The sequence below is a fragment of the Silene latifolia genome, chromosome 10 (assembly GCF_048544455.1).
Source record: "Silene latifolia isolate original U9 population chromosome 10, ASM4854445v1, whole genome shotgun sequence".
NCBI classification, from domain to species: Eukaryota; Viridiplantae; Streptophyta; class Magnoliopsida; order Caryophyllales; family Caryophyllaceae; genus Silene; species Silene latifolia.
Window position 1 is genome coordinate 42,970,667 of NC_133535.1, and position 72,089 is coordinate 43,042,755.

General features: G+C 38.7%; 2 protein-coding genes and 1 non-coding gene across 4 annotated transcripts; 2 read left to right on the forward strand and 1 right to left on the reverse strand.

Annotated features, from left to right (window-relative positions):
* Positions 1-4,536: 4,536 nt before the first annotated feature.
* Positions 4,537-7,032, reverse strand: LOC141607513 (uncharacterized). The gene is made up of 5 exons (XM_074426870.1): positions 6,418-7,032; positions 5,857-6,093; positions 5,444-5,752; positions 4,738-5,135; positions 4,537-4,621 (listed from the first exon to the last, which is right to left on the reverse strand). Exons 1-5 carry the CDS (start codon positions 7,030-7,032, stop codon positions 4,537-4,539), a joined length of 1,644 nt encoding a protein of 547 aa, XP_074282971.1.
* A 1,283-nt stretch (positions 7,033-8,315) lies between these two features.
* Positions 8,316-32,690, forward strand: LOC141605558 (protein TIC236, chloroplastic). Of its 2 annotated transcripts, XM_074424378.1 has the most exons (24): positions 8,316-8,588; positions 8,691-10,638; positions 11,110-11,308; positions 11,433-11,492; positions 15,525-15,629; positions 16,216-16,356; positions 18,110-18,172; positions 19,052-19,282; positions 20,448-20,531; positions 20,986-21,143; positions 21,243-21,735; positions 22,600-22,767; positions 23,639-23,698; positions 23,935-24,057; positions 24,641-24,916; positions 25,515-25,580; positions 25,814-25,945; positions 27,317-28,141; positions 28,555-28,835; positions 29,296-29,552; positions 30,449-30,687; positions 30,771-30,962; positions 31,396-31,668; positions 32,211-32,690. In XM_074424378.1, exons 2-24 carry the CDS (start codon positions 8,726-8,728, stop codon positions 32,355-32,357), a joined length of 6,486 nt encoding a protein of 2,161 aa, XP_074280479.1. In that variant the 5' UTR covers positions 8,316-8,588; positions 8,691-8,725; the 3' UTR covers positions 32,358-32,690. The 2 variants fall into 2 exon arrangements, with proteins under 2 accessions (XP_074280479.1, XP_074280480.1); XM_074424379.1 differs by lacking the exon at positions 15,525-15,629 and having other exon boundaries at positions 8,356-8,588.
* Positions 32,691-64,611: 31,921 nt separating this feature from the next.
* LOC141610038 (small nucleolar RNA R71) lies at positions 64,612-64,718 on the forward strand. The gene has a single exon (XR_012527933.1). It is a non-coding gene; the product is annotated as a small nucleolar RNA R71 (small nucleolar RNA).
* Positions 64,719-72,089: the final 7,371 nt, after the last annotated feature.

Consider the following 72,089-nt stretch of genomic DNA (forward strand, 5'->3'; position numbering starts at 1 on the left):
ACTACCTATACACAATGTCTTATTTTTGTCTACAATTATCATCATTTGCATTACCACAATGTTTCGACTTCTCTACCTTCAACACTTTTGAGATTTTATTTTGAAGATTTTTCATTTTTAAGCTTCCACACTCAATTCAAAATTATTTGGTTCACATAAAATCCTAATTTAATTAATCATTTCAACTTGACTTTATAACAACTTTACGTAGCTACAATATATTTTATATTCTTATTTAATTGCAACTCATTCTACAGAATTAAATTAATTGTTTCAGTTTACATTTCATTATTATAGTTTGATTGACTTTTTATTTTTTGACAGGTACTCATTTTATACTATGTAGTATTTATAATTACATATAATAGTATAAATCTCAATGAAGCCACATAAGACATTACATCCGCCAATTCTTGGAAGATTTTTTTGTCAAAAGTTTGTGAATTCTACCCAGTTTATCTTTGTTGCACTAATGTTGCACGTAACACCTTTTTTTCCTTAATTTTTTTTTGTTAAGACTTCAATTAGTCACAAATCAAATAACTCAAAGTGTGTAAAACATTATACGAGTAAGTCAATAAGTTTAGACATTTTTGCCAATATAGTTTAAGGAGATATTTTTAAGTTGTAGCTAATTATTTTTACAATGTATAAGAATGTTTATTTATTTATATTTTTGGTTGAACAAAGTGGAAGCGCCTATGTGACATATTGTATAGACTAAATATTTGTTATGTGTGTCATTCATAAGATGCATAACTAATTTTGCTCATTTTTACCAATAATTGTTCGAAATTCTAAAGTTATACTCTTTTACCTCACTCTCTTACTATTTCCATAAATCTATTGTACGCGAAAATAATTTGTGACACAAATTTTTTGCTTATTTAGTGTTACAGGGCATTCTACATATTTTTAAAATATGACAGAATTTTTTTAAAAGTATAAAATCCATTGAAATTGAGGGAATATAAAATTGTTGTAATATACAAGTATATCCATTATTAGGTACTGAAAATTTAGTTCGTACTTGCAACACATACACAATAATTTTAAAATGTTACCTTAAGCAACTTTTTTTTTTATCAAATATGCAATTATTTTCACTATCCATCTATAATTACAGGTGTAAAAACTCTAATTCATTTAATCAATAAAGTGAAATTAAACTAACACTTAAATATTTGTTGCTTAAGAAAAATATTTGTATTGCATAATCTTTAAGCCGATTAAAACAATAAATTATTAACGATCCCGTGATTTTCACGGGCTCTAAAACTAGTTATATATTAAAAGGAGAAATCTTATCTTTATTAATACAAGAACATTTAAAGCATCCTCATTAACCCACATCATCATATGTAGTTTTTTTTTTTTTTTTTTTTTTTCATTTTCCCAAAAAATCAATAATGGTGGGCCATGTTGAGAATACATGAGAATTAATTATTTTGGTTGACTTTTACAACCGTGTTTACAACTTAAATATTTTGTACGTTGATTAGTATTATTTTCATTGAGTAGGTCTCCTGAGAGACGATCTCTTAATAAGCTTTATTAATTAAGAAAAAGTGGTACTAAAGATAATAAAATAGGTACAAACCATGATTAGTGATAAAATGGGTACATTTATTATGTAAATAGGTACGAAATTACTATGTCACGATCAACAATAAAAAGGGTACGAAATACAAATAAAAGGGTACGAAAGATTAGTCTCTCCATAACTTAGTGAGAGACCGTCTCTCCCAAGTTTTAGTGATTTTCATTTTAAATTTTAACAAATCAAGTAAATTAGATAAATGATATTCTAAAATTAGTTACTTTAAAGAATTTTTGGAATAATATGACAAAAAATGTTAGTTAAACTATGTCGAGTACGTAAATCAAATAAAGTTATATCCATTTTTATTTTGTATATAAATAACATCAACATATACTTACCATCAATATTTTTAACGATAATCATACCAATATCAGCATACCAAAAATATCAAAAATAAGAACTAATCTAAAAAATTGATTTAAAGCAACAAAAAGGAGAAATTGACAAAAATAGGAAAAAAATACAACACAATTCATGGATGAAAATTTTAATTACTATAAAAATTAACTATTCAAAAGTTTATGAATAAAGCTTCACATAAATATTATTTGGAAAAATTGCTTCAAATAATAATGACACCATTAAAAAATGGGGCATTGAAACTGCAAAAGAAAAATACCATAATAGATTACTTAACATTCACAAAAATACGAGTAATGGCGGGCTTTGGGGACAGTCATGATGAGATTTTAGCTTAGAGCAACGACTATAATAATTAAAACTACAAAACTTACCTTAAAATGTGTAATCTTGCCTAATAAAACAGTTATTTGGTGTATATGATAATAAGGTTGTTATTTTACAAGATTGGTGTTTACACATATTTAATAATACCTTGCATCACAAGTGAAAATAGCTTGACAACTCTGATTTATAAGTGAGTTGTGACAATGAAAAATGTATATATAATGAAGAAAATTTTGAGATTTTTGTATTGTCATTTACTTATAATTGTATTATGATATTTCAAATTTATACAAGTTTATTGTGTTTTGGCCCTGTTTGGCAAACAACAGAAGCAGATTCATAATAACGAATAACGTTAGCAGAATACGATTAGCAAATTTTAGTAGCATGTTTGACTATCAAATTAAATTAGCACATTAAAAAAGGGTGTTTGGTAATTAGCAGATTATAGGATAATTAGAATGATTTCATGAATAAACTAAATATGCTAATACAATATGCTGCTAATATTAGCATATTCAAAAATAGTAGATTCCAACCAATATGCTATCAGAATATGCCGTTTACCAAACACATGAAAATAGTAGATTGATTGGTCAACCTACTAATTAGGCCGGAATCTACTAATTTTACTCAATATGCTATTTACCAAACAGAGCCTTTGATATACTTTGAATATAAACTGTGTTGTTAATTTTACAATATTTTTAGTATGTCGGTCACATACTCATTAATTGCATATGAAATTATATTACAAATCGAAAATCTTAAATACAGCTAATCATTATTCACAAATAACAACACTTAAAACTGTAATCCCGTGCAATTTGCACGGGATTAAAACTAGTATATTTTAATCCTATGAGGATAAACTCTCTGAAGGAGCCTATTATGAATGATCATTAAATGATAATAGTTGATCAATTTGACTTTTTTGGAAAACTCACCATGAAATTTATAAACCCTTACGATACGATTGAAAGATATCGTGATTATCCAAAATGGAATATTCAAACTCCTAAAGAGTTTGCTTGAATTATTATTGTCCCAACCTGAAGTTTGAACATATGAGATTCATATGAATGAGTTTCTCGCCGAAATGTGAAAATACTTTATAGTCCGTAAGTACCATAATAGTTGAAAAAATATAGTGAAAGTCTATAATGATGATGTCGATCCATACAATAAGATGATTTGGCAAGAAAGATTATATTGATTATCTTTCAAATGAATGGTTAACAACCAGATTGATTCTCCTGAAGAGAATGAATTCTGGAATGATAGTTATACTTTTTTTCCCTTCGACTAGGTTTTTTGTCCCAATGGGTTTTTTCTAGCAAGGTTTTTAACGAGGTAACACTATTGACGCGTTAATACGCTATAGTCATGATCATCATGGACAAGTATTCTAGACATATAATATTATGTCATTTATTGAGAAGAATTTATATTACATTTTTAAATATTACATTTGAGATGAAGACACAAAAGTCATCATTAATGACTACATCAAGAGTCCAGATTACGAGTTCCGAAAAAATATTATATTGAAACTACCAAGTATTTATATTGATTGAAGATATCAAGGCTATCAACCACAGTGGATTCCAATTCAACGATCGAGAAGTTACGTCAAAAGATGGATTTCAAGATATATCAAGACTCAAGTTATGTAAATAACAAGGGGGAAGCACGCGCTGTACTCTTTTTCCTTATTCATGGTTTTGTTCCACTGGGTTTGCCATGTAAATGTTTTAACGAGACAACTTGTTATGCATGTTTAAAAATTAACATACTCTTTCCTTCACTAGTGTTTTTCCCACGAGGTTTTTCTAGGAAGGTTTATAACGAGTCATATTTCTCACTAATGGACATCCAAGGGGGAATGTTGTGAAAACTTATTATGGATGTCCATAAGTCACACCTCTCTCCATCATTCCCTCTTCTTCTCTACATTTTATAATAGTAACCAAAATAAATAAAAAATCAATAAGTAAAAATGAATAACACAAGAACTCAATAAAACAACTGTCAAACTCTTGAAGCACCCAAAACCTAAATCACAAAAAACTAACGTATTAAAGTTAAAAACCAAACGCTGTAACCCCAACATTAATAGACAACTTAAAATAATTCATAAATATATATGATAAACGATTGTATGTGAATTAACACAAATATTAAAACAATACTGACACTGTGACACAAACAGAAAACTAATCTCAAAGAGCAAAAAGGAGATGGTCTCAAATACCAAATATAGCTGCAATGGCCCCATCAAAATCACGATACCAAATTATGGCATGAGCAACAAGAATGTGAAACATGGCACTGAAGCCAAATGAATATCCAGAGTCACTAAATACGTAACAAACGAAAAGCAAATTACACTTTGACAATATAGCGTTAATTTTTTTTTTTTTGGCAGCTGTAAAGAAAGATATTACATTCTCATAGCCCTTGTAGCTAAGCTATGAGCACGCTTATTAAGGTTTCTAGGAACAAAACTAAAACATAAACAATAGAAAGACGGAAGCAAAGAAGAAATATCTCCAAGTACTCCCTTAGTGAGGTGTTGTGTCTTCTCAATCCCCGCCATTTGAAAAAGTACTTGCATACAATCAGTCAAAATCTCCAGATGTAAAATCCTATTATAGGATGCCCACTCCAGAACTTTCCTGATACCAAGAGCTTCAGCTTGACTAGCCGACTCAGCCTTGAATTTGCTTCCACCTTCAAAAACCATATTCCCTTCATTGTTATACATAACCCATCCTGCAGAAGCCTCCAAATTCTCAAACCAGCTAGCATCAATCTTAATGCGAAAAGTAAAGCACGATGATTCCTGACCAACCAGATAAAAAGGATAGCTATTTTGAATTCGATCCTTAAGATCATCCCGTAAACATAACTCCTTCCGCCAAGCTCCATCATGATTCACAAATTCCTTACGACTCGCCTCAGAAGCATAAAAATAGGACTATGACACCATCCTAAAGAAAACAGTCGGAACGAATTTGGCCCCTCTAAAAATAATATTATTTCTAAGCATCCAAATATTCCATATAATGGCCAAAAACTGCATGATTCTATTATCCGCTGCCTCTATTTTCCCAAGATAGTTAATCCAACCTATAATCCAGTCCTCAATACCACATGGGCAGAATTTGACACATTAATACCCATATTTGATCCTGCCCAAATCCTAGATATAATCTTACAATCCCGAAATAAGTGCTCCAACGATTCCACTTCCCTATATTCTATCTCACAGAAATGGCAATGTTGGTCCACATTCATGTTCCTTCTCATAAATTCGTATCCGACCGGTAATGTTCCTGTAATAATTTTCCAAACTAAAATCCTCCATATATGTGGTCCTGGAAGACGCCAAAGCTTGGATTTACAGAACTTTTTACCTATTAGATTAATGCGCAACAAGTCCTTCTCCGAGCCCTTTTCCTTAATAAAAACATTGTATGCAACCCCATAAGCACTTTAACAGAGAAATCCCCACTAGTAGTATGTTTCCAGAAAATATCGTCTGTTTCTTGTGAGAAACAGACAGGTATGGCCAAAATTTTATTAGCCCATTCCTCGGCGAAGATATCTCTACTAAACGCTTCATTCCACGATCCATTTCCGTGTCGCGGGTCGCTAACCTTCAGGTTAGCCAAATGATAGTTTGAAGAGTCAATCAAATTATCATTTGGACAAGGAATTTCGCCATTTACCCATGGAGAAATCCAAACATTTAAGTCCGAATTAATTCCAGGTTTCCATCCTAAGTTCTGTCGAATCAACTGCATACCATGATAAATACTTCGCGTTCCCCATGACCAGTTACATCCTTTATTGGTCATATGAGCGTCGTTCCATCTTTTATTTCCAAAAATTTTATCCCGAAAAACGTGACCAAAGAAAGATTTATCTCCCAAAACTAACCTCCATGCATTTTTCGCCAACATAGCCTGATTTAGACATTCCAATTTTCTAATTCCAAGTCCACCTGCGCTCTTAGGTAAGCTGAGAAAATTCTTGCTACACCAGTGTATACACCTAGTTGATCGACTCCCCGGCCACCAAAAATGTGACAACAAAGAATTAATCCTCACTACCACACTTACCGGTATTTTAAACACCGATAGAAAGAAATTTGATAAGTTTGATAGAACCGAGGAGATCAACGTGAGTCTACCCGCTGAAGACAAAAATAATCCATTCCACGAAGAAATACGCTTCATGACATTATCAACCAAACCTTTAAAAAAGCTCTTCTTTAAAGACTGGTACTCAGTGGAGATACCCAAATACTTTCCAATGCCTTTATTGTGTTTAATTTTCAGCACCTTCGGACATTTACGGGCCTTAGCAAGTCTAGTGCTCGGGCTAAACAGAATACCAGACTTACTCTCATTTAAAACTTGCCCAGACGCCATACAATATCGTACCAAAATATCCTTTAACTGCTCCACCGAATTGTTCTTATCATGAAGGAAGAAAATAGAATCATCCGCAAAGAACAGATGGGTCAAGGCCTCCGAGCGTCTACTTAACTCGATTCCTTTTAATAGTGCTATTTGTTGTGCCCTATAAACATTAGCAGACATAACTTCCATGCATAAAATAAATAGATATGGTGACAAAGGATCTCCCTGACGAAGACCATACCGAGGCCGAAATTGCTCAAAGGGAGCTCCATTAAAGAGAACCTCATAGGAAACAGTACTGACACAATTCATAATGAGCTTAATAATTTTCTCAGGAAAACCAAAACCCTTCAGAGTCGCTCTTAAAAAATTCCAACGTATCTTATCAATTGACCCAAAAAAAAAAAAAATAGAATCAACCAAAACCGGTTTATATTTATAAGGGTTTTTTGATAACTGCTACCATAAGTAAACCACTTTTTGAGAACTGCTACCAATGTAAAAAAAGTTTAAAAAATGCTACCATAATCCTTGGTTCGGTTAAAAACCAATACCAATTAGCACCGAAGCCCAATTTTTGACTTGAAAAGACAAAAATACCCTTCTTTAACCTTCCCCCTTTCTTACCCATTCATAAAACACAAGTTTCAACCTAACTATTCAATTTCATCACTAATACTCTATCAAATTCCTTCATCCAAAATAAAATTCACTTGTCATTCTCTTAATTATTTGAAGATTTCACCTAAAATACCTAGATTATTTTATCTACCCATCTTTGAATCATCATCCCTTTGTTTACCCAGCCAACTAAAAGCCAATCAACTTACCTTTTTTCAATTAATTTGGGGAAATCCAAATCTAACCTGATTAAGCTTCACAAATTTGATAAATATCATATTATATACCCAGATTAGTAATTGTATTTGTCAGCCCCTCCATTTATTTTTCTTCATCATATCCCCATTGGAGTACCTTCTTCTCCAACATCAACTGAGTAATTATATTTTTTTTGCCACTCTAATTGTTCTTCACCATACCAACTAAATTAACCACAACCATATTTAGTTGCCTTGTAATTTCTCTCTAAACATGAATCCTTCAACATAGCTACAAAGATCCGAAAAAACCCAGATTTTTATCGAATAAGACATGAATGGTAACCCTAATTTGAAAACATTAAAATTTATCACAAATTGAAGTGAAAGGTTAAGAACTTACCCCCATGAAATAGATTAAAGGAGAGAGAATGAGAATAGATTAAATGGGATAGAATGAGATAGAAGAAACAAAGATGAAGATAGAAGAAAGATTAATGGAGTAGAAGATAAATCTAAAAGAAGAATTGTAAGGAGGGGAAAGGGGCAAAATAGGAAAAAGAAATATGACTTAATCTAAGGATTAAAATGAATGGCTGAAATTCATTCATTTTGCCTCGTTTATTGAATTGGTACTGAATTTTAACCGAACCAAGAATTATGGTAGCAATTTTCAAACTTTTTTTACCTTGGTAGCAGTTCTCAAAAAGTGGTTTACTTGTGGTAGCAGTTATCAAAAAACCCTATTTATAAACCAAGAGTAAACCCCAACTAGCCGGCTTTGCAATTGAAGGTCCATCAGACAATATAAAATCCTAAAATTTGAAGCATTATACGATACTACTCCCTAAAGAAACAATACTAAAACCACAAAACTGGACTTGTCAGATTCCCCATTTTCTTTGATTGATTTCTGATTGTATTACCAACAATTTGTGATGTTCATTTTCAGGCACTCGACCTAAACTTTATACGAGTAGTATTTTTGTGCAGATTACATTACAAGTTTTCGCGGGTTCCTGCAACTCTCATTTCCCTTTGTGCTCTACGGTAAGCATTCTTCAGTCAAATAATCTCCTAATTTTGAATATTTTTTTTGGGTTGTTTGCTAATTAAACCTGGGTTAATCATGGATTTACATGTACCCAACAGATGAATTTTCTCAGGGTATTGAGTTGGGGGAGAGAATGAGCATTAGGCTTAATTCCCCATTTATTGGGACACCTAATTGTTGTAGTAGTAGTAGCAGCAGCAGCAGCAGCAGCAGCTTCTTTGATGGTAGAAAGGGTAGCTCTAATAATGTTGTGTATGTGGGGAAAAGACGGAATTCCGAAAGACGGGGTTTTTCGAGCTGTAGGTGTTGGAAGAGGAGTAATTGGCCACCAAATGGGGTTTGGTTTCCTCAGTTTTATGGGAGGATTCTAAAGTTTCTAAATGGGGACCCGGATTCGAGAAATGGGTTGAGGGTTAATTATGTCAAGGACCGTTTGTCTAGAGGGAAAGAGCTTGTTAGATCACTATCTCCTTTGTGGCAAGAGGGGTTACTTCTTTTCCGGGGTGCGATTTTTGGGGCTGTAATTTCTGGGGTGTGCTTGTTGTTGTGGTATGGCCGGGCTAAGTCTAAGGAATTTGTTGAGTTGAAGGTGTTGCCTTCTGTTTGTTCTGTGTTAAGTGAGTACATTCAGCGTGAGATTGATTTTGGGAAGGTTAGGAGAATATCGCCTTTGAGCATTACGTTGGAATCATGCTCTGTTGGGCCCCACTCTGAGGAATTTTCCTGTGGTGAGGCGCCCACGATAAAGCTTAGGGTTCGTCCTTTCGCGAGCTTGAGGAGGGGGAAGATTGTGATTGATGCGGTTTTGTCTAACCCGACTTTATTGGTTGCACAAAAGAAAGATTTTACTTGGTTAGGGATACCATATATGGAAGGTGGTTTGCAGAAGCATGAATCGACTGAAGAAGGAATTGATTATCGGACAAGGACTAGAAGGGCTGCAAGAGAAGAGGCTGGTGCTTCTTGGGCTAGAGAACGGGATGATGCAGCCAGGAAAGCTGCTGAAACAGGTTATGTTGTGCGTGATCATGGTTCAACTGACGTTTATGGTGAGGCTAGCTCAAACAGTTCTGCGAAGTCAACAGTTGGAAAGTCGTTAATTCATGTGGATGAGGGGATGCACTGGAAACATCACCATTTAATGGACACAGGTATTCAATATGATGTGAAACATACTGATTTGGAGAACTCATTTGGTGTCTATGCTCCTAGTTCAAGGATCAAATCTCTACCCCAAATTATACTTGGTCCAGTGTTTCCTACATTTAAAAGGAAAGCTAATGGTAAAGATTTGTCGGTGTCTAGTGTTGCAACTAAAAAAAGGGTTCTGGAGCGCAGTGCTTTTGCAGCAGTCCAATACTTCCAACATCCAGGACATGGAGACATTGCTCAGTCTTTAAATCCCGATGAAGGGTTTGAAATTGCTGATGCCGAGGAACCCATGGTTGAGAGCGAGGCTCCGACTAATGCATTATCTACCTTAGCAAGTGCTCATACTTCTAATGTCAGTGAGGTTGTTGACTCCAAAAGTGCAGAAATGATTGACAGTGGGATGCCTGAAGCATCCTATTCACATTCGTCCCCTACTATGGATCAACGGATCACTAGCAAGACCAAGTCCTGTTTGTCTCAATCATCCGCACCTCCTGCCAGTGATACTGATATGTTTAGTGAGACACTGCCATGTACTGGGACAGCTGATGCTAAAGTACAGGAGGACACCACTGATATGAACAGACTGAAAAGTGATGTAGACGAGCAATGGAGATCAGAAGGCCAAAGTGCTGAGTCCTTCACGGGAATGCCTGAAGATCAAGGTAGCCCACAGTCTGAAAGTTCTTTAAGTATGAATTCACGTCCAAGTTCTGCAACAAGCTCGAAGAATGTCATGGATCATAAGTTTGAAGATATTGCCACTGAAGTTGTTGAAGAAACTGATAATATGGAGACTGGTAGGAATGATAAGACACTACCGATTACTCTTGATTCTGTTTATTTCAAAGGAGGAACGCTGATGCTGCTTGCATATGGGGATGAAGAACCAAGGTTCCAACCTTATCTTTATTACAATAAAATATTGCTAAATTACTCACAGATTAGGTTTCTTAAGCTTTATTAATGGCTAATTTCTATGAATCAAATTTTAACAAGACTCTGTCCAGGCTTTCTGTTACACTGTTTTGTTCATGCACAATTTGACCGAAAAATGTGTCCAGCAAGTGGTATTTTCCATTAGGCTGGTGAACCTAAATTTTTATTTCTTCTGGTACCACATTGGCTTCATTGCTAGCAACAGCTGCATGAAATGACTCTTTGTTTAAGATTTGGTTGGGAGTAAGTTGCCTTCTCCTTTGTTTTTGACCCTGCACAATCAACTTTATCTGGCCAGATCGAGGGTGTTGACATTCATTTGGTCATATATATCCTTCTATTCAAGGCTAGTAGGGAGTAATTTTTTGTTGGATAAGCGTTTTCGTATAGGAAGTTTATCTTAGCATATCTACCCCTTCTTTGTAGGGAGATGGGGAATGTTGATGGACATATAAAACTGCAAAACCACTACAGCCGGGTGCACGTGCAGCTCAGTGGCAATTGCCAGATGTGGCGATCAGATACAACAGTTGATGACGGCGGGGTTTTATTTACGGATGTTTTTGTTGATATAATTGAGCAGAAGTGGCATGTCAATTTAAAATTTTCAAACCTTTATGTTCCGGTAAGGTATATTTTTTAGTTCATATTAACGCTTTTTTAATATAAAAGCTTGATCTTGTTTTGATTCTCCAGTACAGAAAGATTTATTAACAGGTTATGTGCTATGCATGTTTTGTTGGCTACAGCTGTTAGAGAGGCTATTAGAAATTCCCATAGCGTGGACAGAAGGGAGAGCCAGTGGTGAGGTGCTTATCCAACTTTTTATTAATTGGTTTTGCATTCAGTAACATACATACTATTACTATGTTTGATCTTTGGTGGCGGGCCTTCTTGAATCAGAAGTGGACAAAATGTTCTATTTTTACTTCTGAAGTACTTTGCGGCGAGTTTGCATATGCTTAGATGGCTATAGAACTCACCAAGGGATCAGGTTACATGTTGAATTGTTGAGTAATTGCTGTAATATGCACATCCTTCATGTTTCTGTGTTAAAAGGATGGTTGGTGACATAGTTTGAGCTGTCTTGTTTTGCCTGAATTTAAACAAAGTGCAAGGTCTTTTGTTTGTTCCAAGTTATCTACATATTTAGTTTAAGGTGTATCTCTCTATCATGCGAGAGAGAAACATATGTCGGCGGTACGAGGACAATTAGGAAAGTATCAGTATGTAATTCTCTCTCTGTAAGATATAATATTAATATATTAATATTAATATTAATATAACATAATTAAGGGGCACCAAGGGGGTGACACCCAAGCACAAAAGATATCATAGAGGTAGGGCCCATCTACAAAAAGACACGATGGGGGTGACGGCCAGATACAAACAGACACTGTACATGCGCCCATATACTTATGAGAAAGTATCAGTATGTAGTTTGCTATCCATTTATAACATTTTCAAAAAAGGTATTTTGTTATGCAACTCCAGATCATTTATGAAGCATCTGTCAATCATCTAAAGTAAATTTTTCCTCATCCTTGAATGGCTGGCTGGGAAAAATGGACGGAGAAGATTGTGTTTATCAGCTTCGTCTTTGCGAATAAGCGCTGTAGGTTCACCGCTGGTGATATAGTTTTGAATCTATTGATGGTGATTAAGGAAGTTCCTCGCCCTCTAATTGTTGGCAGAATGTTAATTACTGTTAGTTGTGAGAAAACCTTAGAAATATGAGTCTGTTCGAAGGACAAGAATCATTGGGCGGAGAGTGATATTTCTCTATATTGGATTGAGCGAAATGTGGCTTTGGATCGGGCAGGATAGATGGAAAATAATTATGCTGGTGATGATGTTTAATTGTGTTGTTTCTTTTTTTTCAATTTTTTCCTACTCAGTTATTGTTATCATCGTCTTCATCTCCTTACACTTATTTTCACGCTGCATTATCTCTTAGTTCTCTTTATGAGTTTCTATTAATATTTATTTCCCTTTTATTTCCTTGCCTATTGTACTCTTCTGCGCTTCTTCTTCTCCCCCGTTTCCTTTATTTTTCTCCGCTTTTACTTCCCTATCCTTATCTCACATTCTCACTTTGTTTTGTTTACTCTCATTTTCTCCATTTTTCTTTGGCTTATTTTATTATTATAATTATTATTTTATTTGTTTTATTCTTCCTTGAAAAAATTGTCCGTAATAATCACAAGCAGCCAGAAATTTAAGAGCCATCTGTTGAGGCTTTGACCCACCAACCACCATCCGCACACACTATAAACTGCACCAACAAACACCCATAACTGTTTTTAATAAGTAAATTGTAATATCAGCCAACGGACACCAGGTGATACCTATTAGAAAAAGACCTCACAGGGTGACACTTCTCTACAAAAGATGCCACAGGGGTGACGCCCATCAGCCCACACACAAAAAGACTCCCCCGGATGAAGCGTGAAAGGCGAGCGTAGCAGGCTTAATAGTGAGAGAACACAGACCTGAGTGAATAGCTGGCACCGAGGCCAAGGGAAAGCATTTGAACAACTGCTCCATAATTAGCTTGGTTCCAAGATGTGGCGGTGGGCAGAAAGCAAAGGCCCGGTGGAAGAACTTCCAACCAATCATGCCATACTGTCTCAATCAGATTAAACTCCCGACATAGTACTTCAGAAAGAGAGGGGGGTGGGCAAAAAGTTGGGGATGGTGCTCTCGAAGAATCATGGGTTAGAAGAAGAAAATACAAACTCATATTTGGGTAAAGACTATGACCTAATGTATACTAGGTTCAAAAAGTGGAACTTGAATTCTTGATGGGAAGAGGCAACATCATCAAAAATACAATGGTTTGGTTCAATACAATTGCACCACCAGATAGCTAAGGATTTGGCTTCCAAACATCAACAATCCTATCCTTTTTCATTCTTCTCTTTAAAGTAGCGACTAGCGAGTACATATTTTGATTCTTTGTGTCATCCCAAAGAGATCTGTCGACTAGCAAGGCTGAAACTTTATTCTTTTTAGCATATTCTTTTGTAGGATTTTCCCTTTTGGTTACTGTAAAAATGAAGAAACCAACATTAGTTGGTGGAATTACGCATCTAATTACAACCACCCAAGTAACCAAGAGTCCAAGACGACCTGAGCTCGGCAGCTCGCTGATTTTTGAGTTCGAGCTCGGATTTTTAAGCTCAAGATTGTGGTTGTTTGAAGTTCGTTGAGGCTAAAAAGTTTAAACTCGAGTTTGATTTGGAAAAAGGCTCAATCTTAACTCTAGGCCGGTTCAGTTAGTAAATGGTTTTTTCTCTGTTTCACTTTTCAAATTTAATCAAAATAAATCTAGTTGTAAAATACTAAAATAAAATTTTTAAAATATAATTGTAAATACTAAAATAATATGAAACTTTTTTAAAAAGTTAGAAAATATTGAAATGAAACTGAAAAAAAAAATGTAAATGAGATCAAACGACATCGCGATCCAAGTCGTAGTGAGCTGGGGTTTGCCTCAGATTTATTCTAGCGCTACTAGGGCTCAAGCTCAAGATCAATTTGATCAGACTCTATCTGCTAGACTGATTTTGAGGATTCGTCAAGTGGGGTCTAACTCCTTTTTACATCCCTACATGTCTGTGACTGCTCAGTCACCACCAGCCTTGTCAACCTTACTCTTCTACCATCCTTATCTCTCTCCTTACATCATTGTACCCTGAAATTGTACTTTAATAGGAGATGGAAACCAAAGAGATGGAAACAACAACGATGTTACCTTAAATAGCGGGGTAAGGAGGGTTGGGTGTACACAAGTCGTTCCCATGTGTTAACAATATGAAGGCTGATTTCGAATAACCCCAAAATAAAATTGTGTCGATAATTTCAAAGAGATGGAAATCCTACCCAGAAAAAGGTTAAATGAAGAGAGGATAGGTGATTGAAAGGAGGCGGTAAGGAGATCAAAGGCCGGTAGGATGGAGGGATATTGTCATTGCAAAGGATGTGAGTGCTTTTTTATTTATATGGCGGTTGTTGGTGGTTTATGGTGCTAGTAGGGTTGTTTTACAATTTTGGGCGACAAGGGTTGCAAATTCAGGATAAATGATTGTGAAGTTGGGATTATTTTGGGAAGCAGCAACTGGGATCAACAAAAGAAGAGTCATCAAACCTTGGATTATGGCAGTCAAATTAAGTTCTTTTCATTTTTCCTTTGTCCTTATCTTTTATTTTTCTACTTTTCTCTATGCTATACTTCATCACAATGGTAGTTTGGCACTTCATATTAGCCATCATTGTAACACCCCACGAGATTGAGAGGAAAGTTGTCCCACATCGGGAAAATAAGGAGCTTATGATATGTTTATAAGGGATTCCACCTACCACTTAGTAACAAGGCACTTAGTAACAAGACCTTGTGCTTTTGGGCTTAAGTGAGGACAAATAATGGCCCAAAGGTGCACTTCCCATCTTATTGGGGTCGTGTTACAACAGTGGCGGGCCGGGTTGTTATAATCATCACATCATTTTTGGACCAAAGCTTCTTTATTGCGTTGCTGCTCTTTTCACTAAACCCATGTTTTATTTTGGTTTCTCTCTTATTGATGCTCTTTTACTTTTCAAACGAAGAAAAACAGGGAAAGGAGTTAGTGAAATGAAGTTTAGGGTGTTGCTCCTGTAAGTCATTAAGTGACAATCTCTTTAACTATTCTATTGGTTGTGCCTAAAATATGATGTATTCGTGTTTTATTCCCTGTTGGTGACATCTTTCTTCGTTACTATATTACTACAGCCTTCATTAACTAATTGCTTATGTGACAATAAAGCATCTCCCTTTATGAGAATAATTCTTGTATTTGCAGGTCCACATTTGCATGTCAAGTGGGGAGAATTTTCCCAATCTGCATGGGCAGCTAGATGTTACCGGGTTGTCTTTTCAGATATTGGATGCTCCCTCATCCTTTTCTGTGTGTCCTCCGTTTCCTTCTCTTTTGTTTTTTTATTGCTCTTCACCTCAATTTTATGTGCTTTGGCTCGCGATATATATTACGCAGTAGTTACGTACTTACATGCTGCGCCAGTTATTGGGCGAGAAACTATTTGGAAAAAATGGTACGTGAGGAAGGTCCAGAAAAAATACTGCCATACTCAATAGAATCCAGTGTTCTGTATCTACAGTGTTCCTACATTTGTTGATGAACATGCTTATCAATCGCATCAGTTAAAACCTTCATGTTTACAGGCCGTATACTTGAAGTATTTGACTCTAGAAGTTCAGTGTGCCATATTCTGTAGGCTTATATTGCCGACATATATACGTTTTGAGTCATTGTTTTCACTTGAGTGAGTACCTTGTTTCCGCGCCTATGTGATGTTTTATGCTCAAGATCGTACTAAGTCGTTTATTTTACTCTTATAAGCATGACTTTTAAAATTGGTAGCCTGAGGCTCTGAGGTAGGCATGCAGGTATCCATGTTCATCCTTTGTTGAAATGACTTCTTGGGCATCTTTTGGAGTATTTATCCATGTTCTGAATCTTGTTTCTTTTCCAGGACATTTCAGCAAGTCTATGCTTTCGTGGTCAGCGGATATTTTTGCACAATGCTAATGGATGGTTTGGAAGTGTTCCTCTAGAAGCTTCTGGAGATTTTGGCATTCATCCTGAAGAAGGGGAATTTCATCTGATGTGCCAGGTCATTTTCTTTTCAAATCTGGATCACTGCATATTGATCAAGTTACTTTTTATGCATTATATGTTATGTGTGAGATATCCTGCTTCTTGGGTATATTGAAATGTATCTTTCCTGAAGCCTTTTCTTTCAATTGTCATATGGATAGACGAATATACGCCTTGTATTGGTTTTGGAGTCAATTCTGAGTAATATATCTGTCAAATAGGCTTGTGAGTTCACAAAGGTACTCTTCAGATGTAATTAAAATTGCATGACATTGTGCACCAAAAAAAAGGAGTCTTTTTTTCAAAATAATGTTGAAAAATAAAATAATTAGCATTTTGGGTGGGAACTAAACTTAATTGTCAAATTGGTGTCCATGTAGGATTGGATATTCCAAACCAAAACTAAATGACTCCAAACCTCATTTTACCCCCAATCAGTCCCATTCTCTCACATCTCCTTCCAAGTTCCACCCACGACCCCACCGCTGCCGCCAATGCAAATCAACCTCACTTTAACACCGAGCTCACCCGGTGATCAGTCGACCATTCGGCCAAATACCCAATCCAGTCCCCCACCACCAAACTCATCGTTCTCCCCCACGGTACGGTTTCCGCGTTGCCACCTGATCATCCTTCTCCTTTCGCCACTCCTCTGTCTCCGTCCTTCTGATATGAAAATGGGTTCGAAGCTTTTTTGCGGTAGTTAGATTGGTGGAGATAGCAACGTGGGCTGTGGTGGTGAGTTCGGTGGTGGTGGCCGGTTCATTTGATGGTCGTGGTGGGTTCTGGTCATGGTAATTGTGGCGGGCCCGTGGGATGGGGGTGGGAGGATTGGGGTGGTGATCGTAAGAGATGGAGGTGATGGGTTCAAAAATGGGTATGAATATGGTATGGATGGGTGGGGCTGAGTTGATGGAATGGGTTAGGGAAGGCGATCTCTGGTTAGGTTTATGGAGTCGGGGAGAGCGGCGATTGAGGCTGTGGGTGGTGAGTTAAGAGGCGACGACAGTGACCTGGTGAAATCGCCGGTGTGGTTGTAGGTGTCCGGTCGACATGGTTCGGCGGTTCAGGACCTTGGAGGAATGAGCTGGGCCGTTGGTGTGGTGGTGAATGACAGGAGGGTGTATATTGGTTGGGTATGGATGGTAGTGTAAGATGTTGGGTTTCGGGTTGGATTTCCCAATCCTAGTTGGACCCCAATTTAACAAATAGTTTTGATTTCAACCCAAAACCACAAATATTTTCTTTTTAAGCATTATTTTAAAAAAAGATTCAAAGTTAAGCTTGTTAGAGTGGGCAAAAAATAATTAAATAAGAGTGGGTGGGTTGATTTGTCCCATACTCCCATGTTAGTTAACAAAAGAGTATTTTCATGTCCAAGGAATCCTTCATCCCATGTTTGTCTACCAGGGATTTCATAGTGCCGATATCCTTTCAAGTAGAAGGTTGGTTGGTATACTTTCTGAGAGCCTCCTTGCTTGGAGTTCTCGGCGCTTGAGCATCCTTTTCCTATAGGTCTTTAGGGAATTATGATCTCTGCATTTAAGGATGGTAAATGTATGTGTCCACTAATTTGTTGAGAAGAACCAGGGTACCGGGGGCATGAGATTGAAATATGTGTATATGAAATTGTACATGTGCCAGTTTGATTAAGGTGGTACTTCATATATTTCAGCTTTTCGTCATTGATCCATGATAATGTAACATCTCAAACTAAGTGTCAATAGACAACATTATGATAAGCCATAACTATATTCCTATTGCTGCAGGTTCCTTGTGTTGAAGTAAATGCACTCATGAGAACTTTCAAGATGAAACCATTGTTATTCCCTGTAAGTATTACATATGTACCTGTGTATGAATGTTTGTCTCTGAAGTTCTGAACTTAAAAGGAATACGCAAAACAAATAACAGTTGGAGAGTTAACTCAATGTTGAGTTTCAATAAGCTTAGGAGCCGGAGCTTTTGATTTTTGTGTTTGACACTTGAAATAGAACTGCTTAACGAAGCACCTTCCTTAGTTGGGAGCTGAAATTGTTTTGGCCAGGCTTGTTTGCTGCTGAGTTGATTACAAATTAAGATCATATAAATCTGTTTGAAAGGAATATACTAAATGGTTAAATTTTCGCCTCTTTTTAGGCGTCTTCAAGTAATTGAATATTTGAATGTGCTGATTGCATGGTAGAAAAATGCTGTAACGGACCAGGGCCAATCAAGCTGGATTTTTGAAAGTGGTTGCTGTCTATATTCTTTTCAGGATTACATACACCATTCGTAAATACACATGTATCTGTATTTTCTTCTTTTCCAAAATATATGTATGTAACGAGTAGTGCAGAGTGCAGACTATAAATTAAGCTGCAGAAATTGGGGTAAAAAATGGTGATATTTTGAAATATCGGTTGACGCAGATGAGATACAGACATGGTTTTAAATATTGGCTGTGACATTAATTCCCAACCGTCAATCAAGGTTTTGGAGTTGACTGCGACCACATTTATCGCCTTTTAAGGCAATATTGATTGCATTTAATGAGATTAGGTAGCGACAACTGCGACCTTTGAGATTTAATACTATGGATATAGGTGTTTTTCTGTGGGGTTTTATATACTAGGAAGTTCTGTAACTGCGGTCTGGGATTCCGTTATGTCATAGGATAGCAGGATCATGTTTGTACTATTGTTGAAGAGTGATTATTTGTTTTGTTGCAGGTGGCGGGGTGCGTAACTGCCATATTCAACTGTCAAGGCCCCCTGGATACTCCTGTTTTTGTTGGCAGTGGAATGGTTACAAGAAAGATGGGTCCCTCTATTTCTGACATAAATGTGTCGTCAGCATCTGAAGCTTTGGCTAGTAACAAAGATGCTGGTGCTGTGGCAGCTTTTGATCGCATTCCATTTTCTTATTTGTCTGCGAATTTCACTTTCAATACTGATAACTGTGTAAGTTAATCTTGAGAACTCACATTTTCTGTAGAGTATCCCAATTATGTTTATATAACAGAATTGTGCATCTTTGTAATGTTTGCATATGAAGTCTACTTGTTCTGTGTTGCTCTTTTATCATTTTATTTAGCAATACAACAACATTGCCCCAGTGCCTCAATTACTCCCGCAAATTGCGGGGTAGTGGGGGATGTACGCAGTCTTACCCTTGTGTTAGCAACACAAAGAGACTGTTTCCGAATGACCCAAGATGAAAATTGCGTCGAGAACTACATCGATTGACTGGTACATCACAATAGAAAGAAGTGCAGTCACTTTAGTGAACCATTTTGCTTTATTCCATCATAATCCGGAACCAAAGAGTAATGAATCTTTGGCTCCATAGAAAAATGGAAATTATCATTTTATTTAGCAATATGGGTAAATTTAATGTTTTAAAGAAAAGTCGCACATTTTCTTGAATTCTTCTTGTTACTTTTTGGTTTAATTACCGTTGAATACTCAAATTATTCCACTCAATGCTGTTAGCCCGTAATCTATGAACCAACGGTGTCAGATGTAGCTGGATTGTTTTGCTTTGGTTTATATATTTTTTGCTTGCCTTATTCTTGGAATAAATGTGGCTGGATTGTTTCGCTTTGATTTGTATATTTTTTTTACTCTCTCTGTCCTGTTGAATTCTTTACGTTTGCTTTTTGCACAAAGTCATGTATGAAACAAATGTGCAAAGTTACCCTAACTTTTCCCCTTCTATTTTTTCCAAGGCCCACTTGCACATGGGTCTTGCAAGGGCTTTTTGGCAATGTAAACCAGTTGCAATATCCTTAGAAGGAAACGTAAGGAATTCACTCAGACACTCATAAATGGAATACGTAAAGAATTGACTAGGACAAAGGGAGTATAATTAGTTTGAGGATTATTTTCAGGGTGAATCCATTCTTTTGACCATTGTTGGGGGAGGGTTGTATTTTTACGCCTGTTTGGGCTAAGGCAGCAGGCGTGTTTAGAAGAATGCTGAAGATGCCATGCCTTATCTGCAAAAGGATTGAGAGCTTTCATAACTGTCATGTTGTCCTCACTTGCTTATTCTAGTTCTGAAACAATTTCTATAAAAATGAATGAGTCATCTTGAAGTTATACGAGTGTAAGTTTATATTCGCAGGTTGCTGACTTGTACGGAATTAGAGCAAGCCTCGTGGATGGGGGTGAAATTCGTGGGGCAGGGAACGCATGGATTTGCCCAGAGGTAATTATGTTGTTGGATAGTGATCATACTTGTCAATCGTTGGTAACAAAGGCTTTACATATCCATTATGTACAAAGTCGAGAAAGAGTACTGTGCCATACTGCCAATTGCCTTAAGCTTCACTTGCACTATCAAAATTGCAATAGCCATTTGCATTATTATGTATTAAATTGATCTTCTGAACTAGCTTTAACTTTGTGTGTTCGTCCCGCGATTATATATGCATTTGTGTGTTCGTCCCGCGATTCTGGATAGTAAAACAGAAATTTGGCTTCATGTTGAATTTGATGATACTATAAGACATTGCAGTGTTCTTTTGTCATGAGAACAGCTAACATTAATCAAATTACTGACTCATTTTTTAGAGGGAATTACAGACTTTTTAGAGGGAATACACAGACGTTTAAATCTTGAAAAACTCAGGGTATTGCCATGTTATTTTTCTTTGGAACAGGCTGAGGTAGATGAATCTGCAATGGATGTGAATTTTTCTGGAAATCTGTCTTTCGATAAAATATTGCACAGATACTTACCTGGCTGCCTGGATCTGCTGCCAATGAAATTGGGGGAGCTGAAAGGCGAAACTAAAGTATCTGGATGCCTTCTAAGACCGTATGACTCTAATTTCTACTTCTCCTGACTATGTAGTTTGTAGTCTTTTTGTTCTCTTGAACATTTTGTGTGTATGTTTTTTTGTTTCCATTATTGCAGGAGATTTGATGTAAAGTGGAATGCACCAAAAGCTGAGGGTTCATTTGTTGATGCAAGAGGAGATGTGATCATCTGTCATGATTACATTGCTGTTAACTCTTCATCAATCGCATTTGATTTATTTGCTAAAGTCTTGGCAAGTTTTCCTGAAGAAAACTGGATAAACAAAGAGGACCACGACAAGAAGAGTGGAAATAGTTTTACCATGGAGGGACTTGAATTGGACTTACGCATGCGTGGATTTGAGTTTTTCAATATGATATCATCTTTTTCATTTGATTCACCAAGACCTTTGAATCTGAAGGCGACTGGAAGGATAAAGTTTCAAGGACAGGTTACAAAAACTTCAGATATTACCAATCAGCAATCTGCTGGTGATGGAAACATGGAAAGTCTTGAAGGAGATGTTTCAGTTTCTGGGTTGAAGCTCAACCAGTTGATGCTGGCTCCTCAATTGGCTGGACATATGAGCTTTTCACGTGAGCGCATCAAGGTAACCTGTTTTCAATTTCTTCTCCATATAAATTTGTTGGATAAAAATTAAAGATTTCTTTTTCTGTTTCACATTGTTTATTTAAGATGGGGAGGTGATGTAAAAATTATCGTCCAATTCAAACGTAATTCAAATGTTTAGTCAAACAAATTCTTTCGGCAAACTAATCATATACTTTCCTTCCATTTCTTCCTGTTCTTCCCAGTTTCCTTATAGGGAAATTTCACTGTGTTCTTCCCATTTCATTTGTTTCTAATTTTGGTATGTTTTTTTGGTGTGAATATGCCAAATTATTCCTGTGTAACAAACTAATCACACTAATTGCCAACATTAAAACCAACTTATATTTGTGTAACTAAATTTATTAATGCTTAATCTTTCTCAATTCTCATTAATACTTAACCCACCACCCACATTTTTTTTTTCTCCCAGACCACCCTATATCGTCCCCACCAGCCATCAGAACCACCATGCTACTCTTATTATCTTGTCTAACGTCTAACTATTTCTTTAAGTTGTGCATCCTCCGTCCATGAATAAATTTCCTAGTTTGGCTTTTGCAATAATTAAGGAACATAGCAAGATGTCGATAGAAATGGTAGTCCTTGAAAGATAGGGGTCACAAACCATAACGACAAGAAATAAGTATTTATTCATGATTTCATGGACACCCTCAAATAGAAATCAAGAAGTTTTTTCATGGATAGAGGGAGTAGCTATGGTTATGGGCCAGCCTAAGTCCGTGACAAGACTTATGTTGGGCTTATTTGTATAAATATCATAATGCTGCATTCGAATTTTATGTGCTTTTATATCATTATTAATTGATTCGGTTCTGATTCATTTCGTGTGATGGTAATTCAGCTGGATGCTACTGGTAGGCCAGACGAAAGCCTTAATGTGGATATCATAGGATTACTGCGTCCTACCAATGAAGAATCACAAGATGGAAAATTGCTGTCAGTATCTCTTCAGAAAGGTCAACTGAAAGCGAATGTCATCTATCAGCCAGCAGTTTCAGTTAACCTAGAGGCATTCTCTTTTTTCCTTCTAATTTTGTTTATGTCCTACTGTAGATCTGTACTTCTGTTTTATGTCATAATAAATAGACTGTCTTTAGCTAACAAAGAACAAGAATTTTGAAAACTTAAATTTGCAGTGTAGGTGGCAACTCATAAACAGCCGAAAAACTTATCAGTCTGTCCCTGGAGGGACATATGGTATTGGTCAGATATAGAGAGGAATTGAGGATAATTAAATTTATGTTTGGATTTCAAGATTACAAATATTATAACGTAATAAGGTATAAATTTTTGAAAACTCATCTTATAATCTTATACACAAAATTCTTAAGAGGCTCCCACCTATAGTGAGCTGAGGGGAGTTGTACATACGCAGCCTTATGTTTGGGGCTGTTTGATGAATCATAATTAATTTACGTAGGAAATTGCATTGTTTGACAGCTATTTTACAATACAGGTATGTAAATAACTTTACAAAGCCAAAGAATAATTAGTCTTTGCTCTCCGTGGGAAATGTAAGGCTTACATAAATTTTTTAAAATTGACGTGTAGGCGATTGTTACTTAAAAGGTATAGAAGAAAAATATCCTCAGATTAATACCTTCCTTATATCAATTGTTCATGTAAAAGCTACTCCTTCCTATCCAATCGAATCTCCTCATTTTTCAAAATTCCCCACTTTTTAATTTAAAATATGGGTTGGTTGGACTGGAGGGACTGAAGGGAGTATCATGTTGGGTGTAAACTAAACTGTAACTTAGACATTGCTTTTGGCACTATCCGATGTAACACATTTATGACCATCTTAGAGGGAAGGAAGAAGTATATTATATTGACGTTCTATAGCTGATTTGATTTGATGCTACGTATCTATTGTATAGGTTCGGCATTTACCACTTGATGAATTGGAGCTTGCTTCACTCAGAGGGACTATGCAGAGGGTAAGTCGTGCCATCTGCTTTTTGGCTGATTGGTTGGTCATTGTCTTTCATGTTAAATAGCCGTGAATTAAAAAAAAATATCATGCATTGTATTCTGTTCGTTGTCGAGGAAACATTGCAGGCAATTTTCCAAAGCTCTTTGTTGAAAAAAAAGCTTAGTCCTCAAACAGTTGTTTGTTCTTCTAGCCAAACATGATATTTTCTGGTTAGTGATGATGGCTACTTCTACTATTCAGGCAGAAATTCAACTGAATCTTCAAAAGCGGAGAGGACTAGGAGTTCTTTCAGTATTACGGCCAAAGTTTAGCGGTGTGTTAGGCGAAGCCTTGGATGTAGCTGTTAGATGGAGCGGTGATGTTGTGAGTACCTAACCATAAATCTATTATTTTGTTCCAATCAGGCTATGGCATTACCAAAGTAAATGATTTTGTTCATATTTTTTTCTGTTGTGTTTTATCCATTTCTTCTTGTGACGGTCAGTAAAAGTAGTGCCTTGTGGTATCCCAGGAACATTCTTCGAATGAAAATGTGCATTGTTATTTCAGGAATTGCCAGACATTGGACTCTACATTTTTTCTCTTTAGAAAAGGAGAAATAAGTCCAATGGAAGTGAATCAAATTGAAAATCTTCTCAATAGACTTTAGAATAGATATGTTGGTCCTATGCTATAGGATCAACTTAGTTTTCCGTTTCTTTAAAAAGGAGCAGTTTCAGTGCCTTTTACTCTGCATTCAATTGTGTCGGAAAGACGATAAATTTACTGATCACTGGAATATAAAAACTGATTTGATGCTCTCTCTCGTCCATCCCACTGGACTTTGTACCTGGTATTGGTCAAAATTAGTAGTAGAGTCTGAGTGCTTGAAGTTTTTGGCTTTAGCTGTCTTTCGTTTATATATGCCATACTCAACTGTTAATTTTCCTGCTAATATCTTTGTTAGATTACCGTTGAGAAAACAGTTTTAGAGCAAAGCTACAGTCGATATGAACTCCAAGGTGAATATGTGCTACCTGGCACACGAGATCGAAAGTCTAGTCCAAACGAAAGCGGTTCCTTTTTCAGCAAAGCAATGGCTGGTCACTTGGAAAGTGTCATATCATCAATGGGCCGATGGAGAGTGAGACTTGAAGTCCCTCAGGCAGAAGCTGCCGAGATGCTCCCGCTTGCAAGACTCCTTTCTCGCAGTACTGACCCTGCTGTTCATTCTAGATCAAAGGTTATATTCTATACTGATAGTCTGATAAGCAAAGCTACTACATAGTCTACATTGATTTTTGCTATGAGTTTAGTTCCATGATAACACGTGTTTATGACTTTAGGTAAATTCATGTCTTGGTGGCATTTTTTATAAGCATATCTTGGTGTAGCATTTTTTATGCATGTTCATTGTTAAAGGCCTAAAGCTTATACCTTTTGGGTTAATTCTCTTTGTGCATATATTTCTTTTATCACGTCTCCTCTTGTCACATCTAGAAGAAACAGATGCCTATGATTTAGTTTTTGTTTTTCAAGGAGTAAATGTAATTCAAAGCCTCGTTTGTGACAGGTCTCCTTATACACGAGAGTCACGCCCCCATCGGTTTCCCTTTAGTAATTATTATTTACGGTTTATGAGTTATTATCATTCACCTCTTTTAAGAATATTCATAATCTTAAGCATCTAGCTTACCTCTTGTGTACGGATGTCCTTTATTAGATACTATCTTACATGTAAAAAAAAATGACGCCGTTATTATTTGCTTTATCCAATCAAAGATATGGAATTTTGCTGTCTGATTTAATTGTATTGAAAGTGGAATTTGTATTATATGCAGGATCTCTTTATGCAAAGCTTACAGTCAGTGGGTATAAATGCTGAAAGTCTCCAAGAGCTGCTTGAGGTAATTTCTGGAGAAATTTTCTGCACCATTTTATTAGAATAAAAAACTACGTTATGTATGGTTGTGGACTTCTTGTGCTTCTGTTTCTTTGTAATTCTAAACCTGTGCATTAGCAGAAGTAAGTTATTGCTATTGAAGTCGCCTGTACGGCTCTAGCTTTGTGCATTTATTTTGGCTGCTGGCTTGCTTTTTATATTAAGCCTAACATAGGTAATTTTTCCCTTTTTTCTAAGGCTGTTAGAAGAGATCATACCCCATCTGACGAAGTTATACCTGAAGATCTGAGTCTGCCAGGTTTATCTGAACTCAAAGGCCGTTGGCATGGATCTCTTGATGCAAGCGGTGGTGGCAATGGTGATACAGTGGTAATGTATATCTGTACTTAACAGTAGTATTATTTTCTGGTATTTCAATCAGTGCTTTTTTGTTGAGAAATGATGGTGTTTAAGTAGTAGATATTGAAACCTGTTAGTTGGTATGTGGAACTATTTTCTCATTCTTAACTTCTGTGTGTCTTATGGTAGTGATGCCTTCTCGTCATACTATTCTTTTTTTCAGTTCTTGGTTAAATAAAGAGTAAATTGATAATTACTCCCTTTTATAATCCAGATTCTGAAACTTAACCCCTTATATATATATATGTATATATATATATATTTTGAAACTTAATACCACCAAATTTTACTCTGCGCAAAAAGTGCTCCCATTTAATGTGCCCGGCCAAATAAAAAGAATATTCCGTCCAAATTTGAAATATGACTCTAATTTTTGTAATTTATGACTATTTTGCCCTTTGCCTTATAATATGACCATTTTAAATCAACCTCCTACCCAGATTTGTGGATTTTCTTTCCTCTTGGATTTTAGCCTTTTAACTACATTCCCATTACCCATTTAACTCCCCCTTTTAACTCCGTTCCCATCACCCTTACCTAGCTCTTTCCTCCCCTTCTTGGATTTTGGCCTCCCTGACATTACTCTTTCTGCTGGTGGTAATGGTTCAGGGAGACCTGTCTTCTCCCATGGCTTTATACCAGACCAGGGGCAACCTATCCCTACAGTTATTGTAAATACACAAGGTTTATTAAGTAAAAACAATTGATATACGCAATGACCTTCCTATTAATATTGAATACGGAAAAAAAAAACAATTTAACAAATTAGGGTTCTACCCAACATGCTATATATAACCACTATCAACAAATTTGTGAACTTTATCCCTTAATAGCTTAAGTAAAGAATTAAATACCTAATACTTAATCAATCAAAATACAAAGAGCCACGCAATAATGAAATGGGGGAATTAAATACATACCAAATTATATGAGCATAGCGTTCTAACTTTGATGAGGGTTTGTTTCAGTACGATTCTTGGTTGTAGACAGCCTTGATTCAGTGAGAGTGTGTATTGTTGATGGTGTTTTAGTTTGAGGAGAGAAAGATGAAGATGGATGACTTTTCTAATTGTGATTTAAGACTATTGTATGAGAACATAACATAGGGGTAATTCGGTGATATTCTGTTTTTTTTTTTTTTTTTCTTTTTCTTTTTTGGCCTTGATTAGAGTAAAATTTGGTGATATTAAGTTTCAAAAAAAAAAATTATATAAGGGAGTAAGTTCCAAAATCTGGATTATATAAGGGAGTAATAATCAATTCACCCTTAAATAAACTAGGCTTAATAATATAGTGGTAAATAATTGGCTCCCATAATGGGCTAACCTTTATTTACTTCAGGCGGAATTTGACTTCCATGGAGATGACTGGGAATGGGGAGCTTATAAAACACAGCGTGTTCAAGCAATTGGTGCGTACAGCAATGATGATGGTTTACGCCTTGAGAAGATATTTATCCAGAAGGATAATGCTACCATCCATGCTGATGGGACGTTGCTGGGCCCCAAGACAAATCTTCATTTTGCAGTCCTAAACTTCCCAGTTAGTCTAGTACCTATGCTTGTTCAGGTAATTGAATCTTCGACCACTGATGCTATACGTTCATTGAGACAATTGTTAGCACCAGTCAAAGGGATACTCCACATGGAGGGTGATCTACGTGGCAATCTCTTGAAACCCGAGTGTGATGTTCAAGTGAGGCTTCTGGATGGTGCTATTGGGGGGATCGATCTTGGTCGGGCTGAAGTAGTTGCTTCCGTGACCTCTGGAAGCCGTTTTCTTTTCAATGCTAAGTTTGAACCCATCATACAAAATGGTCATGTCCATGTCCAAGGAAGTGTTCCAGTGACTTTTGTGCCCAATAATGATCTCAACGAGGAAGATACAGATACTAGTGCAGGAAAATCGATCTGGAGTCCTGGTTGGACTAAGAGTAGGGGAAGAGAACCTGCTGATGGAGATTCAGAAAAGAAAGGTTCCAGAGAGAGAAATGAAGATGGTTGGGATGTTCAGCTGGCCGAAAGTCTGAGAGGTCTAAATTGGAATTTGTTAGATGTGGGAGAAGTCAGAGTTGATGCTGACATAAAGGATGGGGGAATGATGCTACTAACAGCTTTGTGTCCCTATGCCGATTGGCTTCACGGCAATGCAGAAATCATGCTTCAGGTTGTTAAGCCTCTATGGATGCTTTTTTTCGTTGCAAGTTTATTTCAACTTTTTTTTTCTTCTTTTATCGTTTGTACCAAAGTGTTTCCATCTCGGCGGAGCCAAAGACTCACCATCATTCGGTTCAGATTATGATGGAATAAAACAAAAAAGGCTCATTAACTGGTTTACATCCTTTTGTTATGGCGTAGCAGTCATTTAATTCAACTATTTTGGCTCTTCTGTAAATAGCCTTTTTGCAGTGCTAACATAGGGGAACACCATAGGGTTAATGTTGTTTACATCAAACCCTCCTTTCTCACAATTGGTGGGAGCCCTTGAGGCCATGGGATAATGTTGTTGATGTTAATCGTTTGTACATAAGTTGCTTGACTATGTTTCTCTAATATATTGTTGTGTTTCAAATCACTTAGGTGAGAGGTACTGTGGAACAGCCGGAGCTTGATGGATCGGCAACTTTCCACAGAGCATCTGTTTCCTCACCTGTGCTTCGGAAACCTCTTACGAACTTAGGTGGAAGAGTCCTTGTAAAATCAAATAGATTGTGCATTAGCTCATTGGAAAGTAGAGTTAGCAGACGTGGAAAACTACTACTAAAGGGGAACCTGCCTCTTACTTCAGCTGAAGCCTCCCTTGATGATAAGATTGACGTGAAATGTGAAGTTCTGGAAGTAAGGGCGAAAAATGTATTAAGGTAGGTAACTATGTCAAATTTGTTTGATTTATTTGTTATAATCCGTCAAAGGTCAGCAAGCGAGAATCACTCGGTTGTGTGAAACTCCATGGGTCCTAATTCTACCACCATGTTTAACACTTGGAAGGAAAATGAATACTCCCTCGCTTTCTTTGATATCTTTCAAATTGTCTTTTTGAGAAACTACTATTAATGTAAATGAACAAACTATCCATCCACTACACCGGTAGAATTAGGAAAGAGAAAAGTAAAAGGGTATATTAATTGTTCCAGGGGGTTTTTGTCGCGTTTCTTAGATCTTGTCCCACTTTTTTTTAAAGTATCAAAGAGGCAGGGAGCAATATTCTTTCCGGTGACGTACCACCCAGCTTTCAGTTTGTAATAGTTAGTTGAACAGTGATTTACCTTGCCACTATTCTTGTGCTTTCTTCAAAGGCTGACTTTGTTGATTCTCTTAAAGCGGCCAGGTGGACTCACAGTTGCAAATAACTGGATCTATTTTGCAACCTAGTATATCTGGAAAAATAAAGTTATGTCACGGGGAAGCATACCTGCCTCATGATAAGGGCAGTGGAGCTGCTCCATTCAACAGATTGCCTTCTAATCAGACTAGACTTCCAAAGGACAGTTATAGTCGAGTGGTTGCTGCAAGATATGTCTCACGGTTTTTTGGTTCTGAACCTGCTACCTCAAACTCCAGCCTCTTGCAATTCTCTGGTATGGTTATAGCAGTGGATAATGTCGTCCATCTCTGGTGTTTTATTCTTCTTTTTTCTCCTTTTTTTTTTCCTTTTTTTTTTGCTGTTTTGAATTCTCGTATTTGTTAGTACTCGTACAACCTAACTGCAGGTGAGGCATATCTATTATGTGCTTACTTGTTCAGTAGGTCTGGACACTTGCCCTATTTATTGTTTACTTTGCAACTCCGACACCCCACAGTTAGAGTGATCATTTGCAGTTGGGGAAGTATACGGGCCGAGGCAGTATGACATATTTTGCGTTGTGGGTTGGGTATGTCAAAACACGTCCTCTTTATTCGCGTCAAATGCTGTATCTTACCACACCAACTCTAGCTGTCTTGCAGGCCTGACCACCTGTGGGCTAGCACTTATAGCAGGCTTGTAATGTAACTTTTATAAAAATAAAGCAAAATATAAATTTGTGAGACTTGATAAAGCTGTTGTTGAAATTGAAGAAAAACAATTTAATTTGTCAACATAACTCTAATAAAAGGCTTTATTCTCCCTAAAAACACTTATATTAAGGTATAATATTTGATAGAGATAACAGTTTAACCTCCATGGTTTACATATTGTTGTTACCTATTATGTTTTCCATTTCCCTTTTTTAGTTGGCATAACATTAGCAGACAAAATCTTTTAAGATAAATATTATACTAAGAAATGGGCCTAATGGGACGACAGATGGGCTTTCTTTGTGTCCGTATCTGCCCTTTTAAATTGGTGGGCTATGCTTGACCCGTCTGCTTTATCACCAATTTCTAACACATATCCAAGTCCGTTATAACTGTGGGAAGGATGGACAAGGTCTTCTGGCCGGCATGGCCCAAGAATAGCTATGTTCAATCTCGCATTGACCTCCAACATTGACAGGAAATCAGGCTGAAGTAGGTAAGCAATCAGAGCAAGTGAGCAAGACCCCAAAGGTGGATGTACAACTGAACAATTTAAAGCTTCTACTTGGACCAGAGCTAAGAATTGTTTATCCTCTGATCCTAAATTTTGCTGTGAGCGGGGAACTAGACCTTAATGGCGTGGCACATCCTAAACTGATTAAACCTAAAGGAGTTCTCACCTTTGAAAATGGCGATGTTAATCTTGTTGCAACTCAGGTAAGTCTCAAGACTCTCAACTGTTAATCCATATCAGCACTAAATTGCCGTCAAATGTTCTCATAGTGTATTTTCAATGACAGATAAGGCTTAAACGGGAACATGTCAATATGGCAAAGTTTGAGCCCGATAATGGATTAGATCCAACATTGGATCTGGCTTTGGTTGGATCAGAGTGGCAATTTAGGATTCAAGGCAGGGCTAGTAATTGGCATGAGAAGCTGGTAGTAACTTCAACACGCTCTGTTGAGCAAGATGTCCTCTCTCCTACCGAGGTAAAGTATCCACTTTAGTTGTACTTTTTGTGTTTATATTATTATATTTTTCATAAAAATGGTCCACTTTTGAGAGAGTATTCTCATGACGCACAAGTTTCCTTCCTTTATCCATAGCCCCCCTTGGATTATCTCAAATTTCAGTCTCATGATATGATTATCGTGAGGCCACTTTAATCAGAAATTGAAGAAACCTTGTAATCTTAACTCTTTTGATATTGTTAGTGACCGTTTTGTTAGTGACCATTTTGTCATTGACAATGATCCTCGTACTTAGTGACCCCTTCTACATCATTAGTCAACTGTAAGTGATCATGTAGTTTCAGGTGTGACGCGGTCTTCCAATAAGTTATTGCAAGACCGTTTCACAGGAAACTTCTAAGGATCTTTCCGAGCGATGGTCTGATTTGGATGCTTAAATTTCCTTTTGCAGGCTGCTAGAGTTTTTGAGAGTCAGCTAGCAGAGTCTATTCTGGAAGGGGATGGACAACTAGCACTTAAGAAGCTTGCGACTTCTACACTTGAGACATTAATGCCTAGAATAGAGGGGAAGGGTGAGTTTGGACAAGCACGATGGAGGCTGGTTTATGCACCACAGATTCCTAGTCTCCTGTCGGTTGATCCCACAGTTGATCCCCTTAAATCTCTTGCCAGTAATATATCATTTGGCACAGAAGTTGAAGTCCAACTTGGAAAACGCCTTCAGGTTATTGGTGCATCTTTTATTTACCAAAGTGCTTGTACATGTGTATATCCATCTTGTTTATTTTATGGAGTAGCTTTTCCAAACAAGGTTTTGCCATTTTCAAAGGAGTCAAAGACCCACAGCTTTTGGCCTAGGAATATGTTGGAATGAAAAAGTTGATTATTAAAGTTGCTGGCATTTCTTATATTACGCAGCTGTCAGTGCATGCGATTCTTAACCCATTTTTTCAATTATGATCAACAAATCATCCTGAAACAAACTCTGTGTTGTCAGTTTTCAACACAAGAGTAAGGTTTTCAGCCCCTTAACCTCATTAGAGGAGGGAGCCTTTTAGCACCTGGGGTAATGTTGTCATAGGATATGTAGCAGTAGTAGAACAGACATAGCAAAAGATTTAACTCTTAATGCGAAGTTCCAGTCATTTCGATTGTCATTTGTACTGTATTAGACTATTGGTGGTTGTCCTGTCTACCAAGATTTGTGATTCTTGGGTCATCTTTTCTTGCTTCCTATGGCTTTTCATGTTTTTATTCTTCCTTCAGGCGTCAATTGTGAGGCAGATGAAGGACTCAGAGATGGCTATGCAATGGACATTGATATACAAGCTCACAAGTCGTCTCCGGCTGTTATTACAGTCTGCACCCTCACAGAGACTGCTTTTTGAATATTCTACTACATCTCAAGACTAAGCCGATCGTCATGATGTTTCAGCTGGAAACACATGGTAGACGATAATCTACTATTTTACCGTTGTAAATATAGTCAGGATTAATGTTATATATAGGAGATCAAGCATGTGGTTGGCTAGATGTAAAACTGTAAATGTCATTTACTGTTAGTTTTAGCTATTCATTTTATGAAGTTCGCGTAGTGTCGGGAAAAGTGTGGATCAATCAAGTGAAGATGACTGCAAATTGAGCCACTTAGCTAGGGCTGATGAAAATTGAATTGTATAGTTTATCATTAGATTTGTATATGAACACATTTGTTCATTCACATCGATATAATCACGTTTTTTTGCAGAAGTTTTGTTATGATTTTTCATTTTCAGATGACTATTTACATATTAATGGTCTGGTTACTGTATAGTGTATATGCATCAAAAAAACGGTTTGATGAAATGGAGATGTTATGAAAATGACACTTGCAATGCACGTAACATGTAATGCATGTCTGTCTGTGAATCATTACATAGAGCACATCAAAACTGTCCAAGCTACTGTAATAGAATCACATAAATTCCAACATCTATACAGCTTCCATTCTGTAACAGACTGTAGACTGCTGACCATTGTTAGCACAAAGAGTGCAAATTGGCAGTGACAAAAAACCTCCCACCCCTCTCTAAAAAAGAAAACCCTAAACCTTATTTTTGATCCGTCGCCTTTCCTTACCGATCACTTCTCCTCTTCTCCCCCTACCCATCGCCGGAGATGGGGTCATTTCTTGACCTATCTCCGGTGATTGAACACGTTTCCTCTTTGCTGCGTTCCTCTATGGCCTGATCTCGCTCCCTTCTTTAATCGGATCTTGTTTCCGTCCTGATCGTCCGGTGGGCTAGGCTGGTGTTTCGTGTGGTCGCTCTGAGGTCGTTCCGTTCCGCCGTTCCCCTGTCCTGTCATCGAAAGCGTTGCATGCAACCCAAGGGTGTTTCCCCTCTCCCCTTTCCCCACCCCTAGTAAGATCCCGTGTCCTTGAAAGGTCGTTGGTCTGGTTGATGAGTATAGCTCATTTTGGTGGCGTTTTTCTGTTTGTGGTAGTGGTTTTGGGATGATCTGGTGTTTCCTCTCCCCTTCCCCCACCAGATCGGTCCCTTTCCGGTTTTTAATGTCGGTCTGTTGTGTTTTTTGGTTGGTAGTGTTGCATGTATGCTGATGGTCCTGGGGGGGGGGGGGGGTCGTGTTGCATGTCTCAGTATTCTGGTGTTTGTTGGGTATGTCGTGTCTTTCGTGGATGGCTTGTCGAGTCCGTCTTCTTCTTGGTTGGAGTGAGGTCATGGCTGCTGGGGCCCGTTCCTGTCTGTTTTGAGGCGTGTTGGGTAGGGTCGATTTGGGGTTTCGGTGGTGGCGTTGGTTGGGGTCGGAGGCGGTGGTCTTCTCGTCTTTTGAATGGTTTATCCTTTTACTTTTCTGTCTTGCTTTTATCTTCTAATAACCTCGAACTGTAGGAGTCTTAGTCGTCTCTTTAGTGGTAAGCCAAGTCGAATATATGGAGTTGGTGATGAGGTGCTTGTTTCTCCGAAGGTTCGGGTTACACATTGCATGTTGGATTTCTCGGTCCGGTTGTCCTGTGATCAATGGGTGCAATCTCTAAGGTGTAGGAGATTTATCTCCGTCGAAGGCAGACTTCGTCTTGCTTTTCATCTTTTCTTTCTACGCTCTTTTCGCAAGAGCGTAAGTACACCCTAGTTATTGTCACTCCGTTGTTTGTATGTATCGTCGATATTTGAAGGTCTTCCGTGTTAATGAAGATGATATCAACGTTCGTGGCCAAGCTGCTACTTTAGCCTTTCTACCATCGTTAATTTTGTTTATCTTAATATTGTAGCTTTACTTTTAAATAATGGTTATGTAATCTCTATGTATGACTTTATACTGCTAGATCTAGTTGTCGAGTGTCTGGTGTTACTTAGTCGAGTAGTGTGGACGTGGGCCAACCTGCGTATGCCCAGCTCGATCCGTGGACAACGGCAGCGGTCTTTTGAAAGTCACGCTCGGCGGCGTAAAAAATGCTTTCGACCCGATCGTTTTAGATCGGTAGGTTTCGTCTCGGTAAGGGTCTCGAAACGATTAGAGATGTTCGGAGTCGCCACCAAGCATTTGTGGGATGCTTGGAACCCGTTCGAATTCCACTTTATACCTCGGTCAAATCGAAGCACAAAGCAGCGTTTGACATAGGTACTAAAGATAAGGAAATCGTCCCTCTTTAGCATCCTATCTCTAGAATGACTCTCGTACGCCCTGGATAAGGTCGTCCACTATCCAAAGTTTCTGAGTAAGAGGTGAAGGTACGTATTAGGAAGCCCTTTAATCAGACACCCAATCCCGCCCGCGTAGCGCCTCTCTCTTGATCGATCTTGGTTGGTTGAATGCAAAAGTTGATAAAACGGTTTAAATGCATGAATGCGCATCCAATGATTTAAACCTAACATGTGAGAGCTTTCTAAGTTGGTTGATTTAATCCAAGTATCAAGTATAAGATGTCGAGTTGGATTAATGGTTAATTTGCATGCAAGACGGAAATTAAACATCCATTTACCGTATTAGGTTTATGGTGCATAACGTGATCCATTTAACAAGGCATTTTGCAAATATGATTTTGAACGAGTAAATAGTCATCTGATCCGTCCTACATCCGGGCTAACTGGAGTAGGGATCGTCCTAGACTAATGTTGGAAAGAGAATAGGCCCTGTACCAGACGGCTACATGTGGCGCGAGCCAACCGGCGGTATAAGGGGCCTCTCTGGTCGTGTTCCCTCGTGGGGTTTAGTTTTCAGTACTTGTCGTTAGGAGCACCTAGACCAAAACACAATTTATAACTTCACCAACAACTCTATAATTAGTAAAGAGGCAAGTAAAGGTCGGATCCCAAGGGACGGGAATTGAGATGAGATTTCTATTGCAACTAGTGGTGTCTAAGGGTGTCACAATTGGGGTTTGAAGTAGAAGGTCACTAAACTAAATAGCAATGAAAGTAAACAAGCAAGATGAATTAAAAGGGATGTAAACAATTGATAAAGGGCACTAGGGTGTCATGGGGTCATAGGGGATTCATGGGAATTGATCATACAAACATATTCTCAAGTTATAAGCAAGCAATTATTGTTGTGATGGATCGAGTTGGTTTATATCTTACAATCCTAGGAATGTTTGGGTCCCGGAGCCGAATCGATTAGATTGTACAACACCTACAAGTCGACTTAATCTTCCCTACTCAACAATATGCATGGTCTAATGAGACTCGAGTTGGTTTATGTCTTACAAGTCTCATTGAAAAGATAGGTGATGGGTAAAAAATGCAAGGATTCATAGGCTCACATTTCATCAAACATAACATGTGCATAAGTTGAGATCACAACAAGCAAACAAATAAACTATGAAAGCATATTAATTTAAGCATGAATCAATCCCCATGTTGGTTTCCCCTAATTACCCATTAACCCTAGCTAAGGAAACTACTCACTCATTATCATGTTGAACATGCTAGCAAGGTTGTCAATCATACCAACAAAGTGAAACATGATGAATAAAAGAAAGTGATTAACAATAATTAAAAAGGAATTAAGAGAATTATACCTACTAATGATTCCAATAATAAAGCAAAGAATAAAAGAAGTACTTGATGCTTGATTGGAAGGTTGTCAATCTCCCAATAATAACCCAAATAATCTTCAATTACCCAAAATAAAGGATGAACAAGAGAGAGATTAAGGAAATAAAACTTGTATTAGAACTTGATTAAATGTTGATTACAAGATTAAAGAGAGATTTGATTGATATTAACTACTCTAAAGATTGCTAAGAAGAACATGCTCTTCTAATTAGACTAATGGGGTATTTATAGTGGGGATTATGTACATGAATTAGGGTTAGCTAAGGGCTTAAATGACGATTAAGTCCCTTGTTGAGGAATCGCCGGTCTCTAGGGAGACTCCGGTCTCTAGAAAAAGATGTGCATCCTTCCTTGAAGCTTGTAGAAGACGAAATGGGACTGTCTGGGAATCCAGGCGTCTTTAGCACGTGACGGGCGGATTTGGCAGCTTCTGGACGGGCGTCCAGAAGGGAAAGACGGGCGTCTTCTGGAGGTTCTGCCCGGGCGTCTTGTGGGGGAAGACGCTCGGATTGTGGGGTGGTGGACGGGCGTCTTATAGGCAATCCACACGGATTGTCAGGCAGTCTCGTTTCTTCTTCTTTTCTTCCTTTTTCTTCATAAAATCCTTGAGGATTTCCTCGGGGATGCAAGGATCTTTTCTCATCATTGCCCATCTACTATAGTATGTACAAATGCCTTCTAATCTTGTCTCTCCTTGATACTTGGTCATTGAATTCAATCAATTTAGCCTCATTTTGCCATGAAAATGCAAGGTTTGCACTCCTTTCCTACCAAGGACACAAAACCTCAAAGAATATGCAAAACGAAGAAGTAAAGACAATAAATGACCCAAATATGCACTAAAAAGCATGGGAACAAGGCTAATTCGGGGACTAAATATGCTCTAATTATGGTCACATCAAATATCCCCAAACCAAACCTTTGCTCGTTCCGAGTAAATAGGTGACAAAGACTAGGACCATTATTTAAACTAACCTAATAACATAGCCGATATGAGACAATTAGCGGGTCTCACTCCGCCCCTTCAACTCACAACAAGACAACCATGAGGTAGGATGCCTTCTTGCAAGGCAAGGTGGGTCTTGCCAAAATGGCGACACATCCAAACATTAAGCACACAAAACAAGTAATGAATGCATCTACAAAAGAATAGCAACTTTCCTCATCTAAGTGGCGGAAATTATCTACAAGGGAAGCAATTCAAGGGTACACACTTCTTCATAGATGCAATTTCTTCAAATTACTAAGCCTAGAAGGATACCAATAAATCACCTCCAAGTTGTGTCAAGCTAGGGTACCTTTGTCCTCAATCGTTAAATGTTTTTGTCAAGAGTAGACTCCCTATGGTGTTAGAAACACTAGAGGATCGCGGAATTCCCCCTCTTGCCTAGACAAGAAGAAGGGTCGTCCCCTCTCTACCATGCACAAAAGTGGATACGATGGATAAAGGGATCGATAGTATTTGAGTTTAATTTGGGAGTTTGCTTTTATTGTTGTTTTTCCCCCCAATTTCTTGTGGCATTTGACATTTGAGAACACTTTCTTGCCATTTCTTTGATGTTTGACATTTCAATACTTGACAACTTTCAACTTTTCTTTGCATTTCTTTTGAACATTTTCAAATTCACCCCATATGTAGTGAGGGTGCCTTATATTTGAAGCATAGGAGTCTATTTTTGCTCCTCTTTTCATTTGATGCATTTTTTTGCAAACTTTCTTTCACTTTTCATTTCATTGAACTCAAATTGATTTCTTTTTGTGCCCATTCCCTTTGATGACAAAAATGTGGTAGAACATGGATGATGGATGGATACATGGTTTCAAGGGTCACCTTGGAATAAACGGTAGCCAAGGAGTTATCACACCACAAGGTACTCTTGACTAGGCCTTAATCCATGGGTCAAAGGATACTAGCATGACACATCCTAGGGTGTTTTACAAGTATTATAACAAGCAAAGTCTTAAGAAGAAAAAACATCTACTAGGGCCTATATACACTTGTCAAGCTTCCCAAGTAGACGGTTTCACAAAATTTTTTAACATGCAACTACATGCCATGATACAACTAACATATATACATCTTAATGCAAATGATTCTACCAACTAATATGACATATAAACTAAATGCAAGTCCTAAGTTCACATTGTTATACCACATCAATCAAAATAAAGCCACATAATCATTAACATAAAGAGGACAAAGGAGATTGGAAAGATCATATCACGCGGTCTTCAATATCCTCATGTCTCGGATGTGGCGTATTCGATCAATGTGAACAAGGATAAAACAAACACAATATATACAACAATATATACATGACTACACTACAAAGGAAATGAACTTGTTTTTGGATTTTCAAAATTTTCAAATTTTTGTGGTTTTTCGAATTTTTTTGTTTTTTTTTGGATTTTTTGAATAAAAGCTAAGTTAGAATTCCCCATCCCCACACTAATATGGGCGTTGTCCTCAATGGCCAAAATGATGGGAAATTATGCAAACATGATGCATGATTTCTACACTAAATGCAAGCTACACTAATCTACACTACATGATGTATGGGTTTTTGTTTATGACGGAGAGCGTAATTTAGATTACCTCCCGTTGCGTATGCATGTACTTCCCCAAACCGAGATAGACATTATTTCTAATGTCCTAAAGTTGGGGGTAGTTCATGCACACAAGATGCAATGCATGAAACTAAATTGTCATTTTGGATTTTCAAAAGTGGGAACAATGAAATAAGAACACCTCAATGGGGCCGAGGTGTTAGTCCTCTTTGTTGCTAGGACTCTCCAACCATGATCAAGATAAAATAAATAAAACAAAGAAAGAAGTAGACAAACCTCAAGAGGGTAGGAGCCTCAAAAGCTTGCTAGTCTTCCACCATATCATCATTGTCATCATCTTCCTCAATAGAAGTGGACTCATCACCACTTCCCTCTTCACTTCCTTGCTCACTTCCTTCATCATCCTCTTCTTCTTCTTCATTAGCCTCTTCATCAATGCTATCATCAACAACCTCATCACCGACAACCTCATCGTCACCCGGAATCTCACCCCTAGATGCACTTGGAAAGAAGACTTCCCTATCCGCCCAACTAGGCAAAGGACATGAAGGATCAAGTAGTCCTTGCCTAGCTAAATGAAGGAGGGGTGGATATTGGGCTAAGTATGCATCTTCCCGATCTTTAAAAGCTTGTTTGTGCATCTCTTGCATAAGTAGAGTCATGTAGTCCTTGCTTGCTTCAACACCTTCGGGTTTGAACTCTTGATACTTGAATGGATAGAGTGGTGTGACAATGGAGGAGGAGGGAATTTCAATTTCACCTCTTTGTTGACGTATGATGTATTCGGCTTCTTTTGAGAGGGGAAGAAGGTAGTTGGTCCGATGGACACTCAAACGGCATATCTTGGAAGGCAAAGTGAAAGATCTAGCCTCATTGGTGAGCCACTCATATTTGGTGTCAAGAGGGTTATGAGTGACCCACTTGTACTTGTTAATCATGGCATCCATGTCAATGAGATGACCCCTCTTTTTCGCCACATACTTGCTATCCTTGTTGAAATTCGGATCAAAGTACTTAGCCAAAAGAGTGACTAGACCTCCATTTACAATAAAAGTGGTGCCTTGCTTTCCACAATCAACATTTAGCCATCTTTCCACCAAAAGCCTTAGAGAATTGTAAGGCTTGGTGTAACACCCCCATACTCCAAGTGCCTTACCAGGACCACCCAGGTATAAGGATGTTACCACCTCGGTTACCCGAGGCAATGATGATCAAATAAACAATAAATAAACAACGTTTAAATAGAAATACTTTAGTGAACGGTTACAACCTCAAAACCAAAACCAAAAGTACGAATACATGTTCTCAAACTTACTGTCTACTGATTTAACTGAAATGTTTATGAAAACTACTAAGCTACAGCGGAAGACTTCTATCATCAGACCGTGGCACATCCCAGCTATCCCCGTACTCAACTCATACCTGCTCAATATCTGCTCACCATCCCCGAATGGATCACCGCAGGTTTTAGAAACAATAAACCGGGGTCAGTACTCTTTACACAATTTATATGATCAACAGTACAGCAAATAACACAGCTCAAACACTCACACACAATCACCCACTCCAATCAACTCCGTCTCCGACTGTCCACTGGACCAGCCCTGCCAGTGGGGGACCGCAGCCGTTCCCACCTAAGCCCCGCTCATCATATCGAGCGATAACCCTGTCCCATTAATGTGCACATCCCCTCTCGTGGCGGGTTCCATGGAGGGCGAAACTAGGGCGTGAAGCCACTCCCGCAAGTGACTCCACTCAGCCGAGAACGCATCTCGAGAACCAGAGACAAACAATCACATCCATCAACAACAATCAATCGACAACCGTCACGAAACCAATCAACAACCACTAATTGCAGCACAATCACCACACATTATGTAACTAATACTGAGTAGGGAAACCCTACCTGGAAAGCACAACAATCAGACGATCTCACAGCTGATACCAAAAAACTTCCTCTACGAATCCTCCTCCTAACATACAAACATATAATCACTACCAAGCATAACATACTACAAAACCCCCAATTCCCAAATTAGGGTTTAACCAACTTTAAAGAAACATTATAAAAATGGTATATAGGTCTTACCCTTGACGCAAGGATCACAACGGTATAAAGAAAGGTGAAATCCGACCTTCCAAACTCCGGGATTTGCTAACAATGCGATTAAGGTGATGAACGTACTTTGCTTTCTCTCTTGACAGTAATTTAGGTTTTGAAAAGTGTTTAGAACAATGACGGAAAAGATTATATACCTTAATCGCATAATTAACAAAACCCGAGAAATAACTCCCCGTAAACCGGCTACTCGATCGAGTAGCTAAGGCACTCGATCGAGTACCCCCTTACTCGATCGAGTTGTTGGAGCTTGTGTCCTGCACAAATTAGTGTGATAACATTTGTAAATCTCTTACAGGTTCACAAGGGTATACTTCGTATATTTAATCAGTTGATTAACGTTTACCTAATAACGGTTGGCTTGCTAGAAAGTTTGACGTTATTATCATACAGATGGCGGTGATCAACTGGTCCCTAAAGGTCACACCTATAGGATGTGTTTGAGAAATGTGGTTATAGAAATATAATCATATTGATGCCCAAAATGACTAAAAAGTTAGTCAATGTGTTGATGAGATAATTATTTAATAAAATTAAATAATATTAAATAATATTAAGTTGAGACGAATTAACTATCTATTCGTAAATTAAATATAATAAGTTATATTTAATTAAATATATATAATGTTAGCTTGGACGAATTAATCTGTTAATTCGTAATTAAATATAATCAGTTGTATTTAATATCAACAAGTTGAATGTGTCATAGTGGTAATAGTGAGGGTACTCAAGCCAAGAGGTCATGGGTTCGATCCTCACTAGATGACAATTTAACACACTTTATATATTTTTGAAAAGACCAAAAATAAGGAGAATTTTACTCAAAGGTAGAGAATTATTTCTACCCTAATGCTTTTTCTTGACCTTGCCTCCTCTTTCTCATCACAAGAACACAAAGACAATTAACTTTTACAGAAAATTTTAGACAATTAACTTTTACAGAAAATTTTAGATTGATTTCTAGCATAATCAAAGGGCATATCTCAGATCGTCTTGGGTGCAACTAATAGGCGAATATCAATTTTGATATTGTTCTTAGGTCATATTTGCTAGGACCGAAGGTTAATTCTAAATCTTTTTACTTATGTTTATGTATTTTATTTTATGACCTTAGATCATCTTTATTAAATCGCTATAATCCTTCTAGTTTAAGGGAAGTATGCAGATTTATTTCCCACAAGTGGTATCAGAGCTTTAGGCTACGATTTTAATTTTGATGATTTTCATAAAATTTGTATGTAAACAATAACCTAATTCTCGAATAAATTAGGGTTTCAGATTTTTTTTGGTTCAAAATTTTTTTTTTGTGTGCCGTTTTTCTTGCCATTTTTTCTTTTTAATTTGATGATATTTTTCCATTTTATTTTTCATATTATAGTTTATAATCAGTTAAAATTATCATATGAAGAATTGGTAGTTTTTGATTTAATGCAGATTAAGTTAAAATTAAATGGAATCGTCATGTTTATGATAAAAAGATTGTTTTTGCTATATAGTTTTTGGCATATGAATTAATCATGTTTATTGTTTCATATGCTAATCATGTTCTAATAGCAAAGGTAAACAATTTAGTCATCAAATCTTGTTTTAGGGCATATTGCCGCAAAAAGAAAAGAAAAAAGGGGGACGATTTTAGGGTTTGCCGAAAAAAAAAAAAAAAAAAATTTTTGTTTTTGTTTTTGGTAAACCGAGAATGAGAAAGAAAATAAAATAAAAGGAAAGTTTTGTTTTCTTGTTTTTTTTGCCATATTGCCGAAAGAAAATTTATGGAAAGTTTTTTTTGGGTTTCCTAATTGCCGAATAGAAAGAAAACAAAAGGTATTTGACTGTTTTTTTATTTCGGCCTTGATATAAAAATAAAAAAATTTTTTTTTTTGTTTTATTTTTTTTGCCGAGACAAAATAAAAAAAGGGGAATTTTGTTTTTTTGTTTTTTTTTTGTTTTTTTTTTGTTTTTATTTTTATTTTGGCCAATTAGTTATTGTGAATCGGTTCACAATTTAAAGATACCGAGTTATTTTAAAGCGGTTTAAAATTTTGACGGATAAAATTCATATTACAAGTTTAATATGGATTAAGAATGAAATTAATGTGATTAAATTGCGGAATTATCACTTAATTTAATTTAAATAGGTGGTTTGGATAAATTAGTCAACATAATTAATGTATTGTATTATGTATGTTTAATTTATTTTAGTTGATGCTTTTAATTTTGTTGAATGAATCGAATGAATGAATTTTATTTACGTATTTAATTTTTGCAATCGGTTGTAATTTGTAATACTTAGTGTGGCCTTAGTCAAATTATGTTTTCGTAATGAAGGAAACATAATTTCTTATGTAATTATGAGATCTCGAATCTCCTTTATTTTAGTTTTGGGTTTTTGAAATTAGAATGTAATTAATAGGTCAATTATGTAATTTTATTTATTGTAATTTCAAAGAAGACTAAAGATGAAGATTCAAGCTCACTCCCGCTACATGGATCAAGATGGAACATCAAGACAAGCTTCTCGGGTCCAAGGATGGATTCCAAACTTGTATTTATTGTTCATTTTGATAGGATAGGCCACACTAGGACTTTTACTGTATTTTTTTTTACGTTTTTCATTTTTATTGCTTTTCATTCACATGTTAGTAATTGCATCATATTCCGCCTAAAACCAAACCACCTACTACTAAAATGCATGAAAATTGACTCATATAGGTTGTATGTTAGTTTTCATGGACATGCAGATGTCACAGTCTTTAAGCCATCACCTTAGTTTAAATCATTCTCGCATGCTAGATTATAGTTCACTTAAAATGAATTAAAAAGTTGATGGGATCTTCCTCTAAAACGGAAATTGAGATTAGTCTTTATAAGGGCAAACATCTATGAATCCCTTCTTCGTCGGTAGGCCTAATATGACCCCTTCTACGTTGGGTAAGTAGTTGTGTTGACTTAGTTTACCTCAACATTGTAGTCCGAAGAGTTTCTCGTGATTATGATGGACTAAAGATAGTATTTACAGAAATTTATCGACCAAGAATTCTAACGGTAGAATTAGCTAACAGGTTAGCTTATCAATTTACAGAGAATTGAGTCTTGGGGTCATTTATATAATTCTTGAGGGAGGTCAATTGTATAAATGTTTTTGAGTCTTCGCGTTATGACATTAGTTCATTAGACTTAAAATAAAAACGATGCATGCTTATTATTTTATTCTTCTTTCGCAGTGTAGAACACGCTTATTATCAATAATACTGTTACAACAAATGGCTGGAAATAACGCAATCCCAATGCCTAGTGCCACACTAGATCGTTCGTCCTGGCTTAAAATGTTCATGGACCAAATGAATCAGTCCACTCGACTGAAGAATGATAGGTCCAATTTTGCGGACTAGGAGGCGGCACTACGGAATGCTGCTACTGCTGACGGTAAGCTCAGGTATTTAACTGAGCCAATACCGGTCAACCCAGGCCCAAATGCAGGAATCAACGAGTCACTTGCTCTGATACCAACTGTGAACCCCCGCGTTAAAGCGGAAAGTATAAGTTATAAATTCAAGCGGAAATTAGAAAATTTTCAAAACTTTTAAAATTTAAAGCGCGGGTTCATTAAAACATAAAACACCAATACAGACTGCGGAAATAAAATTTAATTATACAATCGTGATAGTCAAGGTGAGGGAAAATATATTCCTCGAATGACAATACAATAAAAGGTGAGTCTAAGCAATCCTAATAAACCAACTACTAGTCCAAGGTGCTCGGTAGCTCACACGTCTAAACCCCACAAATGCATCTTCACGAACCTGTCATTCATGTAAACATGAAAGCCACAGTCAGTGGGGAGTAACTCAAGGTTCTCCCAGCCACAAAATGTCAACACGAACATAACAAAGAACATGAACAAATAATCATATTAGATAAGTTATGAGTGAATCGACTTATAACTAAACATGGGATCTTACGTGTTTAAACCAACAAGGATAAAAGAAATGATGGAATAAACAAGTAAGGCATAAGCAACAATAAAATAAATGGAGAAGAAAGACAGGGAAACAGACACGACCACTTAGCCACGAGCACGTATTTCAAAAAGATATGACCAAAGTAACCATCCAAATAATGCAAGACATTTATAACTCTTAGACTATAATTTCCCCGGGTAGGACTACGATAATAATACGGTCCTAGTCTAAATCTGCAGATTCTCGGGTGTACATCCCGATTCGACGTGCGCCAGCACAGCACGCACCCAAGACTCGACTACTAAGGAGACCGAGTACCCCAATCGCCAGAACAGCACGAAAGTGGCGGAAAGACTAAGATAAGACTCACTTGCCAGAACAGCACAAGTGGCCAAAAGCCGTACTTGCCAGAACAGCACAAGTAGGCCAAAACCGTACTTGCCAGAACAGCACAAGTAGGTCAAACCCGTGCTTGCCAGAACAGCACAAGCAGGGCAAAAATGTATGTCAAGCATATATGATGGTAATATGGCATTTCTACAAGAATACGACTCATTTCAATTAATCATGTGGAATAAATTACTCGTATTTGAAATATGATAAATAAATGAGAATAAATGAATTAAAGCTCATATAATAGGTAAATGAAGATTTTCATATAGTTGTGACATGAATAAACAATAAGTTCCACTTTTATGATTCATGTGAGAAATATATAAATAAACGGCAATTAATGAATTTAAGATACATAAAACATGTGACGGAAATTCAAATTAATTAAACCCAAACAAAAATATTTCACGGACAAAAATTAACCCAACCGGGGCTACGGCCTAGCCACAGCCTGGCCGCACCCCCGGCACTACCCAGCCACGGCCTGCAAGGTCTGGCCGCAGCTCCTGCACAGCAATAATGACACGGCAGCAGCATTACCAAATGAAAACGCAGCAATTCCTCTTATTACAACCGTCTTAGGACAAGTTTTCTAAGCCTAAACAAGGCGGGTTTCACCCGTACAAAAGACCCAATCCAAACATGTACATATACTTGAGATGTAAGCAAAGAAAATGGTTCAATTTAGCATCAAGAAACTCGCCAAAACAGTCCGTGAAAACTGCCCAATTAAACCCATTTTCAAGGTTTCAAGAGGCTCGCTTGTGACCATCTTAAGACCAAATTTTAAGCATGAAAAGAGTGGAATATTTTAAGCATGAAAAGAGTGGAATTTCTTACATACAACCAACCTATTACATACATGGATTTACACATGAGACGGAAATTAACTAATTGGTTCAAATCATCCGCAAAATCGACTCAAAACAGTCCAAGAAAATCACCCATTCACGACCTATATACATGGTTTCTAGACAATTTGTGAAGCCGTCTTAAGACAAAATTTTAAGCATGAATTGGACAGAATTTCATACATACAATCGACCCAATTCACTCCTGTATATGTACACATGACATGAGCTATCAAATTGCCTCGAACCAACAACAAAGTCAACCTCAAATTCGAGTCCAAAACTGTCCCAGTGCAGCCCCCTTTTCACGGTTTCCACAACCATTTTTGAGACCGTCAAAATAGGCCGAAATACAAGCTGTAACAGGCCACCAAAACAGTCCCCAAAGCAGGCCAAAACCGAATACTAAAACAGGCCATGACCGACTCAAAAACTGACCACACAACACGCCAAACCAGACCACAAAGCAGGCCAAAGCAAGCCCAAAACAAGCTGCAAACGACCACCCAAAATAGGCTGCAAACACCATCAATATTAGCTGCAAACACCACAAGGACAGGTTGCTAAAACAGACCGTAACATCCCCAGTGCAGGCTGTGAGCAGCCTCCACACGACCACTACTCGACTGCCCCAGACAAATTGGGTGTTAATAAAGAATAAAGAAATAAAAAGCAAACACTTTGCTATAGGACGACTTCAAACCACCCTAACCTCACCACAAACTAACTCCCAAAAACAGTACAAAAGCAGGCCCGAAACAGACCATGTACACACGCAGAGAACAGCCGAATTTGAGACCAATTTAAGACGGATTTATGAGCTTGAAATTATGGAAAATTCCCTCTTATAAACAACCCAATTCATACATGTATATAAACTTGAGTCGGAAGCTAACAAATTGACACTATTGACGCCCAAAATTCGACCAAAACAGTCCCCAAAGCACTGTCCAAAAACGGCCACCATTACGACTACCTTAAGCAGCTCCACTGCGAGACCAACTAGAGATGGAATTTAACATACAAATGACAAACACGTAAAGAATCGAACTTTAACAAACAGGTACAAATAAAACGACGGAAATTTCGACATTTTTGTCGAGTAACCCATCACCGTTACCTCGGAAACGCTTTAAATCCTCAAGCAAACCTTCTACCAAACACGGGTCTTCGAAACCTTCATTAAAGGGCAAGAAAACGAGATAAAGAGACTAGAAAACGAATACTTTCATAAGACGACGACTTTCGAAACTACTACAAAATCAAGACTTTCTTACTTTAAAAGAACGAGGAAGGAACGAGGAAGCATGGTACAAAAATAATGGAATTTGGTCGAGAAATGGGTCGGGATCTGAGGTTGAATATATGTCGATGGAGATGGAGTTTTGAAGGTTCTGTTTGATTTTTGTTGTTGCTGTGCTTTTCGAAAAGAAGAAGAGGAAGGAGTAAGGGGGGTGGGGAACGGATGAAGCACCCAATAATAATAATAATAATAATAATAATAATAATAATAATAATAATAATAATAATAATAATAATAATAATAATAATAATAATAATAATAATATTAATTATAATAATAATAATGATTATATAAATGGGTTGAAAAAGGTAGGTATGAGATGTCGACTTGTGGTTGGTTCGGGTTAAACTTATTCAAAATTGAATTATGACGGTCTATTGCTAAACGGAAATTCGCCTTAAATCTACTATAATTTAAGACGGAGCTTTATTATTATTATCGTCGCTATTAATATTATCCGGCTAAAAATATGTTTTTTTTATATATATATAAGCTTATAAAAATATAGCTTTTGTTAAAATTAAGTATAAAATAAAATTAGTAAAATTAGATAATTTAGAAATATAAAATAAAGTAATAGAATGGTTAAATAAATTATAAATGTCAAAAATGAGAAATTCACGGGTGTTACAGGTGCGATAAAGAACGTACTCATCTTTGCAATGGAAACCAATTTGCAGAGACGCTTCATTGCCCAAGGTGCAAACAAGATTTTCACCACGCTCACTAATGAGTTCTCAAAGGCACCGAGAATCATCACATATGAGCATACCTGTCGCTTCTTTGATGCGAAACTCCAGAAGGGCCAACCGGTTAGCCCACACATTCTTCACATGATTGAGAATGTCGAGAAGCTGGAGGCACTGAATTGTAAAATCAGTGAGAGCATTGTCATTGACCGAATGCTTCATTCTCTTCACGATGGTTTTGCCCTCTTCAGGGCGAACTACTACATGAATGACTTGAAAAAGAGTCCTCATGAGCTACACGCCCTTCTCATACAGACCGAGAAGGATATGAAATTGAGTGGGAGCATGAAGCAGGATGTTCTCACAATTTACAACAAAGGTAAAGGTAAGGGCAAGGCTCATGGCGACCTAGCTGTAGGTAAGCCAAAGTTTAAGAAGCCAGGAAACGGTAAGAGTGCGCCTGGTGAGACTAGTGGCTCACAGGGCAAGACAAAGAGCAAGGGCGGTGACATAGAGTGCCACCATTATCACAAGACTGGACATTGGAGGAGGAACTCTCCCGTCTACCGTGAGGACATCAAGGCAGGCCGCGTCGTTCCTGTTGGTATGTCATCTTATATTCATATGATTGAGATTAACCATGCAAGTTTCGGAACTTGGGTACTAGATACTGGTTGTGGTTCTCATCTCAGTAATCATTTGCGGGGCCTAAAGAACATCATACCTCTCGAAAAAGGTGATGTGGACTGCGAGTCGGGAATGGAGCACGAGTAGTCTGCTGCCTCGAAGGGAACATATGTAATCCAACTCCCTAGTGGTTTTGAGTTATCTTTAAATAACAGTTACTATGTACCCAGTTTATCTAAGAACATTATTTCTGTTTCCGTACTAGCTAAAGACGGTTTTGCATTTTCAATAAAGGATAATAGTTGTATTTTCTCTTTTAATGAAATGATTTATGGCAAAGCAGTTTCCATGAATGGAATTTATATCTTAGATCAAACCACGGAAGTATTACACATGAATAATAAGAAATTAAAGGTTGGTGACCAAGATCAAACCTATCTATGGCATTGTCACGTGTGAATCATGTCTCATTGGCAAGATGACTCGAATTTCCTTCAAAGATGTTGGAATGCGCGCTAGTGACCTATTAGGACTCATACATACGGACGTATGTGGACCTATGTCAATTACCGCTAGAGATGGCTATAGATATTTTATCACTTTCACGGACGACTTGAGTAGATACGGATATGTCTACTTAATGAAGCATAAAAGTGAGTCTTTTGAGAAATTCAAGGAATACCAGAATAGGGTACGGAACCAACTGGGTAGAAAGATTAAAGCACTCCGTTCAGATCGGGGTGGCGAATATCTTTCAAATGAGTTTGATCAACACCTGAAAGACTGTGGAATCGCTCTATAGTTAACTCCACCTGGAACACCTCAATTAAATGGTGTGTCCGAACGGAGAAATCGAACCTTACTTGATATGGTTCGATCCATGATGAGTCACACAGTAGTGCCTGAATCATTATGGGGTTATGCTCTTTTGTCAGCCGCTCTTATACTTAACCGAAGTCCGTCTAAAGTCAAGCGACAAGACTCCATATGAAATATGGAAGGGAACAGTACCTAACTTATCCTTTATTCGGGTTTGGGGCTGCGAGGCTTATGTCAAGTGGAGACACGAGGATAAGCTCGGCCCGCGATCGGTCAAGACATACTTTATAGGTTATCCAAAAGGAACATTTGGTCATTACTTCTATTCGCCAACCGAACATCGAGTTTTTTTTTGCGGCTAGTGCGACGTTCTTAGAGAAAGAATTTCTCGAGAACAAGTCGAGTAATAGAACCTTCGAGCTGTCGGAGATTCCAGAACCAACAACCGAGGAACAGATGGAGGAAGCTGTACCTCCAACTGATGATACGGTTAATATTCCTGAGGAACCTAGGAGGTCGGGTAGAGACTCTCATCCTCCGGACAGATACATTGGTATGGTCGAGGAGAATGATGTTTTACTTCCAGAAAGTAATGAACCCGCAACCTATAAAGGTGCTATGGCCTGTTCCGACTCAAAGTTATGGCTCGAAGCTATGCAATCCGAGATGGACTCCATGTATGAGAATAACGTATGGAATCTAGTTGATTGACCTAATAAGGTAAAACCTCTACAGTGCAAATGGCTTTACAAAATAAAGCGTTCTATAGACGCGCAACCAGATATCTATAAGGCACGACTTGTGGCAAAAGGTTTCACTCAAGTGCAAGGGCTGCATTATGATGAGATTTTTGCACCTGTAGTCATGCTACGTTCCATTCGGATAATCTTAGCGATTGCCGCATTTCATGATTATGAGATTTGGCAAATGGATGTAAAAACCGCTTTCTTAAACGGTTATTTGGAGGAAGAGTTGTACATGGTGCAACCCGAAGGTTTCATAGATCCTAAACATCCTAAGAAAGTATGCAAGCTTAAGCATTCCATTTATGGACTTAAGCAAGCTTCTCGGAGTTGGAATCATCGTTTCGACCAAGTGATAAAAGAGTATGGCTTCACTTGATCGGTCGAGGAACCATGCTTATATATCAAGTCGAGTGGGAGCAAGATTGTATTCTTGATATTGTATGTCGATGACATACTCTTGATTGGGAATGACATTCCTCTCCTATCTTCGGTTAAAAAATGGTTGAAGAACCATTTCCAGATGAAAGATCTGGGTGAGGCACAGCGTATTAAAATCCGTATCTACGAGAGATAGATCACGACGGACGTTATCACTTAGTCAGGAGTCTTATTTGGATAAGGTTCTTGAGAGGTTCAGCATGACCAACTCCAAGAAGGGGAACCTTCCTATGACGACTGGGATGCAGTTGAGCAAGTCTCAGTCACCCACGACGCCTGAAGGGATTGAGCGCATGAGTCATGTTCCTTATGCATCTGCAATAGGATCGATCATGTATGCCATGATATGCACACGTCCAGACGTGGCATATGCATTGAGTATGACGAGTCGATACCAAAAGACTCCAGGTGAAACACACTGGATAGCAGTAAAAAATATCCTCAAGTACCTACGGAGGACTAAGGATTGGGTATTGACTTATGGAGGCGATACTAAGCTATGCGCAACCGGTTACGCAGATGCTAGCTTCCAAACGGATCGAGATGATTCAAAATCTCAGTCCGGGTTCGTCTTCACTCTTAATGGTGCTGCGGTCAGCTAGAAGAGTTCCAAACAGAGTGTTGTAGTAGATTCTCTACTGAATCCGAGTACTATGCCGCTTCGGAGGCAGCAAAGGAAGCGATATGGATGCGTCAATTCTTACAAGGGCTTTCGGTAGTTCCTATTTCGAATGACCCGATCACCATCTATTGTGACAATAGAGGTGCCATCTTCCAGGCTAAGGAGCCAAAGTCTAGCAACAAATCTAGACATGTACTTCGGAAAGCTCACCTGATTCGTGATTACGTGGAGCAAGAAGAGATAGTGATTGACAAGATTGTGATGGATGATAACATCGCGGATCCTCTCACCAAACCGTTGAATTATGATAAGCATGTAGGGCATGTTAATTCCATGGGAATTAAACATGTTCCAGAGTTGTAGTACTTGATTATGGATTTGATACATTATCTTTTTCATATATTATTTATAACTTCATCGTTTTAATATATAATATTTTGTTTTCATGTGGATTGTACTGACAACATTGAACGCCACAAAGTGAACTGAATTACATTATATTTGTTTTGGTCCGTAATCGCCAATGTGAGCTGATAACTCCGGCTATTATATTGTGCAGTCGATTGATGGTGGGTTCAACGAGCCATAAGTCAAACGGTTGACTGATCGATCAAGATACGAGATTATGACGATACCTCGTAGGACAACTTTTTGTGACAACGTAATGGAGTCCTAAATGTTTAATAACATTCGGTGCCAGGTCGTGGATAGGACATCCATTGTGTTCCTAGAGTCGATTCTTTTGACTATCAACTGTCTCTTGAGATTAAGGCAGTTTTTGGGTGACTTTGGTTTCTTTCTCACGGTCTCACCGTAATCGGGCTAAGTAGATTTTTTCTCGGTCATTTCATACGTGCTTACATCTGCAGGATTCGAGTTGAGGAAAATATCCAACCTTTATCAGTTATAGTTATTTCTCAGGGCCACTCGAGGAGTTGTAACTGAAATGCATGGCCATGCTCGAATGTTGATTCGTTTATCAGTTAAGTTACTCTCTAGTCGGGGAAACCACTCTTGATATTGATCGCTTGTAAAATACGACCTTTGTGAATTCGGATTTGCAAATTGTTTTACATTGAGTGGGAGAAATTTTATAGGATATGAGAATCGGTTATCGCACATACACTTGTGAGGACAAGTGGGAGTTTGTTGGAGCTTGTGTCCTCCATAAATTAGTGTGATAACATTTGTAAATCTCTTACAGGTTCACAAGGGTATACTTCGTATATTTAATCAGTTGATTAACGTTTACCTAATAACGGTTGGCTTGCTTGAAAGTTTGACGTTATTATCATACAGATGGAGGTGATCAACTGGTCCCTAAAGGTCACACCTATAGGATGTGTTTGAGAAATGTGGTTATAGAAATATAATCATATTGATGCCCAAAATGACTAAAAAGTTAGTCAATATGTTGATGAGATAATTATTTAATAAAATTAAATAATATTAAGTTGAGACAATTAATCATCAATTAAGTAAATTAAATATAATAAGTTATATTTAATTAAATATATATAATGTTATCTTGGACGAATTAATCTGTTAATTCGTAATTAAATATAATCAGTTGTATTTAATATCAACAAGTTGAATGTGTCATAGTGGTAATAGTGAGGGTACACAAGCCAAGAGGTCATGGGTTCGATCCTCACTAGATGACAATTTAACACACTTTATATATTTTTGGAAAGACCAAAAATAAGGAGAATTTTACTCCTTATTTCGGTTAGCTTGGACGAAAATTAGGAGATTTTTATCTTTCCTAATTGACTCCAAATTTCGGTCTGTATAAAAAGAAAGGTAGAGAATTATTTCTACCCTAATGCTTTTTCTTGACCTTGCCTCCTCTTTCTCATCACAAGAACACAAAGACAATTAAATTTTATATATTTTTGGAAAGACCAAAAATAAGGAGAATTTTACTCCTTATTTCGGTTAGCTTGGACGAAAATTAGGAGATTTTTATCTTTCCTAATTGACTCCAAATTTCGGTCTGTATAAAAAGAAAGGTAGAGAATTATTTCTACCCTAATGCTTTTTCTTGACCTTGCCTCCTCTTTCTCATCACAAGAACACAAAGACAATTAAATTTTACAGAAAATTTTAGATTGATTTCTAGCATAATCAAAGGGCATATCTCAGATCGTCTTGGGTGCAACTAATAGGCGAATATCAATTTTGATATTGTTCTTAGGCCATATTTGCTAGGACCGAACGTTAATTCTAAATCTTTTTACTTATGTTTATGTATTTTATTTTATGACCTTAGATCATCTTTATTAAATCGCTATAATCCCTCTAGTTTAAGGGAAGTATACAGATTTATTTCCCACACGAGTATCATAGTTACTCGATCGAGCACCCAACAGGTCAGAAACTATTTTAAAACGCAACTCACCCTTACTCGACAGAGTAAGGCCTACTCGATAGAGTACCCAGAGACTTATAAATACGGAGTATTACAGTCTTCCCTCCTTAAAAAGAACTTCGTCCCCGAAGTTCAAACCACAACAAAACAAAGACTCACACTACGCACTCCCGACTCAACAACCAAAACAAAACTCAACATAAAACATGTTACTAACTCAAACTCAGCCGGACTCAAACGACAACGCCCATACCGACACAACATAAAAAGGGTATAAAGCTCTTAAAAACTCTTTGCGATCATCTCCTACCCTCCTAAAAGAAACAAGGTTACGTCCTCGTAACCAAACATACCTGATCAAAAAGGAAAGGGTAGCGCTCTCTCATGGCATCCTCTGCCTCCCATGTAGCTTCCTCAGTCTCGTGGTTAGACCAAAGGATCTTAAGCAAAACTGTCTCACCACTCATAGTCTTCCTAACCTTCCGGTCAAGAATCTGCTTAGGTACCTCAAGATATGATAAAGACTCATCTAGCTCTAAGTTCTCTGCCTCTAACACATGTGACGGGTCACTCACATACTTCCGCAGCTGCGATACATGAAACACATTATGCACTCTCTCTAACGCAGCAGGTAAAGCCAGACGATAAGCAACTTCCCCAACTCGCTCTAAGATCTCATAGGGCCCGATGAACTTCTGACTCAGCTTGCCTTTCTTCCCAAATCTCATAACCCCACACATAGGAGACACTTTCAGAAGAACCTTATCCCCAACCTGAAATTCTATATCCCGGCGATGTAGATCTGCATAACTCTTTTTCCTATCCTGAGCTGCTCTCATCCGTTCCCTGTTCATCTTAATCTGTTCAACCATCTCATGTACCATCTCTGGTCCTAGAACCACTGCCTCAGCACTGTCGTCCCAACAAATCGGACTCCTGCATCTCCTCCCATATAAAGCCTCGAACGGTGCCATGCCAATACTAGTGTGATAGCTGTTGTTGTAAGAAAACTCTATCAAATCCAACCTCTGTTCCCAGCTACCACCAAAGTCCATCACACAAGCTCGTAACATATCCTCAAGAGTTTTGATTGTTCTTTCCGTCTGACCGTCTGTCGCAGGATGAAAAGCTGTACTCATCTTCAAAGTTGTTCCCAAAGATTCCTGCAACTCTTTCCAAAATCTTGAGATAAATCTCGCATCTCTGTCAGACACTATGTCCTTAGGGACTCCATGTAACTTAAGCACATTCTTCCTGTAGGCCATAGCTAATTGTGCTTTAGTCCATGTATCTTTCATTGGAACAAAGTGAGCTGACTTGGTCAGTCGATCCACTATTACCCATATCATGTTGTTACCCTATTGACTCTTTGGCAAACCCACGATAAAATCCATAGAAACGGATTCCTACTTCCACTCAGGTACCTCTAAAGACTGAATCTTACCTTGTGGTCGTCGCTGTTTCCCTTTAACTCTCTGGCATGTCAAACAACGGGCCACAAACTCTGCTGTTTCTTTTTTCATCCCAGGCCACCAAAACGTGTTCTTCAAATCCTTGTATAGCTTGTCCCCACCTGGATGTACTGAATATGGTGTACAATGTGCCTCTGTCATGATTGTCTTTTTCAGCTCCTCATCATTAGGGACACACCACCTACCATCGAATCTCAAACTACCATCTGTATGAATAGAAAATCGGGACACTGTCCTTTTCTCTACTCCAGCTCTCTACTCAACCATCTTAGGATCTGAAGCCTGTTTACCTCGAATATCATCATAAAGATCAGGATAAACTGTCAAATCTCCCACGACATCCCCTCTCTGCATCATATGTATCCCAAACTTCCCCACCTCATCTCTCAACCTCATCAAAGATAGAGCTGTACACAGGGAATGTACACTCTTCCTACTCAAAGCATCTGCAACAACATTGGCTTTCCCTTTATGGTAGATAATATCCATGTCATAATCGCCAATCAGCTCCATCCACCTCCTATGTCTCATGTTCAACTCCTTTTGAGTGAAGATGTACTTGAGACTCTTGTGATCCGAAAATACCTTAAAGGTCGCCCCATAAAGGTAATGTCTCCAAATCTTGAGAGCAAACACCACTGCGCCCAACTCTAGATCATGTGTAGAATAATTCTCCTCGTACGGCTTCAATTGCCTAGAAGCATAGGCAATCACCTTACCGTTCTGCATCAACACACATCCTAACCCATTCTTTGAGGCATCTGTATAAACCTCAAAGTTCTCAATCCCTTCAGGCAATGCTAAGATATGAGCTGTGGTCAAACGCTCCTTTAATGTTTGGAACGTCTCATCCCAACGAAACCTGTTCTCTTTCCTCATCAAAGCTGTCATAGGTCTAGCTATCTTGGAGAAATCTTTCACGAACCGTCTGTAGTATCCAGCTAAACCCAAGAAACTCCTAATCTCAGCAACATTCTTTGGTGCTTCCCACTTTGTCACTGCCTCAATGTTTGCCGGATCCACAGCTATCCCATCCTTAGAGATCACATGCCCCAGAAAAGCAACTCTCTCTAACCAGAACTCACACTTGGATAGCTTAGCATATAACTCATGCTCCCTCAAGGTCTGCAACACAATCCTCAAATGCTCCTCATGCTCCTCCTTAGTCTTGGAATAGACTAAGATGTCATCAATAAACACCACCACAAACTTGTCCAAAAACTGTCTGAAGATTCTGTTCATCAAATCCATAAACACAGCCGGTGCATTAGATAACCCAAACGACATCACTACATACTCATAATGGCCATACCTCGACGTGAAAGCTGTATTTGGTATGTCCATCTCTCTAATCTTCACCTGATGGTACCCCGACCTCAAATCAATCTTGGAGAAGACTGATGCACCACTCAACTGATCAAACAGGTCATCTATCCTTTGCAAAGGATACTTGTTCTTCACTGTCACTCGGTTCAGCTCTCTGTAGTCTATGCACAACCTCAAACTCCCATCTTTCTTCTTCACAAAAAGAACTGGTGCTCCCCACGGCGATACACTAGGTCTAATGTATCCCTTCTCTATCAGATCATCTAACTGTTTCCGGAGCTCCTCCATCTCTTTAAGACCCATCCGGTACGGTGCCTTAGAGATTGGCCCCGTCCCCGGTTTCAAATCAACGGTGAAATCTATCTCCCTCTTCGGTGGCAACCCCGGAATCTCCTCTGGAAAAACATCTGCAAACTCTCCCACCACCGGTATCTGGTCAACCGTCGGACTCTCTATCCGGTCATCTCTCACATGACACAAGATCAAAGGACATCCCTTCCTCAGATAAGACTTCAAAGTGACAGCTGCAATCAACTTAACTTTGGGTTTGACCATAAACCCACGATAAGACACACTAAGACCCTTAGGCCCTCTCAAAGACACTTTATTTTGATGACAGTCTATCTTAGCTTTATACTTTCCCAGCCAATCCATCCCGACTATCATCTCAAAACCGTTAAAAGGAAACTCTAGCAAGTCTACAGGTAGATCAACCTGCCCAACTATCATAGACACATCTCTAAACAACCTCCCACATGATACAGACTCTCCCGAAGGTATAAAAACTTTCTCACTCACAAACTCATATACTCTCAAACCCAACCTTTTAACATGACTCGAAGATACAAACGACTGAGAAGCCCCCGAATCAAACAAAACAAAGGTATGAATACCGTTAATAAGAAAAGTACCAGTGATAACATGGGCATCCTCCTCACCGCTTTCTTGTCCATCATGAACAACTTTCCATCGGTCTTCTCGTCCACCTCCCCCCGACAAGATCTTGGTGATGTGGTCGGCTTAGCACCCGACCCCTGATTGTTGTTGTTGTTCGTAGCTGGTTTCTTATAAGAATTACCGCCATTGCGGTTACCTCCACCCTGATAGCTCTGACTTCCTCGGTTAGACCATGACCCAGACGGTCTATTGCTCGCATAACTCTGAGCAGGTCCCGAGAATAGCTCCCCGAGCCGATCCCGAAAAGCTCCGGGCATACTCGTGCACTCGTGTCTCTTGTGGCCCACACCGCCACACCAAAGCAAGTCATACCCCAACTACCACTCAAGCTACTCACACGGCCACGCCCGAAGGAAGCCCCAAGACTAAACCCGACCCGAAGAAAACCCTCTAGCTTGATTGTGGTTGCCTTTCTTGTGACTAGACTGGCCTCCACCCTCACTCTCGGCCTTTCTTTTCTCACTCACTCTCTCCGAGCCATCTCAACCACCTCTCGGCTCTCCCGGCTCTCTCATAAGCTTCCTTAACATCGGTAAGGACTCCCACGGGTAACTTATCCATAATCTTGGGTGTCAACCCTCTCTCAAACCTCGGCGCAGGTTCTCCTCACTTAAACCCATATCCTCGATACCTAGACTTCTCATTAAACTCGCTTGTAATACTCAAAGAATCGACATATCAGATGTCATCTTAAACCCAACGAACTCCTCTCTCAGCTTACTCCTCACATGTTCCGGTACAAACTCCTTCCTCATAGCCCTCCGAAACTCTTCCCAAGGTATATCAGGTAAGCCCTGGTTCACATACATCTCCCTAGCACCCACCTACACCTTATCCCACCACTTGCCAGCTGCGTCCCTCAGGTAGAACGCAGCTTATTCTACTCTCATCTCATCAGGACAATGAACCAGGTCCAGAATATTCTCCATCTCACGATGCCAGTTGTCAAGAAGGTTTGGTTCCCCGGTTCCCGTGTACTCTTTTGGGTTAAACCTCGCTATATAGAGACTGATCTTAGAGTGATCAACCTCCTTATCCTTATTCACTTTCTTTAAAGCCTCAGTGAGAGCATCTTGGTGCTCCAACATCTTAACAACATCATCTATGTTCATGGTCTCAGCTCTTGCATAGTACGCGTTTCTCTTGGGCGGCATCTTGAAACTATATAAGAAAGGGTAGACATAAACATACGCACTAGAACCTCAAAACACGAAAACAGGCTGCCCAGAACACACTCGATCGAGTGCCCAAACCTACTCGATCGAGTAAGAGGCTACTCGATCGAGTGCCCAACATACTCGATCGAGTAAGAGGCTACTCGATCGAGTGCCCAACATACTCGATCGAGTGCCTCGACTCCAGAACCTAAACAGACCTTCTGACCTCTAACATACTCGACCGAGTAGCCCGGCTACTCGATCGAGTGACCCCCCTACTCGATCGAGTGCCCGAGGTACTTGATCAAGTGCCCAAAAACACGATTATGGATTCAAAATCGTCAAATACCCACTCGATCGAGTTAAACCCACTCGACCGAGTATCACACCTACTCGATCGAGTACCCCCCCTACTCGATCGAGTCATGCGGACTCGCATAAACTACCCGCATGTTATCTCACATCTCCCTACATACTAAGCAACATTATAAACTCAACATGTGATATAGCTAAGCATGCAATTCTACCAAGTTTTCATAAAATCAACGAAACAGTTATATCATATGATCAAATGCCACATAGTAAACATCCAACATGCTTCTTATTCCAACACAGTTCTATATGTCTCATCAATCTTTCATTCATATTCTCAACCTTCTACTCCAAGCATTCAACAATTACGACATACTTCATCACATCCACACACAAACTGACCAACAACACATACGACTTGACATATATCCCCCCATGTGACCGGTTCAAAATTGTAGGGCGATTTTGCGACTTTAGGACGTCTCCCAAGCCTTTGCATTAGCTCCTACAACCTTTACCCCGGGTTCATTTTAATTGACTCCCTATATTCATTGGGTTCATTGGTTACAGGTTTCAGGAACCTGGCTCTGATACCATTTTGTAACACCCCCATACTCCAAGTGCCTTACCAGGACCACCCAGGTATAAGGATGTTACCACCTCGGTTACCCGAGGCAATGATGATCAAATAAACAATAAAGAAACAACGTTTAAATAGAAATATTTTAGTGAACGGTTACAACCTCAAAACCAAAACCAAAAGTACGAATACATGTTCTCAAACCGATCATTTTTCGATTTAATCGAAATGTTTATGAAAACTACTAAGCTACAATGGAAGACTTCTATCATCAGACCGTGGCACATCCCAGCTATCCCCGTACTCAACTCATACCGCTCAATATCTCTCACCATCCCCGAATGGATCACCGCAGTTTTAGAAACAATAAACCGGGTCGCTCTTTTTACACAATTTATATGATCAACAAGACAAAGAAACAACACAGCTCAAACACTCACACACAATCACCCACTCCAATCAACTCCGTCTCCGATCGTCCACTGGACCCGACCGCCAGCCCGGGGGGACCGCAATGCCGTTCCCACCTAAGCCCCGCTCATCATACCGAGCGATAACCCTGTCCCATTAATGTGCACATCCCCTCCCGTGGCGGGTTCCACGGAGGGCGAAACTAGGGCATGAAGCCACTCCCGCAAGTGACTCCACTCAGCCGAGAACGCATCTCGAGAACCAGAGACAAACAATCACATCCATCAACAACAATCAATCGACAACCGTCACGAAACCAATCAACAAGCACTAATTGCAGCACAATCACCACACATTATGTAACTAATACTGAGTAGGGAAACCCTACCTGGAAAGCACAACAATCAGACGATCTCACAGCTGATATCAAAAAGCTTCCTCTACGAATCCTCCTCCTAACATACAAACATATAATCACTACCACGCATAACATACTACAAAACCCCCAATTCCCAAATTAGGGTTTAACCAACTTTAAAGAAACATTATAAAAATGGTATATAGGTCTTACCCTTGACGCAAGGATCACAACGGTATAAAGAAAGGTGAAATCCGACCTTCCAAACTCCGGGATTTGCTAACAATGCGATTAAGGTGATGAACGTACTTTGCTTTCTCTCTTAACATTAATTTAGGTTTTGAAAAGTGTTTAGAACAATGACGAAAAAGATTATATACCTTAATCGCATAATTAACAAAACCCGAGAAATAACTCCCCGTAAACCGGCTACTCGATCGAGTAGCTAAGGTACTCGATCGAGTACCCCCTTACTCGATCGAGTATCATAGTTACTCGATCGAGCACCCAACAGGTCAGAAACTATTTTAAAACGCAACTCACCCTTACTCGACAGAGTAAGGCCTACTCGATAGAGTACCCAGAGACTTATAAATACGGAGTATTACACTTGGTGAATTCCCTTCCAATATTTAAGGCCGACTCAAGTAGAACACAATCGAGCTTGGTAAAGTGGTTAGTGTCTTTTCTTGCAATGATAGTATTCCCGATGACCTTGTGCCATACTCTAATGCCCGGATGGTGGACTAATAGAGCGCGACTAGCATGATAGTTCTCAAATTTCCTCTCGGAAATTGCCTCCCAAAGAGGAGCGGGGTCATACTTTTCGGGATTTTTGTAATAACTAGGTGAATCACTAAGACCCAATGTTTTACCCAATTCATCAAAGGTGATGCGCCTACTCACATTAGCAAGGTGGAACTCGATGTTTTCTCTAGTCTCTACCTTAGTAACTTTCAAAGAACTCAAGAATTCTAAGGTAAGGGAGGGGTATGTCAATTCTCTTGTAGCAAACAATTTTCCCAACCCCATGGCTTCAAAGAAGGCTTTTGTTTGTTCAAGGACACCCAATTTGTTCAAGGCATCTTCACATATGAATTTGGTGGATAGAAAGGATTTTCTAGCATACTTGGCAAATGTATCCCTATGGGAGTTAGAAATGAAAATTACCTCCGGATAGTTTGATAATTGAGCAATTTCCGGAGTTGTTGATGTTGTTGCTTCCAAGGGAGGTTGTTGTTGTTGAACTTCCAAGTTTGAACTAGCTACCACCATAGCCAATGAGGTTTTCTTTGCTTGAAGACATTTTTGTCTTGTTGAGAGTGCCTTTGCCTTAGGTGCCTTTGTTGATCCTTTTGTCCCATTGATGAAAATACCAAGAAAAGAGTGAAAATCTTCAATTTCCAAGTATACCTAAATCAATTTTAAGATAAAAGGCTTTGCCTTTATAATTCAAAAATCGACTCAAAGGTTGAAGATTTTGGTGCTTGGTTTGATTTTTGTTGGAAGAGGAGTGATTAATTGTTGTTAAAAGGAAGTTTGGATTTGATTTTGTTGAATTTGGTTGAGGAAATCTTGTTTTGGTGATGGAGAGGATGAGGGTTTTGAGTTTTGGGGTTTATGGGTAGTGTTTTGGATGAAGGAATGAAGAAATGAATGTGGGATGGGGTATTTAAAATACCCGAAAATTTCAAAAACTGCAGGGGAAGACGGGCGTCTTTCCTTCGGGACGCTCGGATTCTGCCCTTTTTTTGGTTCAGGATTCTCGCCTAAATACGGGCGTCTTTCAGCAAAGACGCTCGGATTTTTTGGTTGCAGGACGAGCGTCTTCTGCTGAAGACGGGCGGATTCTCAGACAGTGAGCTTTCTTGTTTTTCATAGCCAAAAAGATGGGCGTCTTTCCTTCGAAGACGGGCGGATATCTGAAGACGAGCGTCTTCTCTACCAGGACGCTTGGATTCTTCAACAGTCCCAAAATTTCAAATTTTCAGCTCAGATGGACGGGCGGATTTTGACAAAGACGGGTGTATTTCCTGAAGACGAGTGGATTCCCATGAAGACGCTCGGATTCTCCCTGTTTTACCCGGATTCAGTTCCATCCGTGCACTTGCATATCCCTTGTCATTTTTCATTCTTCAAGTCCCGTGTTCTTCATTGTAGGGGCACTACTAAGGCATGAATAGCCTAGGCAAATGCTATCCCCACACTAAGCTAAAGCACTACACATCAATTGAATCATTAGTCCCTCCCTCACTTCTCTCAAAAATGATAATTATCTTGATCAAAGCATAAAAATCCAAAAATGACAAAAATGCAATGTAAGAATTAAAATGCGAGTTAGGGAGTTAGAAATATTTACAAATGGTGGTTTAGGGAGGACTCCACCAAACTCTTATCCTTAGTGAGATGTCATGGGGGCATGTCCAAGGTGTTGTTGATGTTGCTCAACACCTTGAAAAAGTAGTCAAAAGCTTGTTCATTATCATGATAAAGATCTTCAATAGACCTTTGCCCTTGTTGTCCTTCATGTCGGTCTTTATCGATAGCATTACCAATATAGGGATTGAAAATCCCTTCAAACTCATCGTCCCAAAGACCACAAACTTCATCTACTTGATTACTAAAGATCTCTTGAGTTGATAGAGACAACTCTCCCACTTTCTTGTCTTGGCCAATGAGGCCATCCTCTTCATTGCTTGACTTTGGTGAGCTTTTCAAGCTCTCTTTGTTACAATTCACTTGCTCTTTGAATGGAGCATCTTAAATTTTCTTCTTCCATTGGAATTCCGACTTCTTTCTATCATCCTTCTGGCTATAATGATCAACCATAAAACATGGTTCATGCAAACGGGGAGCTCTCATGGTCTTGTCAAGATTGAAAGTTATGCTCTCATCTCCCACTTCTAGAGTGAGCTCTCCATGCTTCACATCAATCACCGCACCCGCGGTGTGTAAGAAAGGTCTTCCTAGAATGATTGGAATGTTGGAGTCTTCTCCCATGTCAACAATGACAAAGTCCACCGGGATGAAAAATTTCCCAACTCTTACGGGAACATCTTCCCATATCCCTAATGGTGTCTTCGTCGATCTATCGGCCATTTGGAGTGTGATATTGGTTCATTTAAGCTCTCCCAGCCCCAACCTTTTACTCACCGAGTACGGCATAACACTCACACTAGCCCCTAGATCACATAAGGCTTTGTTGATCGTGGTGTCGCCAATGGTACACGGTATTGAGAAGCTTCCCGGATCTTTGAGTTTTGGAGGTGAACTCCCTTGAAGTATTGCACTACTCACCTTAGTGAAGGCGATAGTCTCAAGCTTCCGGATCGACTTATTCTTTGTGAGGATGTCTTTCATGTATTTTGCATAGGCCGGCACGTGATTGATTAATTCCGTGAAAGGAATCGAGACTTCCAAATTCTTCACAATTTCCATAAATTTTCCAAGTTGGTCATCAAATTTGGGCTTGGCTTGACGACTTGGAAAAGGAAGTCTAATCTCAATGGGCTCCTTCTCCTTGACCTTGTCTTCATTTTTCTTTGAAATTTCTTCTTTTGATGGTTCTCCATCCTTGGAGTTTTGCACAATTTCTTCTTTGTCACTAGCTTCCACAACTTCATCCTCAACTTGCTTCTTCGGTGCTTCATACTTTGTACCACTCCTCAAGTGAATGGCACTAACCGTTTCATGTCTTGGGGGATTACTTTGAGGTGGTAATTGCCCCTTTTGTCTTTGTGAGCTTGAAGATGCTAGTTGAGTCAATTGGGTTTCCAACATTTTGGTGTGAGCTAGGATGTTGTTGATGGTGATTTCCTTTGCTTGACTATCTTTTTTGCATTTGAGTGAAAAACTCTTGTTGATTCTTTTGCATTTGGAGCACCGCTTTTTGAACATCAAAACCTTGGTCATTTTGTTGATTGTATGAAGTTTGATTTTGGTAACCTTGGTTTTGGTTGTAAAAGGGTCTTTGATTTTGGTTTCTCATGGGAGGTGGGGTGTATGTTGGTTGAGGGTTTTGAACATTTTGGCTTTTGTATGAGAGATTTGGATGGAATTTGGTGTTTTCATTGTAATAGTTTGAATAAGGGGTACCACTCTTGTATGCTTGGAAAGCATTCACTTGTTCATTTGTTCCCCTACATTCACTTTGGTCATGTCCCAAAGTTCCACAATTCTCACATATCCCACTTGGGATTGATGAAGATGCCGTCATGGCATTAACATAATGCTTTGGTGATTTTGAGGCTTCTTCAAGTCTAGTCATAGCTTTTTCAAACTTCAAATTGATGGTATCAATGTGAGCACTAAGTTGAGCACCCAATTGAGTAATGGAGTCCACTTCAAGCTTTCCTCCTCTAGTAGCCTTGCGAGGTCTACTATATTGTGAGTTATGGACCGCCATTTCCTCAATTTTGTTCCAAGTTTGATTGTCATCAACTTCGGTGAACATTCCATTTGATCCCATGTTGAGAATGTTCCTTGAATCTTCATAAAGACCGTTCCAAAATTGTTGTACCAAGAACCACTCGCTAAGTCCATGATGAGGACATGAGCGACAAATTCCCTTGAATCGCTCCCAAGCTTCATACAAAGATTCTTCATCTCTTTGCTTAAAGCCCGTAATATGAGCTCTTAGCATGTTGGTCTTTTCCGGTGGATAGAACTTTTTGTAGAAAGCTAGAGCCAACTTCTTCCAAGAATCAATTCCGAGAGTAGCCTTATCAAGGCCTTTCAACCATTGTTTTGCGGTGCCAATTAGAGAAAAAGGAAATAAGACCCATCGAATTTGGTCTTGAGTTACACCGGTTTCAGAAATTGCATCACAATAGTCACAAAAAGTCTCCATATGAGAACGAGGGTCTTCACTTGGCATCCCCCCAAATTGGCTTCTTTCGACTAATTGAATAAATGCGGATTTGGCAATAAAATTTCCGGTTAAGTGTTGTGGTGTGGGAGTACCATTGGGTAGGTTCTCCTCGGTGGATACGGAATGTGATGAAAACTTAGGCATTGTGGGTTGCTTTTGTGTTGGATTTTGTGTTGGGTTATCCTCACCTTCTCTTGCAAAAGGGTTAATGAACTCAATAGTATTTGGTTGAATATCTACAACCTCACCAATACCTCTCAAAGTTCTCCTAGCAAGTCTTCTATTGGTTGTCAAAGTCCTTTCAATTTCGTGATCAAAGGGTAACAAGTTACCTTGTGACCTTCTAGACATGCAAAATATCAAACAACTCGAAAATAATTAGAACAAACCTTGAGGAGTTTTACTCCCCCAAGGCAAAGAAAGACACAACTAATAACAATGTAAGAAAATCTAAATCAAGTTAACACCGTCCCCGGCAACGGCGCCATTTTTGGTCGTGTTCCCTCGTGGGGTTTAGTTTTCAGTACATGTCGTTAGGAGAACCTAGACCAAAACACAATTTATAACTTCACCAACAACTCTATAATTAGTAAAGAGGCAAGTAAAGGTCGGATCCCAAGGGACGGGTGATACCGTCGTTTTGTATCAAAATTAAATTTATAGTCCAAACTAAAACTATAGCTAGTGATAGTAAGGGTCGAACCACAGAGAGACAAGATCAATTCTATTTGCTATTTTCAGTCTATAAAACTAACGATTAAATGGGGGTTTTGAGTTTGTTTGATTCTAGAGGCTAATTGGCAAAATAAGAAATTTCTCAAACAAGATAAAAAGGAGATCAGGAACTTCGCTTCACCATGGCTAAGGTCGGGTCAAAAGGATAGCAGATGTCTTGTAATACGGTCTCAGGGAACATGAGCAAGTCTTTTGATCAATGCTCAAATTTAACCTTGCGGTCTTCTAATTCCCTAGAATTTCTCAAAGCTTTCGCTCAAAGGAAATTCCAAAACTAATGAACACCTAACCTACTAATCTTTCAATCTAGCAAGACGGGTTTATCAAAAGGTAATAAGATCGATACGGAAGAAATCATACTAACAAAATCAGCCCTAATTTACGCCATGGCTCACCTCGTTCCTGATCAAGATAATTAGCTATGCATGATTAAAACTATAACAATTGCAAAATTGAAGGCAAAGAATAAGATTGACATGATTGAAATTGAATTTAAGACAAAAGATCAAAACTGAATTGCTTGAATATAAACTAGTAACAACAAGAATTAAATTGATAAGAAATAAGAGAAGAAGGAAATTGCATTAAAGCTTACTAAAGGATTGATGAACAAAGTAATTGGAATTGAAATCCGTCGTCTCACTTTCTTGTCTCCAAAACTAGATCTAAAACTTTAGTTCTTGAATAATCAAAAGCATAACCTAAATTATTGTTTTTCTTCTACTAATAAACGTCCTCCCCAAAGATTAATTACAATTGGGCTTTTAAAAGACTAAAGCATAAAATAAATCTCAGGTTCGCGGCTTGGTCGATCGACCAGCCAGTACAGTGCTGACTCCTCTGCTGAGCTTCCACGGTCGATTGACCGGAGATGTTGGTCGATCGACCAATCGACGCTGTGCAGTAACTTCTTTTCTCTTCCAAACAGTCTCTTCACTCCATGCACGCATCCCGAGGTGAACAAGTCCGAACTCCCATCTTCCAAGTTTCCATAAAGTTGCTTCCGGAGGACGATTTAAGCTTGATTTAGCTTACTTCCACTCATTCCTAAAATAAATCATAGAAATTCCAAAGTAAACCGTTTCGGGAGAAATAATAGCTTTAAGCTAACAAATACGCATAGAAATACGTGCCAAAACTGCAAATAAAGTGTAGAATATGCACGTATCAAATATCCCCAAACCAAACCTTGCTTGTCCCCAAGCAAGCACTATGACCTGACTAAAAACCTCTAATGGAACGGATTTCATGCTCAGAGCTAATACAAACCGTCATACCCAACCGATTTAATGCAACTATTAACATCCAAGTATCTTGTCAAATGCAAACGAGTTGAACATGTTAAAGAATTTGCATAAACGTTTGACCTTGCAAGACTCGTATATATCGGACTCTCACGGGTCACTCATTCGCTCATTTAAGTACCAGGTAAGATGTATTGTGTAAGACAGAAGAATGATAAAAAATAAGACTCTCACCTATCTACGATCCATAAGGACATGCATGCAATCTAACGTGAATAAAGTCTCTACAACTGTGCATATGCATTCCAACTATTTAATGACCATGACACATGCCGAGGCGATTTGGGATTGTGAGGCTAGAGGTAAAAAGAGGCTAAAATGAATTTGGGAAAGAGGGGTTAAGCCGAGCTAATAACCACTAAACCAAATTATAAGCAAATCAACTCCTTACTTCCACTTCCCAAAAATAAAAATTCCCCAAAATAAAATGAAAAGCACATGGGAATTAAGAAACCACCATCCGAAAATCAATTTAAACATGTGATCCCTCTCTCTTTTCTTCATTTTCTTTCTTTTCTTTCCTGACTTTCTTTTGTTTTCTTTTTTGTTTTCTTTTGTTTTTTTTTTCAACTTCTGGACTGGCAGTCGATCGACCAACAACAGCAGTCGATCGACCACCCCTGCTGGCCAGTGCTCTCTGCCCAGTTCAGACTCCTCCTTTTTTCATTTTTTTTCTCCTCTTTTTTTTTTTCATTTTTCTTTTCTTTCCTTCCCACCATTCACCTCCTACTTCTCATGAAGAACAAAATAACCAAAAGACATTCAAGAAATTCCCAAAACACTAACATTACTAGCTCGGATAAGGTAGGCTAAGTATAGTATGTAGCTAAATGGGACAAAATAAGCTATTTGACTATGTGAGGTTTATGGGTAAAATGAGAAAGGGGAACCTCTACCACATGTGTCAACAAACCACGGACCCGAATGCATATAGGTATCAAGTAGACTAGACTCATGCTTATGCAAATTAATGTGACATGCCTTATAAGGAGAAACTACTCTCATTCCTACATGAAATCGGTCATGAATGTCACCGATTTATTAAGCTCTATCCTTAGAATTTTAAGTAGCTTGCCAATATTGAGTCAAGTCTATTCGTTTAGCAAAATTCCAACAAAAACTCGTAGACTATGCAAATGACATACTTGGAAATGTTCAAAGTGCAAGGAAAGGGCAATGAGACAATATGTAATGCAAACTCATCATTGAAATCCTTCCGTTCCGACTCGACCTAAATGCGAAAGTAAACGTGATTTTTTTGAATTTTTGGTGGTTTTTTCAATTTTTTTTTGAATTAAAAACAAATAAAAGCTGAAATTGAATTAAAAACAAATGAAAGCTGAAATGCAATAAACGTGTGACTGAAATGCAATAAAAAACCAAATGCAGATGCAATAGACATATGCAAATACCCTCCCCAAACCAAAACGCACAATGCCCTCATTGTGCTCAGCAGCAAATCACCAGCATCAACAGCAATAATGGGAAGAATATAAGCAACAATATAATAAAAGGAAACTAACAAAAAGGGATCGGAACTCACAAAAGATGACCTCCCCAAACCAGCCAAAAAAAACGGGGGAGGTCAGAATGCGTCTAGTCCCCACCATCATACTCGCTACCCTCATCCTCCTCGGACTCCGAGTCGTCCTCCTCTTCCGCCTCGGCAGGCGGCGGCGTGTGTAGTCGTTGGAGTAGATCTCGTAGCAGGCGGAGGGTATCCGCCCACCGGGGGAACAAAGAAGGACGGGTGAGTCCAGGGACCTCGTGGGAGCATCCCCGTCCGAGCGTACTCCTCGTAAACTGGGTACATGGCCAGTGCCATGTCTATTCTGTGCTGATCAAAGCTCCTGCACAAGTCACCCAACACACGTGAAACCGCCCTTTGGTCCATGACCGCAGGGATAACAATAGGTGTAGGGGGACGAAAAGTGGCCGGGAAACCCGTGGGAGTAGGAGTGGAGGAGGAGGGGGCCTGTGAAGAGGAGGCACGAGCTCGCCTCGAGGTACTAGCAGTAGTGGTACCCGCCCTAATAGGGAGCCTGTAGCTAGGCAAGGGCGGGCGAGTCTCCCCCAAAACAGTGGTAAGGGGCAAGATGGGAGGGAGGCCAAGGACAGGGATGAAGTCGCAAATGGAAGAATCAATCTTCCACCGACCCCGTGAGTCAACCCACTTCACAGACCTAGCGTAGTCAAGGTCCATGAAGCGTGCGTCAGGGTCAAGAGGGGCCTCCTCTCGAGGGAAGACAAGAACCAGACGGTTGGCGATACGAGTCACCAACCCACCACAAACAATAGTGGCCAAAGTAACCTCACTTATAGTGTGAAAGTGAGAAGCGGTCAAATAAGCTATGTTATAAATACGGGCTACCCGACTTTCAATGTTCAAGATGGACAATTCAATGGTATTAACATTATTTGACTCCTTGCGGCCGAAAATGGTATTACCCATCAGCCGGAAAAAATAACGAAAAGGGGGTAAGTGGACGGAAGTGCCCGTCCTCTTAGGGCCGTTCCAGTCAGAGATACACGACCACATGACCCTGTGCACATCAAAAGGTTCCGAGGTGTTACCCTCGAAACAAAGACCCAAATAACCAGCAAATTCGGCCAATGTCAAGGAGTAGGTGACATTGAATAGCCGAAAAGAAATACAAGAACTACTCCTATTGGCTTCAAAGGTGGTCTGGTCGAAAGCAAAAGATGAGAAAAACTCAAGGGTAAGAGTGTAGTAAGTGAACTCAGCTATGTCCACCAGTCCCGACATCCCTGTCCCATTTAGTAGAGACACGACAGAGTCAAGACACCCTAGTTTCTCTAAAGTTGGCCTATGAAGAAAACGAGTGGCCTGAACTTTTATTTTTTCAACAAAGGTAACGAATTTAGCTCGCTGAGTAGAGGTAGAGAAAGTAACCTGCGGATCCGTAGTGTCCTCGATCATTAACGGCGGACCCCGCAGCCGTTTAGCTGCTCCTTGACTGGACTGCCCACTAAACATCGTCTGCTTCCCTTTTGTCATTGTTGCTTCCTACAAAATGAACAAATCAACAACTAGCTTCCCATAACCTTTAACAATGTCAATTTATAAAACCCTAAACAAAACCAGAAATTGAACACGAAATTAGGGTTTCGAAAAATTGGGGAAAACGGGATTAAGCATCTCTTAGTTGCTAAGATGGCTTGAAAATCAAGTGAATAGGATAGCAAAGGCAATTAAAACATAAATTCGACAAGAATTCAACCCCAAATCGATTTTCCCCAAATCGATTTTTCCGACACAAGTTAACAATGCTCGAAATTTGGGCACAAAAGTTCAGCGAGAATCGAATTTAAAGGACGAAAATAGGATTAGAAACATACCTTTGATGAGAACTCGGGAATTTGAGCAAGAAAAATCGAGATTAAAGGGTAGAGTAGCAAGAATCGTGAAAAGGGGAAAAAAAAACTAGGGTTTTCTCTGATTTTTGATTGAATGAAAATGAATGAATGAATGAAAGAAGAATTATAACTTCCCTATTAAATTGCCCATTGGTTTCGCGCGGTGGTCGATCGACTATCTGACCCAGTCGATCGACCATTCTTCCCTTATACAGCTCTCTGATGTCGCGTGGTGGTCGATCGACTATCTTACCCAGTCGATCGACCAATCTCTCTAAGAAACAGCCTCTGCTTTTTTCTCTTCAGTCGATCGACTAGTGAACTTGGTCGATCGACTGCATATGCTGGCAATTAATCTCAAATACGCCAAAAAGTTATTTTTCCAATTCAATTTCCCGTCTTTCTCTCATCGACATCCAGTAGATCATCCTACGCACTTTGCATAAATTAATTACCTGCAAAAATTCTCAAATGCGCACGTATTCCAAACCAAGAAATTGCTAATTAAAATGAAATAACTAAAGCTTCTAATGCAAAAATTAAATAAAACTGTAAAGTTCCTAATTACAATGATTTTACAAACCGGGTTGCCTCTCGGGTAGCGCTGGTTTAAGAGGTCCCGCACGACCTTCTTATCTCAGTTTGAAGCTTCTAAAATTGGGTCAAAGTATAGGACTTCGACCTGCCCAACAAATTCGTCTGCACCGTGATAATGCTTCACATATTGGCCATTAACTTTGAACCTTTCTCCAGCAGAGGTCTCCAGTTCAACTGATCCGAACTTTGTAACCGCTGTGACTGTATAAGGGCCAGTCCACCTGGATTTCAGCTTACCAGGAAATAAACGGATACGAGCATTAAAAAGGAGTACCTTATCGCCAATATGGAACTCGCGCTTAATGATTCTCTTGTCGTGCCAGCGCTTCGTTTTCTCTTTGTATTAAATCCTAACATTATCATAGGCCATCAGCCTAAATTCCTCCAGCTCATTTAGCTGTGTCATACGTTTCTCACGAGAGAGGTTAGGATCCAAATTCAAATCACAAATAGCCCACCAAGACTTACGCTCCAACTCAACAGGTAAATGACATGTCTTACCATAAATCAATCGGAATGGTGACATCCCAATTGGCGTTTTAAACGCGGTCCTATAAGCCCATAAGACATCATCTAACTTAAGACTCCAATCTTTCCCTGATTTAGAAACAAATTTAGCTAAAACTTCTTTCAATTCTTGGTTAGAAATCTCAACCTGACTACTAGTTTGGGGATGATACCCCAAACCTCTACGATGTTGGACACCGAATTTAGTCAATAAAGCACTAAGTTGTTTCTCTTTAAAATGCATTCCACCATCGCTAATGACAACCCTAGGGACACCAAAACGAGGGAAAATAATATTTTTAAATAGCTTAATCACGACTTTTGCATCGCAATGGGGAGTAGCAATAGCTTCGACCCATTTGGACACATAATCTACAGCTACGAGGATATATTTATTACCTTGACTGCTCGGAAAAGGTCCTTGATAATCAATGCCCCAGACATAAAAAATCTCAACCTCTAGAATGCCTACCTGTGGCATCTCATGTCTCTTTGAAATATTCCCCGATCTTTGACAAGCATCGCACTCAGCAACAAAATTGCGACTATCTGCATGCAAAGTTGGCCAATAGAAACCAGATTGGAGTACCTTAGCCACAGTCCGGGACGGACCATGGTGACC

Coding starts and splice junctions, on each gene's coding strand:
- LOC141607513 (XM_074426870.1), bottom strand. CDS start 7,032: ATGAATTGTGTCAGTACTGTTTCCTATGAGGTTCTCTTTAATGGAGCT. Junction 6,094..6,417: donor TATCGGTGTTTAAAATACCG/GTAAGTGTGGTA, acceptor CATGGTATGCAG/TTGATTCGACAGAACTTAGG. Junction 5,753..5,856: donor ATAAAATTTTGGCCATACCT/GTCTGTTTCTCA, acceptor GTTTTTATTAAG/GAAAAGGGCTCGGAGAAGGA.
- LOC141605558 (XM_074424378.1), top strand. CDS start 8,726: ATGAGCATTAGGCTTAATTCCCCATTTATTGGGACACCTAATTGTTGT. Junction 10,639..11,109: donor TATGGGGATGAAGAACCAAG/GTTCCAACCTTA, acceptor CCTTCTTTGTAG/GGAGATGGGGAATGTTGATG. Junction 24,058..24,640: donor TTAGATGGAGCGGTGATGTT/GTGAGTACCTAA, acceptor TATCTTTGTTAG/ATTACCGTTGAGAAAACAGT.